General features: G+C 36.1%; 3 protein-coding genes across 3 annotated transcripts; 2 read left to right on the forward strand and 1 right to left on the reverse strand.

The window, feature by feature from the left end:
* Positions 1-11,431: 11,431 nt before the first annotated feature.
* Positions 11,432-16,825, forward strand: LOC110897386 (nascent polypeptide-associated complex subunit beta). The gene is made up of 6 exons (XM_022144136.2): positions 11,432-11,558; positions 12,984-13,051; positions 14,460-14,608; positions 14,694-14,750; positions 15,392-15,430; positions 16,454-16,825. The coding sequence occupies exons 2-6, from the start codon at positions 12,984-12,986 to the stop codon at positions 16,618-16,620; spliced, it is 480 nt and encodes a 159-aa protein (XP_021999828.1). The 5' UTR covers positions 11,432-11,558; the 3' UTR covers positions 16,621-16,825.
* Positions 16,826-33,997: 17,172 nt separating this feature from the next.
* On the forward strand, positions 33,998-40,144 carry LOC110897387 (basic transcription factor 3). Its single transcript, XM_022144137.2, has 6 exons — positions 33,998-34,110; positions 34,286-34,353; positions 35,965-36,113; positions 37,973-38,029; positions 38,691-38,729; positions 39,749-40,144. Exons 2-6 carry the CDS (start codon positions 34,286-34,288, stop codon positions 39,919-39,921), a joined length of 486 nt encoding a protein of 161 aa, XP_021999829.2. The 5' UTR covers positions 33,998-34,110; the 3' UTR covers positions 39,922-40,144.
* A 3,140-nt stretch (positions 40,145-43,284) lies between these two features.
* Positions 43,285-49,515, reverse strand: LOC110897388 (phosphatidylinositol 4-phosphate 5-kinase 4). Its single transcript, XM_022144138.2, has 8 exons — positions 48,214-49,515; positions 47,042-47,209; positions 45,938-46,103; positions 45,743-45,859; positions 45,065-45,258; positions 44,306-44,418; positions 44,185-44,233; positions 43,285-43,709 (listed from the first exon to the last, which is right to left on the reverse strand). The coding sequence occupies exons 1-8, from the start codon at positions 49,320-49,322 to the stop codon at positions 43,436-43,438; spliced, it is 2,190 nt and encodes a 729-aa protein (XP_021999830.1). The 5' UTR covers positions 49,323-49,515; the 3' UTR covers positions 43,285-43,435.
* Positions 49,516-72,089: the final 22,574 nt, after the last annotated feature.

Genomic DNA, 72,089 nt, shown 5'->3' on the forward strand with positions numbered 1-72,089 from the left:
TAGGATCTCATCTTCCAGAGGAACCTTTTTATTTTGTTTGGTTTTGGTGTGCTTTTTGGATGTGGCAGGTTTCTTTTTGCATTTTCCTAGTGTGTGTTTCACAATACCGGTTGTGGTGTCATGTTCACCGGGAGCAGTTGGCTCAACAACAGAGGTTTGAGCAACAGATGTGGATGCATCTAAAACAGGCTCATCCCCCATTGTTTCTGTTTTTGAAACTTTTGACTCTTTATCCATAAGTCTAGTAAAAGTTTTACTTGTAAGACTATTTATTTGAAAAGCTACACCTTGTTCAAAATCTGTTTGTGACACTTGTTTTCGTAGGTAGTAGCTTAGAAGTCTTGGATACAACAGAAAAGCATTACTACGAACACCTTTTTTCAATTTTTTCACATTTTTCACATTATTCAACAAATCAGAAAAAGTGCTTGTGATAAATTGTAATCAGATATTGTTAAAATAGCATAACCCAAATACTGAATGTTTAAAGGTATCTCATTAAATGTGGTGGTCTTGGCTGAGAGACAAGCTAAAAGAGTATGAAACAAAAATTTCATTGGCGGAGGGAAGCTTAGTTTGTACATAGTAACTTGCTTTAATTGTGCATCATACCCTCTTTCAATGAACTCTGTATGAAGTTCAGGTTTTTCAAAGTTGGTCTTACCTCCCAAGTCGTCCAATGCAAATGTAGTGGAAATTATAAATGGAGAAATTCGTACCACACTTTTCCCGACCTTAGATGTGATGGCAACTGGATTATTATCTTCAGACTCTATTTCAGCATTAAACCAAAATTGTCGGAGTGTTTTTGTGTGAACAGAAGCATCAGCAGTAAGGATTGATTTGTATTTTGATGACGTTAAAAGGTCAATTATTGAGTGAAAGCTGGTATTTTTGCTGGTTTTCTCGAAGATGGGGAGGTAGTTGTGAGGGTTTTTGATGTTCAAAGACATGATCGGAGAAGAAGGTGATTTGGGAATGAAACAGGGTTTAAGTTGGAGGGTTTTTAATATGTTGGAAACTGTTTTTGAGAATTTTGAATTCGAGACGGCAGTGGTAGAAGCTCGATTTAGGGATGAAACAGCTTTTATATAGAGAGAAAAAGTGAAGACTGACGTGGCAGTAGTTACAAATATCTGATGGCTAAGATCTGTCCACGTCAGAACCTCTCTTGCGACGACCAATGACAGTTGTTTGGAAACCTCTGTTGGTTGACTACAGAATTTGGGAACAGTGTGAGTCAAACAGTCGTTAGATAAACAGAAGTTATGAGAACAGATGATAACTTTTAGCAGTTGTTTGATTTTTAGCTAACATCTATCCACGTTAGAACCTCTCTTGTGATAATGGATGACAGTAAGCAGTATAGTAAATCAACAGTCATTAGGATAAACAGAAATTATGACAACAGACGGTACCTTTTAGCAGTGGATGTATTTTTAGGCAAGCAGAAGTTTCAAAAACAGTTGTTTTCAACAGCTATAACTCAACAGTCTTAAGTCTAACATCTACTATTAGCCCAACCACTGTTAGTATCAAAACCTGTGTTGAGCATTTTAAGATTGAATATCATCTGTTACTCGTTAACATCTGTTGGCTCATAGCAGACCTTTGCATCTTCAGACATTTATTCATCAACAGATGCTCTCTTTTGTCAGACTTTAGCTACAACACACCTTTTACAACAGCAAATATTGACTCTTTGTAATTAGGTCTTATCTAGGGCTGGCAATTCTGACACGAACACGATAACACGACACGAACCTACACGAAGTTAACAGGTTTCGTGTTTGACCTTAACAGGTTTCGTGTCTAAACAGGTCGACACGATAAGACCTGTTAAAATTTCGTGTCTAAACAGGTTAAAACCCGTTAACCTGTTAAGACCCGTTAGTAACCTGTTTATAATTTTAAATTAAAAAAATATCAAATATTAAGTGGGGTGGGGACATGTGGAGTCAGAATGTATACCCAAATTTTGAAATCCATTTTCCTAATTCACGCTCCAAACTAACCAAACCCTAAATTCCTAATTCAGTCGCCATCTTCACCATCTTCAGTCACCGCTCCGCCATCCCTTCGAAGAACTTCAGTCGCCGCTCACTATCCCTTCGAACTTCAGTCGCAATTGTTAAGGTAAGACACTTTAATCAGTGACCTGTGCTTCCTATGTTGGCTATTGTTTTGCCCTTCTACTTCATTAAAGTCGAGTATAATAAGTGACCTGTGCTTCTGGCTGTTTGTTGGATATAGTTAATGTTTGACCACCATTATTTGTTTTTGGATATAGTTGGATAAATAGTTGTTGTTTGACAGATGTAATCATCGCCCCTTCATTGAGTATAATATAGTTGGATATAGTTGCTGTTTGACACATAAATGATTAATAATTCATATGAATGATGATGGAGAAAAATAGATAGAACAAAAAGAGTTAGATAAATATGAACAAAATGTACAATTGTAGATATTATACAAGATGAAACATGCATATAGGGAGTAAAATATGACAACAAATAGTAATTTTCTTATGAGATAACAACTGATACTTTCGTTATTTTCTATGTTGTTTGTTTCTTGATATGGAATCTACTTCATTATAATCAATTAACTTTTGTTTTTGGATATAGTTGCTGATTTATTAAAGTCATGAGTGATTCACAAAATAAAGTCGGGAAGAAGAAGGGCAAAACACCGGTATGTTGTTGGTTTAACTTTGATAGTTTTTCGTTCAATTTCCTTATTAACTTTTTGAGTAAGTTTATGTATTTTTTTCTCTATTGTAGATGGATATGGATTCCGATTCTATGAAAGTCGACCTAGAAAATGATAGCACTATGAATTTGGATTTGGAAGATGATGAAGTTGGCTCTGTGGAGGTAGATGATAAAAATGATAGTGTTAGAAAACCCAAGGCAAAGAGATCGCGAAAGGAAAGATCAGTTATTATGTGGTCTTTTCTCTTGATTTTTCTATGTTTTTTTTTCATAGTATTCTATTAATGTTATTATGTATATTTGTTTGTACTTTGTAGGCTCGAACCAAGTTAGTGTAGATGAGCTCACAGAAGATATAATGTCGCTTGAGATTAGCCGTGAATCAGATGCTTCAAATTCCGTGAACAATCCTAAGGTATCCACTCCAAATGCTTCAAGTAATGTTGCTTGTTAAAAATCAGAGAACATCTCAAGGTACCCACTTCAAATGTTTCTAGAAATGTTGCTTGATAAAACTATATGAATGAGTTTATGTCAAATTGTCCATGCCTAATACGACTATAATTATTTGTGTGTAGGTTTGATTGTTTGAAATTGAAGATCTTGAGAAAGAAAGGCATATAGGAACTTGAATGTTGAAACTATTTGGATGTTATGATTAGAATTTTATGGATTTCATTTTAAGGTTGTTAAGACATTATGTGTTTATGCATGTTTTATGACTTTTGTGAACCTTTGGCGACTAAATTTTCATTAACCAAGTTCCTTAATTGCTAATTTCAAATATGGAATAACAGGTCATGTTCATGTCTTAACAGGTCGTGTTCGGGTCTTAACAGGTCATGTTTGCGTCTTAAACAGGTCATATGTTATGTTGGTAACATTTTCGTGTCTTAACAGGTCATTTCGTGTAACATGTTTATTAACAGGTTCATGTTCGTGTTTGAAAAATCTGTCACAATAAGATTTCGTATCGTGTTCGTGTTTACAGGTTTCGTGTTCGTGTCTTATCGTGTTCGTGTCTTAACAGATCTGGTTGACCCGATATGCCAACCCTAGTCTTATCGCAAATTCTTCCAAAAAACTGTTATTGATGAACAAATATTCTAGATGTTACACATCAACATCAATATCAGTCTGCAATCCTTAGATGTTATTCAAAATTTTATAATAATACTTAGGAATGACTGAAATAATTAAAATGAAGATGCGACAACAAAGATTAATAGTATTAAAATTTATTCATTTATTCAACAATGGTAAATCAACAGTCGTTAGCATACACAGTTGCTTCATAAGAAGGTTCGAATATATGATAAAAACAGCATGCTTATACAAAGGTCTACAATTACAATTTCACATAATGTGCAACATCTAATCTAATAGACTAACAAACTCCCAACATCTGCTATTAACCTAACCACTGTTACTATAAAAACCTTTTGTTGGCTCAACATATTTTGAATATCATTTGTTGTTCTTTAACATCTGGTCTCCCATACAGACCTTTCCTTCTTCAATCTTTCATCATCAGCAGATGTTCTCTTTTACCACACTTTAACTACAACAGACCTTTTATAACTCCAAATATTGACTCTCTGTAATTTGCAGGAGCACAGATTCTTCAAAAAATTGCTATCAGTGATCAAATTTTATACCTTGTTTTATCTTTGCACTCATCTTTTCACCATTAAACCAACCCTTGATCCTATTAAACCTCTGTTGACTTACCAAACATCTGTTCAGACACAATTCAACATCAACATAATCTAAATCAAACTCAAACACTAAATAAGTAAAACTAAAATGCAACAACATAGATTCATAAGATTAAAATTTATTCATTTATTCATGACATTAAAAGTCCAATAATTACATAATATACTGAACAACTAAACTTTCAAATCTAACAATAACAGCAAGAATTAAGAAATTTTAGTTTCAACTCCATCAATTGCTGAACCTCTCGATGTATGTCCTTCAGCATCGCCATGAACTAAACGTCTCTATCACCGCACTCTATATTACTGGCAACACAAAGCTCACGAACGGAAGTTGAAGGCATCTGCATCAGATTTCTGGAAACCTGCTCTCTCGTGAACAGGCCAACTTGCAATCCATCAAAACATCTCTTCAGCTCTTGAAGAGTAGCCCTATCTTCATACACCTGTTCCTCGATTTGCCTGACAAAACGCTGCTTTAAATCATCTGATTTTGCAAAAGTGAATGACGCCATTTCAATAAACTATATTACTCGACTTTCCTGAAAGTATGATATCTTCATAGGAAAACGTGATGAAAAACAGGTGAAGTGGCTATGAGTTTATATACTGAAATATCTATCAGTGAAAGAAATCACACTTAAAGTCATTGTACATTTAATAATCTAATCAATCAAAACGCGTAGATTTAATATAAACATATTAATGTATATTTCAAAACAGCAGTCTTTTAATGCAAAAACCTTTTCAAACCCCAACTTTTATGGGAAAACTGTAAAATTAAATATAAGGAAACCCAAGGGACAAATTTTCAAACTTCAAAGAACAAAAGCAGATTATCATAATTACAATTAACCTCTTCATTTACCATGTAGACGCGTTTTTAAACTCTATAAAAGACCGATGATTACTTTTGATTCAAAACATCAACAAATTGTCCTATAAATCACTGTCTGTCAAAAATTGTTCCAAATCAGAAAATCCAACAAAAATCTACATGGCAAACTTCAGCTTCTACCACTGGTCAGACACCAGCGATGTTAAAACACAATTCTCGATGTGGTCACTCAAAGAAAAAAGAACAGATGAAGAACTAAACAGGAAAGTCGACATAATCAATGACACTAATTACAACAAAACCTGGAACAGCATAGCATTGCTTGACGAAGTCCTCCACTCTCCTCCATCAGATTTCCAGAAGAATGCAGAAGAGTTTCTGACACAACTACTAAAACAGGATCAGAAAATCTGCAACATGCTAACTGATCTGAAAAACAAACGAGAGCATGAAATCACATGGAGAAAGGACAGAGTCTACGAAATCCTAACAAGTGTTAACTCTAGCGTGTAATACTTTATAAATATTTCAGTAAATTTTTATTTTTCTATGTATGTTTATTTAATTTAATAATATCAATATGCATCTTAACATATTCTAAAATGCCAATGTCAATTAAAACTCTCAACATCATCAACACTTGTTTGTTCATAATCAAATTAAACCACAGGTAATCAAAATAAGAAACAAACCTAAAATGCAAATGTCTCCTCTCAACGAAGGTAGCACATATAACTTTTCATGATATTGCACCAATCTATACTTTATATAAAAGAGGAAAATCTCGCTAACATAAGAAAAGCTGACTTTTGATTTAGCGAAAATCGAACAATGCAACTCTCCCATCAAAGAAGGTAGCACATGCAACTTTTCACGATGTTGCAACAATGATACTGCAATATCGATGTTGAAAGGTTGATGTGTGAAGGGAAGCTTCATTGAAACGAAGATGTTGGAACAATGATACTGGAACGATAACATGTAAACAGAAGTTCAAACACATGATATTGGAACGATGATATGTAAACAGAATCAACAAACATTCGAACAAAGAAGTATAATCGGAGATTAACCGGCTGAATCACAAGAAATATGCATTTGAGAGAAAGAGATACGCTCGCAGATATGAGCGAGAGAGATAGAGTTGAAATTTGAATGTGGAGCCAGATTCATATATCTTATTTATAGGATTCGAATACATGGTTTGAATTTTGAATTTTGAATTTGGAGCCCGAATTTTGAATCTGGACAGAGGTTTACTTTGGCTAAGACGAGAAGAGGTTTAATTGTAAAGTGAAGGGCAGAGGTTTGAATAGAATTTAAAACGATTTTATATATTATGCTTTATGATGCAGTAATGACATCAAAAAAGCATTCTTGGACAGCTTCTCTGGCTGCCACATCAGTTTTTCTTATGTCATTAGGATTTCTTCTTTTACAGAAAATATAGATATATAGATATAGATATAGATTCATTTAATCTATTTATCAATTCATTAGACCCATCTAGAAATACTACTTTACCTACTTACTAACTCCATTAGGTGGTTATATAAGCATAAACTAGGTGATATGCCATATATTACTTGAACAAAGTTTTTAGTTTTGAACGGATTGTGTGTCATTATTTAAAATGGTTTTAAACTAATGTGTAATCTTATTGTTGTGTATAACAGAGAAACATTCAAACCACCTGTTCTTATTAGAGCAGGTGGAGGAATTTATAATTATCTTTATGCATTGAAAATGTCATCTGCACCTGCAAAAGGCGAGGGGAGTAATATTCTTGGTAAACTTCAGATAACATGGCGTACAAATTTGGGTGAACCCGGGCGCCTGCAAACACAAAATATAACTGGCAATGTAAGTCAACCAACTTTTCACAATCTTCAATGCCAACCATAAAATTTTGTTTCTATACGCTACTGTTTCTTATGATGTATTTGCTTAAGAGTTCTCTTGGGCATTTGATTACTATTTTCATCATTTGTGTAGCCCTTCACGCGAAAAGAGATTGATTTGAAGGTAGTAAAAGTGCCATCTGTTATCATCTTAGAAAAACCCTTTCTGGTAAGTGTTATTTTTATAGGTTAATATAAGTCATAAGTGCACATCTAATTGTTGAGTTTGTAGAATAACTTTATTATTAAGTCATAAGTGCACATATAAGTCATAAGTGTTAATTTGTTATCCAATATAGAGATACAGAGAGTGACATTTTAAATCTTTAGAATAAACATAGAGAACAAATTGGGCTGGTCCATAGTGTGGCGGATCTAGAAAATCTGCATAGGGGTAACGTTTCAAAAAAGGGGTAATGAAATCGAAAAAACGTCAAATTTTTCCAAGATTTACACTACTGTCGGAGCGTCACTGGAGTGTGAAGGGGCAACGGAGGTTACCCCTTGTAATACTATAGGTCCGCCCTTAATCTATACTGCCATACGGCATAGTGTTATACCCATTTTTTTTTGTCTTTTTTTGAAATTCACTGGAAAATAACGATTATAATTAAAAAATTTATATTACTGCAACAATATTCTAACTACTGAAATGAATCAACTTAGGGGGTTTTATGCATTTCGAATACATTTTGTGTGATCTAATCGTTTTTTGAAATTTAAGATTTTAACATGTTAAGAGGCAATGTATAACCCAAACTAACCCATTTAACCAGAAATGGATTAATACCGTATTAATCCATTTCTGGTTAAACGGGTGCCTCTAACTCTATCTAATGTTTCCATAGGTGCATTTGAGTTTCACAAACTTAACTGGAAAGAAGCTGGGGCCCTTTGAAGCTTGGTTATCCCTCAATGATTCAAAAGAGGGAAAAGGCTGTTATGATTAGTGGACTTCAAAGGATGGAAGTCAGTAAATGTTTAGTTATATGCTCTTCTTTGCATTTTTTTATTAACTAAAATTACGACCTGCCGCAATGCGGCGGCGATTCTTTAGTTATAACTACGTCGATTTAGGACCCGCACGTTATGTTGAACCTGTCAAACGGGAAAAAAATAGACGACGTAAAAACGTTCACCCACACACGCACGTTGCATCGTGTTAACTCGCAAAATTTAGAACGAAACTTAAAAACGTTAAACCAAAGACGCTCGTTGCGATGTGTTAAGTACTTAAGTCACAAAATTTAGAATGAAGCATAAAGCGAAAAATTTGCAGAAAATGAAAACTATAAAGGACCAAAGTTGAAAGTAAAAAAAGTTGTGAGGATAGATTGCAAAAGATAATAAGTTTTGGGTTAAAAGTAATTTATGAAATACTTTTGGGTGAAAAGTAAAAAAATCAATTTTTTTTGAAAAAACCCCAAAGCCAAGGTTAGAACAACCATATGCATAACCTTTTTTTTTTTTTTGAAAAACCCCCAAAGCCAATGGTACAACTACCATATGCATAAAGTAGTTGCTTATTTATAAGGTTTTAATGTTGTAGTTACTTAAATTTTGTTGGTATATTTCTCAAGTGGAGAGTTCAAATGAGAGGAAATTTATCTGTAATAAGGTAAACAAGAAATTTTATCGAATAAGAATGTTTTATTTAATATTTGTATCTAATGTTATTGTAAGGGTATACTAGTAAACTAAATTATCATTAATTTGTATTATTCCTCTTTAATAGCTAACTACATTAAATTTGTAACTTATTTTCAAATTATATATTTTTTTTTCAAAAAAAAAATATTAAGTTAGAGTGTAAGATAAATTACGAGCTGTTTGTAAGATAAATTTCAAAATGTGCAGAATAAATTTTGATGTGTAGGCAAAAAGAAATTAGTGTGGGGGATAATAGTCTTTATGACTAATAAATTAATCAAAAATAATAATAAATGAGACTAGAGAAAAACTATTTAATATTTTTCCACCTATACATTTTATTCTTTTTCTTTTCATTTGAAAGTTTTTCTGAAATGATCCTCCAAATGCATTTAATATAGTATAGATAAAATATAGCAACTTAAAAAAAACCCAGAAAATATGTGTTGTATAACATTTTTGTGTTTTTTTGTACTGAATTTTTATGCTACATTTTTTTGCTGAATTTTTTATACTTGATTTTTTGTCTAGATTTTTTTGTATTATATTTTTTATGCTAAATTTTTTATACTAAGTTGTTTGTGTTTTATTTTGAGAAAACAAAAGGGGTGGGAGTTTGTATTTTAGGACTAAAATGCCCTTTCATCCTACTTATAAGAAATGTCACATATCATCTTTATAATTCTTCTTAGGTTATGTCGTGTGGTCATGACCCAAATGACCACCACCACATTCCACGTCGACACAGTGTCACTCCACCCTCATCAACCAACCTAATCCACCACCCTATATGGTGTGGACCATGACCCCACTGTTATCCATTATTCTCCCTCACCAATCAAAATCCCCTAATTAATTGAAAGAGGGTTATGGTTGTCATGGTTAAACCATGCGAACCACCATGGTGTAGCGGTGGTTCCTTGGTCCTACGTGACAATCCAAGACCCAAACCGCCATCCCCATACCCTATAGTCTTAGGCTACTTAAGAAAAACTCACTTTTTAGTGGATCTTTCCCTATATATGTAGGTTAATTATAGAGAAGAATCCATTAAGAGTTAAAAAAAAGCTCATGAAATTCAATGAGTGAGTAAAACTTGCCACACGTTACACCCTTTTGTTGTTACATGTTTCTGACATGTTACACCTTTTGTATTAGGAGAGAGAAGGTGTTATATCTTTTACTCATTCACATTTTCTGCAACTTCACGTGTTACACTTTTTTTTGGGTTTCAACAAGAGTTTTTCAGATATTTATGAAGTGTATAGATTTTAGAACTTAGGATTTACAAAATTTTAATTTGTATTGTATGTAAAAAACATGTAATACCGACTGAGAGAGAGAGAGGGCAATTGTCTTAGAGATAGAGAGAGGAGCACCGTGAGAATTAATGGTACAAACCTGATAGTGTTGATAGCAGTGGTGGTGGCCGTTGTATGGCGGCGATGGTGGTGGTCGTGGTATGGCGGCGATTTTGGTGGTGGTCGACAGGTGTGACGGCAGGGTGCTCAGGTGGTTGCCAGATGCTGATGATGAAAGTGGGGCAAAAGCGTTAAAATGGCCAAATCACAGGGAGTAAAACGGAAGTTAACTTTTAATTAAATGGATGGTAGAGACGAGGTTTTCAAAGTTTTTTGAACTTATAAGAGTTCCTTATTATCCTTTATCAATGTATATTACAAAATAAAGAAATAGATTTAGGGTCGTGGGTGTCGGTGAGAGTAACCTGACCTTGCTCTATCCCCGCAATAAAAATACTGTTTGTTCTCATCACACCATTCTCACACCTTACTAATAGCCGGAACAAATTCAAAGTATCATGAAGTCACTAAAGTAAACTAACTACGAGGCTGTTTGTTTAGCTCTTAATGGTTCAGACATCTTATTGATTCAACACTTAATGGTTTAGACTGTTTGTTTAGCGAACAGATGTCTGAATGATTCAAACATTTGCCTCTGAATGGTTAAGCATCATACTAAGTCTGAATGGTTAAGACCTCTTATCTGAATTGGTCAGACATTTGTCTCTGAATGGTTAAACATTATACTGGCTCTTAATAGTTCAGACCTCTTACTAGCGTTCGACATTTACCCATTTAGAAGTTGCCAAACAACCCTACATCAAATTAAATAAATAACCAAAAACTTTTGAAACTATATAAAAGAGTAAATTGCCATTTTAGTCCCTGATGTTTGGTCCAAATTCTCATTTTAGTCCAAATAGTTTTTTTTTCTCATATGGGTCCTTGACTTTTCCATTTTCTTGCCATTTTGATCACATTGCCTGACTCAGTCTAAAAATCTGGTTATAACCAGGGGTATTTTTGGCATAACTGTTGTGTAGTGATAACCAGGGATAGTTTACAACATAATTTATAAAACTCATAATAATTTAATGTCAAAAATACCCCTGATTATAACCTGGTTTTTTAACTAAGTTAGGCAATGTGATCAAAATGGCAAGAAAAAGAAAAAGTCAGGGACTCAAAGGAGAAAAAAAAAACTATTTAAACTAACATAACAATTTAAATAAAAACTTAGGGACTAAAATGACAATTTACTCTATATAAAAGTTATAATTTGTACAAGGTGGCAATATGAAACTTAAAATTTTCAATATATAAAAGCAAAAGCAAAAAAAAAAAAAAAAAAAAAAAACTAAAACTAGGGTTTATCCGTTCTCAGTCGTTAGCACCCCTCATTTCACTCCGGCTTTCCGTTCGACGCTAAGGTAAATCCATTTCTTCTTCAATTCAATTAATATTCGATATAGCATAACGAATCTCAGATATATACACTCATTTCCTTTTTGTTTTAATTCATACGAACAGCATGATTTGATGTGTTTTTTTTTATCAAATTAAAGATGTGGATTTTGTAGTTTGATGAATGAATTGACATGAATTAGATCCGATTTGAGTGTTTTGAGTTTATATAATATCATTTTTGTATGAACAGTTGCGTTTGTAGTTGTGGTTGTATATGTATGCATTTTCATAGGCATGCGAATTGAATGTTTGGTGAACCATTTCGGAGGGGAGTTTGTTAACAGTTTTTCTTTTTGTTGTTGTTTTAGTTAAATGAACGGATATGAACACATGTCCGCCTTGTTTATTTACGCCTGTGGATGTTTGTTTATGTTTGTTTGTGTACCATCATTTGTTTCGATTAGATTTTAGAACCTTGTTAATCGAATAACGAACAAATGAAAAAGAACACATTTGTGTTTTTTTGTCTTAGTTAGTGTATGTTTGTTCGTTAACGGCTTTTCATTTACGTTTGTTTATGTTTGTATGTTTATGTTCTTTTGGGTGGGCCATGGGGGGGGGGGGCAAAAGTGAAAGTGTACTAATTTTAACGTTATTTTACTAATTTCGTGAAAATAACGTTGAAAGCTGAGGACGGTTAATCATGCATCATGTGGTGGCGTTGATAGCTGAAAGACAAAAGGGTACAGGCACTAATCGGTCTTTGTCTCAGTTGTTTGAGTGTTATGTGCCTTATGTCCAAGGCTTGATGCAAAACTACTATCGATCCGGGGGGTCTCACTGGAAGCAGCCTCTCTATTCCTACCGGGTAGAGGAAAGGCTGTCTATATCTTACCCTCCTCAGACCCTACCTTTGCTTTGCTACGGGTGGGATTTACTGAGTATGATGATGATGACGATGATGATGATGATCATGTTTATGTTCTTTTGTTTAGGTTTGTTTGTTTACATTGGTTCGTTTATGTTCATTTAAGTTCGTTCTTTTATGTTTGTTTATGTTTGTTTAGAATACTGAACGGACCTAGACTAACAAGTTCAATTTTTTAACAAACGAACATGACCATTATAATCTATTAGTGTAAGTGTTTGTTTGTTCGGTTAAAGCTATGTGAACGGATGTTTATGTTCGTTTAGAATACTAAGCGAACATAGACAAACAAGTTTATTATTTTAACAACCGAGCATGAACCATATAATCATTTGTTCGGTTATAGTTATGCGAACGAACATGAACAAGCCTTGTTTGTGTTCGTTTGGTTCGTTTATAAGCCTACATTTTCATCATCGCGTCTGCGTGGATGTTGTGTATGTTGCGTTCACCGAAGTTTACTGTAACTTTGTACTTTGGTAATGTTAAAGGCTTTACACATTTTGTATTCCGATAACAGATGAATGTGGAAAAGCTACAAAAAATGGCAGGTGCTGTTCGCACAGGTGGGAAGGGTAGCGTGAGAAGGTGTGTTTCTTTTACGATTGTGCTCTTTCGATCTGTGTTTACTTTTTGGTTTGTGAGGCGATTATTTTTTAGTGCTTCAATGGGAATGTCTTTCTTTGGTATTTTATTGCTAGAAAGTTATATGATTAACTTAAAATGGTTATTGTAACAAGATAAAATGTAATTCTTTTAGATCGATCTACTAGCATTCGAGGCTATAAGTGCTATACGAGTTAATTACTGTTTTCGTCCTTGTGGTTTGTCAAAAATCACTATTTCAGTCCATTAGTTTAAAAATTGCGATTTCACTCCCTGTGGTTTCACTTTCGTAACCATTTTAGTCCCTGTGGTTTCACTTTCGTAACCATTTCAGTCCATTATTCTGTTAAGTACAGGGACTGAAATGGTTATGAAAGTGAAACCACAGGGACTGAAATCGCAAGTTTTAAACTAATGGACTGAAATAGTGATTTTTGACAAACCACAGGGACGAAAACAGTAATTAACTCGTGCTATACAGATAACATATGTGAATATTTGATGTTTGTTCCTCCATTATATGATATGATTACATACAGAAGTACATGTTGGTAAGATTTGTACGATTTGTTGATCAACTAACGACGACATTTTCACCTGAAGCTAGTTAGGAAGGTTAGAAATTTGTTCAACCGACTCTCAGTCTCTAATGTTCTTAAATTTTTGTTTTAGTTGATTTTTAGCAAAATGAACTTTTTGTATCATTTAAAAGGTTAGTTTACAAATATCACATTCATCTGTAGGGGTGCAAACGAGCCGAGCCCGAGCTCGACCAGGCTCGAGCTCGATTAACTTATGAGAGCTCGGGCTCGAGCTCGGCTCGATTCGAGCTTTGTTTTCAAAGCTCGAGCTCGGCTCGTTTGTATTTTCTAAAGCTCGAGCTCGGCTCGGACTCGGCTCATTTATTATCTATCAATTAGTATATTAAATAAAAATAATATAAATAATAGACTTTATAAGCTCGCGAGCTCGATAAGTGAAGCTCGGGCTCGGGCTCGTTTACTAAATAAGCTTATTTTTAGGTTCGAGGTCGGCTTGTAAATACGTTTAAATAAGCTCGGCTCGACTCGGCTCGTTTACACTAAGGCTCGACGAGCCTAACGAGCTTCACATGCGAGGCTCGAGCTCGGGCTCGATAAACAAACGAGCTTTGTTTTGAGGCTCAAGCTCGGCTCGGGCTCGATAAGGCTCGTCTCGTTTCGAGCTTTTTCTCGAGCTGATCTCGAGTAGCTCGCGAGCCGCTCGGCTCGTTTGCACCCCTACTCATCTGTAATGTTTTAGTTTCAGTTGTGACATTCTTTATTTATCTTTTTTTTCCAAAACTAAACTTCCATAGCAGTTTAAAGTGATTAAAGTTGTAACTTACGCGGCTTTTTTTTTTTTTTTGCAGAAAGAAGAAGGCTGTTCATAAAACAACCACGACAGACGACAAAAGGCTGCAAAGCACGTTGAAGAGGATAGGAGTAAATGCAATACCAGGAATCGAGGAAGTTAACATTTTTAAGGACGAAACTGTCATCCAGTTCTCGAATCCCAAAGGTGTCAAACTTTGATAATCATTTCATTTTTTTTTTCATTTTTTGTCGTAAACATCTTTACATCAACCTTTGCTTTTGCCTTTCAGTTCAAGCCTCTATTGGTGCCAACACTTGGGTCGTTAGCGGCTCTCCACAAACAAAGAGTATGTTACATATTCAGTTATTTCTGAATGTCACTTTCACATTTTAATATTATAATCTTGCTGGATTAACAAGCATTTCATTTTCGTAAGTTGCTAGTAAATGTCCCCCGCGTGTTGCGTCGGGATTCCAATCAGTATCAGTTTAGTTTATTACGGTATTGTCACAGTACCGACACTCAGTATAGCAACAAAAAGGGAAAACTCCAAAAGTATAATAACGAAAATCAGTATAATTAACGAACTCTAGTTATTAAAGTATACGGGTGCTATTGAAGGTTAAAAAACACACACAAAAATAGAAAAACACAAAAAGCGGCCCATTTTAGTGTAGATAGTACGGCTTATTTTAGCAAAGGGAGATGGTGCATTTTAGCACCACCTCACTATTCCCAAGCATGAACTTCGTTATATATATAATATATAATATATAATGTCTCATTAACATCGTCTTTGCCCATATCCAAGACTTGTTTAGCGTAATATTCCTATGTAAATTTTGGTCTTTTAACATTGTTTAGAAATATATCCCAACTCATTATTAATTTCCAAAAATTATATATTTCTTTGTATAGTTGAATTATTTACTTGGATTTATTTTATTTCACTTTTTTGACTTAATTTTCTATCATGATTTGTTTCAGAATTACAAGATATTCTCCCAGGCATTCTCAACCAGCTTGGTATGTTTAAAAGTTTCTGTGTATTTTTCATCAGGTTGTGTTAGATCCGGCATTTTTATTCCATTTATATGAAATCGGGTCAACTCTGATTGCATTAATTTGTTTATGGGTCAGATTGATCGAACAACGCCGGTCAAACGTCGTCTAACCTGTATTCAAATGCGCACATCCTAGATCATTTTTATTAAGGGATCTTATTCTTTAGAGTAAAGTACACGGATGGTCCCTGTGGTTTACTAAAATTTTGGATTTGGTCCCTAGCTTTTTAAAAGTACATGGATGGTCCCTATGGTTTGCACTTTGTAATGCATTTAGTTGCCAACCAACAAATCTAAAGGTTGTAGCATGTCCAAGTTAGGGACTAAATGCATTACAAATTGCAAACCACAGGGACCATCCATGTACTTTTGGCAAAAGTTAGGGACTAAATGCGTTACAAAGTGCAAACCACAGGGACCGTCTATGTACTTTTGGAAAGCTAGGGACCAAATCCAAAATTTTAGTAAACAACAGGGACCATGAGATCATCTGTGTACTTTATATCTTAATAGAGTAAATTACGTTTTTGGCCCATGTGGTTATATCACTTTTACTATATTAGCCCAAAATAAGAATTTTTAACACATCTGCCCCCATGGGCCATGGTCTCTATAACTAACCATTTTGACCCCTGAGTCTAACCATTTTAGCCCTCATGGTCTCTATAACTAACCATTTTGGCCCCCATGATGTCTAGACTTAGGGGCCAAAATGGTTAGTTATAGAAACCATGGGGGTAGATATGTTAAAAATTCTTATTTTGGGCTAATATAGTAACAGTGATATAACCACAGGGGCCAAAAACGTAATTTACTCATCTTAATAAAACTATATTTATAATACAAAAGGACGAAAAAGTGTTGTTGGGTCAGTCCAACCCGTATTGACTCATTGTACAAGCCGCTTGTTTCGTCACATTTAGGTTTTGTTTTTTATTCGGTACAGTAAAATATAATGTTTCCTGTAATGGATTGATATTTACAGGAGCCGATAACTTGGATAACTTGAGAAAGTTAGCCGAGCAATTCCAGAAGCAGACGCCAGGTGAAGGCCCTACAGCCACAACAGCGCAAGAGGACGATGATGAAGTACCGGAACTCGTGGCGGGTGAGACATTTGAAGCCGCTGCAGAGGAAGGACAAAAGTCTTAGGATAAGCATGTCGAATGTGAGCCCATTGTGGTTCGTTTTGCATAACAGATATTTTAAGTTATTATTTTTTATTTACCTGCAACTTGTAGGATTGTTGTTTTACGGGTCATGTTTTGTTGTATATTTTTTTATGTATGACAAATAACTCTGAGACACTGTCTTATGAGGATTTGAATTGCAGCCAACCACCAAATTATTACTATTACTATTACTATTACTATTACTATTACTATTACTATTACTATTACTATTAGTATTAGTATTAGTATTAGTATTAGTATTAGTATTAGTATTAGTATTAGTATTAGTATTGTTATTGTTATTGTTATTGTTATTGTTATTGTTATTGTTATTGTTATTGTTATTGTTATTGTTATTGTTATTATTATTATTATTATTAGTATTATTATTAGTAGTAGTAGTAGTACTACTACTACTACTACTACTAGTAGTATTAGTATTATTATTATTATTATTATTATTATTATTATTATTATTATTATTATTATTATTAGTATTATTATTATTATTATTATTAGTAGTAGTAGTACTACTACTACTACTACTATTATTTTTTGTTAGCTTGTCATACAAAACTTAAGACTCATACTTGTTTATGCTCTGCTCAAGTTGAGCAATCAACGCGTCAATCTCGGATAGCTCATAAAGCTTAAGTCATGCCGTGTTTCTGCGTGTCTACGAACTTTAAAGAAGGCTTCTGTCATGTTTTGTTTGTCTAAGATCACGAGCCTAGTCAAGCTTTGTTCTTTGAATCTCGAACTATAGCTTGTTTATACTTGGCTTAACCATTTAGCGTGTCAATCTCAAATAGCTCATAACTCATAATTCATGCTTTGCTCTTTTGCGTTCCCACATGCCTTCGAACTTTAGTTAGGAATTGGCTTTGTTATTTTAGTTTCATGCTTAAATTATTATAATTTAGTCCAATATATATATTTAATCACTTAACCAACTAACTATTACATTTTTATCATTTTCTCTTATTAAATGTGTGGTTAAAGTACAAGAGGATTTTGGGTACAAAGTGTACGCAAAATCCACATCCACTGATCTTATTGATCAATTGATTCTTAAGATCAATGACTCAAAATACAAAATAAAGTAATGACAATTACGTAATTTAAAAAGTATTACAATTAAAAAAAGGGAAATTGGCCTGTAATAAAATCATCTAGACCTTATTGGCCATTAATAATCCCACCTCAGAATATTCCCCCCACCAGTCCCACCTTTCACCTATTTTTCCTACAATGGTCCCCCGTTAAAAATATTTAACGGAGTTAAGCTTTTTTCCAAATTACAAACAGATTTTTTAGGGCTTTTGATTAGAACGACGATACGAGTCCATTGATGTAAAACTTGCCTCGAAACGGTGCACCAAACGATGAAAACGGCGCTTCAATTCGGGTGTTTAAATTTCCAATTAACCAAAATCAAGTCACTTGGAGCACCATTTCGAAGTAAGTTTTACATCAATGGACTCGTATCATCGTTCTAATTAAAAGCCCTAAAAAATCTATTTGTAATTTGGAAAAAAGCTTAACTCCGTTAAGTTTTTTTAACCGGGGACCATTGTAGGAAAAATAGGTGAAAGGTGGGACTGGTGGGGGGAATATTCTGAGGTGGGATTATTAATGGCCAATAAGGTCTAGGTGGGATTATTACAGGCCAATTTCCCTTAAAAAAAACAAATAGAATAAGGGTGTTATAGTGTTTTTTCCCATGAACTTTTTTCCCCTTGATTTAAAAAACACCGTATTAACGAGCATTTTATTCTCTTTAATTTGAGTATGCTATTACTATAGTTTTCTTAATTTTTATAAGGATAAATTACACTTTTCGTCTTTTATGTTTGTATGAGATTGCAGTGGATGCCCTTTAACTTCAATAATTATAGTCACAATTCTGTATTTGAAAAAATCATTACACTCTACGTCCTTTTGCACTAACCTGGTTAATTTTAAATGTTAAATGATGTTACGTGAACCACATATAAGGGTATTTATGTGCTTTCACATCCTGATTCTTCCCCCTTATAACTCTTCTCTCTCACAACTCTCTTCTTTTTCTCTTTCTCAATTCCTTAGGGGAGGAGGGGTTGTTCACTAGTGATAGAATCTATCACTCTCAATGTCCAATAAAATCATGTCATGTCATCAACCAAATTTCCATCACTAGTGATAGAAATGTAGGAGGGGTGGAATCACTAGTGATGGAATTCTATCACTCCCAATTTTTTTTTAATTTTAATTTTAAAATTATAAATTTCACTAATTTTTTTATTTTTTATTTTAAATTAGAAATTAATAATAAAACACTAAAATTAAAAATTTCATTAAATTTAAAACATACTACTTCAATTTAACATACTAGAAACATACAATTTAAAAAAAAAAAAAAAAAAAAAAAACCTACTCCTCGTCCGAATCCGGAAACTCCAAACCTAGAGAACCTACTAGTTCGATTAAATCGAATCTCAACCGAAAGTGAGTTTCTTCGTTACGCAATTGTAAATGGATATCTTGTGGAACTTGAACTTGTGTAGGAGGATCCGGCACCCAATCCGGGGATATTGCACGTCCGTCGTGTTTGATCAGCATATTGTGCAATATGATACATGCATACACTATGCTATGTATTGATTTCTTGGTCATCGAACGAACCGGTCGGTGTAGTATACCCCATCTACCCTTTAAAACACCAAATGCCCTCTCAACATCTTTTCTTGCCGATTCTTGCAATTTTTTGAACGCCTTTTCTTTAGCCTCGACAGGAAATGAGGGAGCTTTCACAAAAACAGACCAAGACGGGTAGATACCATCCACAAGATAAAAGCCTCGTCTGTAATGTCGACCGTTAACATAGAAAGGAGAGGAAGGTGCGGTACCATCCGTTACGCTTTGGAACAACGGCGACGTGTGCAACACATTGATGTCGTTGTTTGAACCTGGAACACCGAAATACGAATGCCAAATCCATAAATCATTCGACGCCAGCGCTTCTAGTATGATGGTTGGTCTTTTGATGTCTCCCCTCACATACGCCCCTCGAAACTCTCTTGGACAATTTTTCCACTCGATATGTGTACAATCGATGCTACCGAGCATCCCGGGAAAATGCCATCTAGCCTCGTGTGCGGCGTAAATACGTGAGATGTCGTGGCTCGTCGGTTTACGTAAAAACTCGTTAGCATACAACTTAATGACCGCATTGCAAAAAAATTGCAAACATTCACGTGAAGTTCTTTCAGACATAGCTAGGTATTCATCATATTGATCGGGTGGGTTACCTGTCGCTAGTTGGCGAATGGCGGACGTGCATTTTTGTATCGGCGTGAAACTTGGTTTGCCCCTCGCATCGTAACGTTGTTGAAACCATTCCTCGCTTGCTTCGATGTCTCCAACAATCTTTAAAAATAATTCTTTGGGTAAACGAAACCGATCTCTAAACGTTTCGGCATTGTATAGCGGGTTTTCCACAAAATAATCGTTCATCAAAACTTCGTTGGCACGTATACGATCACGGTCGACCATCTTCTTCTTTGGGCGGGACGACTCGGCATCAAGCTCGTTATACACCGACACAAAATAGTTTAGCGTGTCGTTGTCGGAAGACGACTCGGAATCGGTATCGCTAGACATCGGAAACGTCGAATCCGTAGGGAATTCCATTTGAGAAAGATATAAAAATTGTGAAATGGGTTTAAAGGATGTAGATTGGTGTGTGAAAAATTGTTTAAAATGGAGATATTAAATAGATAAATGGTTGAAAGCTTTTTTTTTTTTTTTAAACATTGTTACCGTTTTAAAACGGTCAAATAAACCAACGTTCGAAAATTTCAAAAGTTCAACGCGTGACACAGTTAACGCGTTATATTGTTCACGCGTTATAAAACCGGCGGCGGCGGTGTAGCGTGATAGTTTCACGCGTTGTCCGAGCTTCATCACGCACCGCCCCGAGTGCTCTTATCTATCTAGCTTTTCTCCACCACCCCATAGTGTCGTCACCAGCCACCACCATCCCCACAGTACCGCCTCCAAACCGATACAACCACTATAAATCTCCACCGCCACCAACAACCCACCTGAAGCAAATCATTGTCGCTTGTGGTGGTTACCCGCCACCAATGAAGCTTGTCACCACCACCTGAAGCCAATCATTGTCGCCGAACGCCACCTGATTTGGCCAGGTACAACCAAACCACCATAAATATCCACCGCCATTGGTCGTTTTTCAGGTAACCACCATAAATCTCCCCCTCTTAAATCTTCGTTCCTACTTGTATAAATCTGCCAAAAAACTGGTGGCAACTGTGTGGGGTGAGGACAACGGTTCAGATGTGGGTGAGAGAGGTGCAGTGGTGGTGATTTGAGCGTGGATGTTGGCCGATTCACCATCGCAAATCTGTTTCAGATCTGATCTGAAATCTAACAGAGAGAGGGAGTGATGGTGATGGTTGGTGGCAGATGGTGTACATTTGACCAAAACCAAAGTGGTTCCGAGACCGAATGCACTAGAATGGAACCCAAGAACTGGACAGTCGACGATTGTGTCAGTCTCGGGATCGAGTTTGTTGTGTCCCGTTTTTTGGGATCAAGTTTGGTTTACCCAGGTTCCAGTGGGTTTGGACAAAAGCAACGTGAAACTGATAATAATTAGGGCATGCGCAATCTCCACCTTCGATTCCTATAAATTCTGATGTAACAATTAACAATTGGCAGACATAAAGTATTAGATTTAAATCTTTAATGGTTTCGATTTGGGTGGTTCCAATGATGTAAATGGGAATGGAGTGGTGGTGATGGTTGGCGGCAGTGGTGGTCGTAACCGGCAGTGGTGGTTGTTATAATTTAGAGAGAGAGAGTTAAAAAGGAGGAAACGAGCTTGTGTGTATGTAATTTTGTTAGTTATGTTTATTAAGAAACATTTTACATAAAAGCTTGAAATAACAAGAATACAGAATAGACTTAATTGTAAATTTTAACTAGGTTACTTCAAAAGGACGTAGAGTGTAATTGTTTTTTCAAATAAATGATTGTGACTTTAATTATTGAAGTTAAAGGGCATCCATTGCAACCCGATACAAACATAAATGATGAAAAGTGTAATTACCTTTCATAAAAAATGTTTTACAGGCTACAAAGTTACCGTGATTGTGTAACCTTACGTGATTATGTTCGAGTACGTAATTACGTACCAAAACATAATCAGTCAATACCCAAACCATGTACCATGTACCATATGTGAAAGCAGTAACAAATTCTCAGTGTAACACTACATTTATAATCACGTACCAAATGATCAACGAATACCTAAATCACGTACCAAATATTTAAATGTACACCTAGATACAGAATCACGTATCATGTTTGCAAAAAACACTAACAAATTCTCAATGTAATAATCGTGTACCATGTATGCAAAAGCAATAACAAATGATCAAAGTAATCATGTACCATGTAACAATCACATACTATGTGTGCAAAAGCAGTAACAAATGCTCAATGTAACACTACATCTATAATCACGTAATAACTTATATTACAAATCTAATCACGTAATAGCATAAAAAACAATTAAGTTGTCATTATATTGAATGTATAAACATAGCTTTAGTAAAAGAAAACATTATACAATCAAAAAAATTATAATAACGTAATTACGTAATGATACATGATCACTTGACATTATACTTGTTTCATATGGTATATAATTATAGATGTAGGGTCAAATTGAGCATTTGCTACTACTTACACATATGGTATGTAATTACGTACTTGAACATAATTACGCAACGTTAAACAAATCACGTAACTTTATAGCTTGTAAAATAAAATTTTAAAAAAAAGCTAAGAAAACTATAGCAATAGTCCGCTCAACTTAAGGAATGAAATGCTCGTTAATATGATGTAATTTATTTTCAAATATTATCGTATGAAAAAGTTATAGTCTTTTAATACAAAGGGGAAGTAGTTCCATGGGAGAAAAAGGCCACATTACCCCTCCTGCCTTGAATTAAAAATGACAGTTGTCACTCCCTGAATGTTGCATACACTTCGCACGAGATTTTGTTCTTGTAAAGATGGATGCAGCTCATCTCCCCTCTTTGTTGTTGATCAACTTTTGAGACCAGGTCGACTGGTTATGTTTGATTTGGAAGGCTGTTGTATACTGATCATCTAAAAGATGGGTTGGAATTTGAATAAACTGTATTTTGAAGGTTACTTGCGACACTCCATACGATAGTCGAAGTATCGCACACACAACTATGAAGACAAGGTTCAATATTAGAAAGTTTTGTTATATGTGTCGCAACCCTCATCCCCTAATTACCCGGGACGGGCGGCCGCGACCAGTTTTGGTGGTATCGGTGTTTATCATTTTGGCAGCGGAATTTACATCAGGACCGTAGTTAGGAAATATTTTATCAGAGTAAAATACCACGCTTTTATAATATTAAACATATGGGAAAATCCCAAGTTTCCAGTACACACATTTTCATAGGGATAAACCCTATTTTATTTAAATAAAACATCTCTTTATTTAGTTAACTTTTATAGCCACTTTTCCAAGCCTTCAGTGTTGTCCAGCTGGCTTCTATTTGGTTTTCACATTTTGTTACCTGAAACGCGTTTAAAAACATTTTGTCAGTGGGAAATACTGGTGAGTGAATCCCAGTTTAATCAAGACAGGTAAAACCGTTTTACAGTATTGAGGGCGGTCGCGCAATTACATTTGTTTCCATCTACTTTAATTACCACTCACGGTACTGTCAACCTAACTTGTGGTCATGTTACTACTCACAATGTAGTAACAAATTTTGATACAAAACCCCAACATACCGAAGATAATTGTAGAATACAAATACTCAATCACTATTTAGTATAATGTAAAACATTTGAGGTTTTGTAAAAACAGTTTGCAAAAAGGTTTACAAAAAGGAGATTACTCGCATTGCTATCTTAGGGTTTTCCTTTAGGATTTCCTGGTGATTATCTATTAATTATACAAATGCACATGCGTTAGTATAATAAGTTAATAACCCAATATTTACATTAGTAATACCCTCCCCGAGACAGAATTCCAACGACTACGTCGGGCAGAACCACGACAGCCGTTACGGAACCCTAGATCAATCGGGCAGCGTATCTAATACGTAACCGGGGGTTATGATACTTACAACGAGGCAGGGCTTCGCTAATTAGGGGGTATTGTGCCCGATACTACTTCAAATATTCAGAAATTTAGAGAGAAATTCGATTGCGGGACGAATTGTGAACTGAGGCCAATGACCTCTATATATAGTGCCTGATTTCGAGTTTGTCGCGCCCCGCGAAGACCACACCAAGGTCTTACGCGGCCTGCGACATAGTGTTATAGGGCCTAGCTATGACCAGTCAGCGCTATAGGCTCGACACACAGCCCGGCACGTGGCAACACCGGGTGCAACCTGATCACCTATCTGTTGTACCCCGCGTAAGAGACCCTAAAGGTCTACGTGGCCCGCGAGCACCACTAATTTCTTGTTTATATTTAATTTTTAATTATATAAGGTATTTTGGGCTCGGTTTTCGCATACGAGGTGTATTTTAGGACGTATAGGAGTACTCTAAACATATTAGGGGTGTCGGAAATAATTTTTGGAGGGTTGTTATATCCTCCCCACCTTGTTTTAGAACTCGTCCTCGAGGTCTACTCGAATAAGTGTGGATATTTCCTTTGCATCTATGATTCAAACTCCCAAGTGTATTGTGGTCCTCTTTTGGAGTCCCATTTCACTTTGACTAGAACTAATCTCTTGTGCTTGAGATTCTTGACTTTCCTATCTTAAATTTGTAGAGGTCTTTCTACAAATTTTAACTGCTCATTTACCTCTATATCCTTAAGAGTTACTACTAGTGATTCATCAGCTAAGCACTTTTTGAAATTGCATACATGAAATACATCATGTATTCCTGCCATTTCCTCTGGCAGTTGTAGCTGATAGGCTACAGGTCCTATTCTTTTGATAATCTCAAAAGGTCCAACATACCTGGGGCTTAGCTTTCCCCTTTTGATGAATCTTACAACTCCTTTCCAAGGAGAAACTTTTAATAATACCTTTTCTCCTACTTGAAATTCCAACGGCTTTCGCCTATTATCAGCATAACTCTTCTGCCGATCGCGTGCTGCTTTCAGTCGTTCCTTGACTTGAATGATCTTGTCGGTTGTTTCTTGTACTATCTCAGGTCCGGATAGTTGCTTTTCTCCAATCTCTGCCCAACAGACTGGGGTTCGGCACTTTCTTCCATAAAGTGCTTTGAATGGTGCAGCATTGATACTTGTGTGATAGCTGTTATTATAAGAAAATTCTATTAATGGTAAATGGTCGTCTCAATTACCTCCGAAGTCAATTACACAAGCTCTAAGCATATCTTCTATTGTCTGAATTGTCCTTTCGCATTGTCAGTCTGTTTGAGGATGGTAGGCTGTGCTTAGATTTAGCTTAGTTCCCATTGCTTTTTGGAAACTTGTCCAAAAATGAGAGGTAAAACGACTATCTCTATCAGAAACAATGGATAAAGGAATTCCATGTAATGAAACTATTTCATTTACATATAACTTAGCTAACTGTTCCATACTGAAAGTTTCCTTCATTGGTAGGAAATGAGCTGACTTGGTTAGCCTGTCTACAATCACCCAGATTGTATCATTACCTTTTCTTGTTTTAGGTAATTTGGTAACAAAATCCATTGTTATCAATTCCCATTTCCATACTGGCATCTCTAACTGTTGCAACAAACCTGAGGTTTCTGATGTTCAGCTTTAACCTGTGAACAGGTTAAACATTTAGAAACATAGGCTGCTATATCTTTCTTCATTCCTATCCACCAGAAATTCTTTCTTAAATCCTGATACATCTTATCAATTCCAGGATGCATCGTATACTTAGACTTATGGGCTTCTTCTGATATATGGTGGCATATGTTTCCTAATTTAGGTATCCACATTCTTTTCTTAGGGAATCTCCAAATTCCATCCGTTCTTTGTTCTAATTCCTTAATCATTCCTTTCAACTTTTCAGTATCATCCTCGATTACTGATTCTTGTGCTTTTCTAATCTGTTCATTTAAATCTACTTGTAGATTTAATTTAAGAGAACGTACTCTTTTTGGCTTATCATGATACTTTCGACTTAAAGCATTAGCTACTACATTAGCTTTTCCCACATGATACTAGATATTACAATCATAATCACTAAGTATCTCCATCCAACGTCTTTGCCTCATATTCAACTCCTTTTGCCCGAAGACATATCTTAAACTCTTATGATCAGTGAAAATGGTAAACTTACTACCGTAAAGGTAATGTCTCCAAATTTTAAGGGCAAAAATTATGGCTCCTAATTCTAGATCATGGGTTGAATAATTCTCTTCATGATTCTTAAGTTGTCTAGAGGCATAGGCTAAACCTTTTGTCGTTGCATCAACACACATCCATAACCTAACTTAGAAGCATCACAATAGACTACAAAGTCTTCAGTTCCTTCTGGTAACACTAGTATGGGTGCGTTGGTTAATCTTTGCTTAAGAATTCTAAAGGCTTCTTCTTGTTTTGGTCCCCCATTCAAACTTAACAGATTTACAGGTTAGCTTAGTCAAGGGAATGGCTATTCTAGAAAAATCTCGAATAAATCTTCTATAATAACCGGCCAATCCTAAGAAACTTCTAACCTCGGTTGGTGACTCAGGGGTTTTCCATTTGGTAATCGCCTCAATCTTTGTAGGATCCACATGAATTCCTTCATGATTAACTAAATGTCCAAGAAATTGCACTTCCTCTAACCAAAATTCGCACTTCGAAAACTTTGCATAAAGCTTTCCTTTTCTTAATAAACTTAGAAGTGCATGCAGATGCGCTGCGTGTTCCTCTTTACTCTTAGAGGAAATGAGAATATCATCTATAAAGACAAATATGAATGTATCCAAATATGGCTTACATATTCGGTTCATCATGTCCATAAATGCAGCTGGGGCATTGGTTAAACCAAATGGCATGACAGTAAATTCATAATGGCCATACCTTGTTCTGAATGCGGTCTTAGGAATGTCCTCTTCCGGTACCATTAATTGATGATATCCTGAGCGTAAATCGATTTTAGAGAAAAATCGAGCTCTTGCAACTGATCAAACAAATCATCGATTCTTGGTAATGGGTACCGATTTTTAATCGTGACCTTGTTCAATTCTCGGTAATCAATGTACATACGCATTGACCCATCTTTCTTCTTGATGAATAAGATTGGCGCTCCCCATGGCAATGAACTTGGTTGTATGAATCCTTTCTCCAACAATTCATCTAATTGTTTCTTTAACTCTTGCATTTCTGCTGGTGCCAAGCGGTAGGGTTCTTTGGCAATTGGTGCTGTCCTTGGTAACAGGTGGATTCTGAATTCAACTTCCCTATCTGGCGGTAGTCCTGATAATTCTTCTGGAAACACATCTAGAAACTGAGATACTACTGGAATATCTTTCAGTTCTTTTCCTTTAGTGTTAATGATTACGGAAATCAAATACACTAATGATCCTTTTCTTACATAACTTGTTGTTTTCATTACAGAGATGAATTTTGTGGATCTAGACGGCTTATTTCCTTTAATTGTGATCTTTTCACCCCTTGGTGAATTTACTTGAATTAACTTTTGATCACATAGGATACTGGCTTTATTGGTTATTAACCAATCCATTCCTAATACAACATCAAATCCTGCCAGATTCATTGTATAAAGATTTGCAATAAACTTTTGATTTAACAATTCTATTCTTGCTCCCTATAAGATTTTAGAAATCTTAATGGTTTCCCCATTTGCTGTCTCTACTAGACATTCTCGTGGGAGTTTAGTTAATGGTTGATTGAGAAGTTTGCAAAACGAAGTATTAATAAAACTTTGGTTTGCACCAGAGTCAAATAATACTTTAGCAAAAATATCATCAACTAAAAACATACCGGCTATCACGTCTGGGATCATTTTTCTTCTTCTGCAGTCATAACAAATGCTCTAGCATTTTTAGCAGTCTTGTTATTCATGGCTGGAGCTAGTTTCGGACAGTTCGGCTTGACGTGAACCTTTTCTCCACACTTTAAGCATACTCCATTACTAGGTTTCTTCCTACAATCTTCTTCCTTGTGTCCCGGTATCTTCTAGAAATTACAGTAGGTGGAGCATTTTCCTGAGTGCTTTTTCTTGCAGGCCTTACAATAAGGTGCAGAGGTAGAACCTACATTTTTCCCACGGTTGGAATTTCCATAACGAAATTCTTGGGTAAGCCTTTGAGCTAGGTTCCTCCTCTGGTCCTCTTCTCATGTGCGTACTAATTCATCAGCCAAGGTGTTTGCTAGTTCTACGGCTTCTTCTATAGTTTGAGGTCTAGCCGCCTTAACTACATGCCTAATTTTGCTGATTAATCCCCATATGTAACGGGTGATTAATACTGGTTCAGGTGATGCAAGGGTTGGTACTATCCTAGCATATTCGAAGAATAATGTAGTGTAACCCTTACTATCCACTCCAGTCATTCTAAGGTTTAAGAACTTATTCGCTATCTGTTCTTTTTCATTGGGAGGGCATAATTTCCTTTCCTTCATGTTCTTAAATTCCTCCCATTCCATATTGTAAACCTTGTGACTTTCCCTAGACTAGAGGATAGTGTTCCACCATTCTAATGCTGAGTTCTTAAACAGATTGGAGGTAAACATTATCTTATCCTCTTCCGCGCACTTACTTATTTTTTAGACTGCCTCAGTCTTTTCTATCCAGCGTAGAGCTGCAACGACCCCTTCATTGCCCAAGAATTCCATTGGTTTACAAGACCAGAATTCTTTATAAGAACAACCATAAGACATGGTTCTTCTTCTTTTGGGAATGGGCACTTGAAGTATGGGTCCATTGTTTACGCTATGTTCCGGTTCAGTAGGTCGTTTACTGCCATTATTACTTTTATTATCTGCTTCCTTAACCGTTTTAATAATATATGGCATTGCATCTATAATCTCTTGTGCCACTATGTGTTGGATGGCACTGTTATCCACTTGGTTTCCATTGTTATTGTTATTCAGGTTATCGTTATTCTGGTTTTCCTGGTTCACTTCGTTGTCCATCTGAATTTTAAACATTTACCACATATTAATATCACAAAATAATATTTAATGCAAACGATCACACAACATGCATATTGATCAAAATCGTCGAACATTGCGACTTACTCTATTTTTATATATTATGCGTCCATATATATTAAAATACAACTGAAATTGAAATTAAAATACTATTATGCATCCGTAGCTATTGTCTATATAATTTATTTTATTTTTTTTAAACATACACACATATTATATATTATTATTTTATTATTTATTATTATTACTGGTATGGGTTCATCCAGAACTTCTTATTACGCTCGTCATACTTCCAGACGAGTCGTTCTCCTATTTGCCTCATCCTCTCGCTTCCTTCTAAAATCTCCTCACCAAAGGTTCGGAGTTCTTGCACATTTTCAGCATTCATTGGTGGTGCAGGGGCTGATACTGGGTTTGGGAACTAGGGCATGGGTTCTTCGTAGGGGTAAGGGTTTTCTAGAATCTCCCTGATGTATTGGTCATTATCATAGTAGGGGTCTAGAGGGTCCAGGTCTGGGTAAGCTGCTAGGTTTGGCATAGGTTCTTCTGGTATTGGGTAGCGTTGCTGGTAATCCCTATGGTCGTCAAACCACGGGTCGTAGTCTGGGTCTTAGGGATTGGGTGCTGGTACTCTAGGTATCTCAGCTGGGTCAAAGGTTGGTGCTGGGAATTGGTTTTCTGGGTTGGCTTCAATTTCCATTGGCTGTGTGGGAAACAGTGGTAAGGGCTGGGGTGCTATGAGTTGCTCTAGATTAGGGTCTGCAGCTGTAGTTGCTATATGTGGAAGTTTGTTAGACTCCTATTGAGCATACCCTGAGTGTGGGCATCTGTTTCTCTCTTAGCGGCTGCTAAAGCTCGCTGCTGTTGTAACTCTTTCATCCTCTTCAGATTGGGCCTTGAACATGAATATCCCGTCTTCATTGTCAGCCGAATACCCTGAGAGGATAGGCTGTGAAGAGGTGCCTTCGTCCCTTTGTGAGCTGGATAACTGACGGTAGGCGTCGGAAGGTCCTTGATCGCTCATACTGTAACTAACAAATAGTCAAATAACACACAACAATAATATACAGATATGCACAAAATCCCATAGATTATTTCCTAACATATTGAATAAATTTTGGTGTCAGCAGAACACTTCTGTGGCTGAATCAGTGGCTTAGCTCTGATACTACCTTCTGTCGTAACTCCCATCCCCTAATTACCCGGGAACGGGCGGCCGCGACCAGTTTTGGTGGTATCAGTGTTTATCATTTTGGCAGCGGAATTTACATCAGGACCGTAGTTAGGAAATATTTTATCAGAGTAAAATACAACGCTTTTATAATATTAAACATATGGGAAAATCCCAAGTTTCCAGTACACACATTTTCATAGGGATAAACCCTATTTTATTTAAATAAAACATCTCTTTATTTAGGTAACTTTAATAGCCACTTTTCCAAGCCTTCAGTGCTGTCCAGCTGGCTTCTATTTGGCTTTCACATTTTGTTACCTGAAACGCGTTTAAAAACATTTTGTAAGTGGGAAATACTGGTGAGTGAATCCCAGTTTAATCAAGACAGGTAAAACCGTTTTACAGTATTGAGGGCGGTCGCGCAATTAGATTTGTTTCCATCTACTTTAATTACCACCCACGGTACTGTCAACCCGACTTGTGGTCATGTTACTACTCACAGTGTAGTAACAAATTTTGTATACAAAACCCCAACATACCGATGATAATTGTAGAATACAAATACTCAATCACTGTTTAGTATAATGTAAAACATTTGAGAATTTATAAAAACAGTTTGCAAAAAGGTTTACAAAAAAGGAGATTACTCACATAGCTATCTTAGGGTTTTTCTTTAGGATTTCCTAGTGATTATCTATTAATTATACAAATGCACACGCGTTAGTATAATAACCCAATATTTACATTAATAATACCCTCCCCGAGACAGAATTCCAACGACTACGTCGGGCAGAACCACGACAGCCGTTACGGAACCCTAGATCAATCGGGCAGCGTATCTAATACGTAACCGGGGGTTATGATACTTACAACGAGGCAGGGCTTCGCTAATTAAGGGGTATTATGCCCGATACTACTTCAAATATTCAGAAATTTAGAGAGAAATTTGATTGCGGGACTAATTGTGAACTGAGGCCGACGACCTCTATATATAGTGCCTGATTTCGAGTTTGTCGAGCCCCGCGAAGACCACACCAAGGTCTTACGTGGCCCACGACATGGGGTTGTAGGGCCTAGCTATGACCAGTCAGCACTATAGGCTCGACACACAGCCCGACACGTGGCAGCACCAGGTGCAACCTGATCACCTATCTGTCGCGCCCCGCGTAAGAGACCCTAATGGTCTACGCGGCCCGCGAGCACCACTAATTTCTTGTTTTTTTTAATTTTTAATTATATAAGGTATTTTGGGCCCGGTTTTCGCATACGGGATGTATTTTAGGACGTATAGGAGTACTCTAAACATATTAGGAGTGTCGGAAATAATTTTTGGAGGGTTGTTATAATATGTGACATTCTCAATGTTGCATTGTTCATAAGTGTCGAATAATAATAATATGCGACACTTTAGTATGTCCATAAATAGCTTGATTTGTCAGTTTGACTTTTTGGATACATTCTCACCTTTAAGTGTGTGTTAGTATATTTGAATCTTAGGGTTTTGTAATAAATTGTGGGGGGACTATTGTAAACCTTGGGGGGGGGGACTATTGTAAACCTTGTAGTCTATTATCTATTGAAGTTATGAGTATCGTGTGATTGTATTCCTCGTCTTCTTACACATTTAGGGTTCTGACATCAATCTGATGAGGTTTAAGATCTTAATTAGTGTTTAGATTATCACTAGCAGAATCGACCTACGAATTTGGGACTTACAAGTTGTGCCAGAGATATCGTTTCAAATATCAACTCGTTGTCAAAATATTCGTAGTATAATTACTCCAAGGTTAACCATAAGCGTTTTGTGGTTCTGCTTAGCTTTGAGAAGCATTATTTTAAGGCTAACATTCCAGCTTTCAATATATATCTTTTACATCAATCTACTTATTTGAAATACATCTTAGACCATTCTTTGTATAATAACATATTTCTTGAGGGAGTCTTAACACAATTCAAGGACCTATTTTGCTAATTGATCACATATATGTAGGGCTTTATACGAACCGAAGGAAGCCCTATTCATGTTTGTTCGATTAACATTGAGCATGTTCATGAATGATTCCTGTCGAAAACGATGGACCTATCGCCTTCTCTGTATGTGGGATGCGACTCCCCCGTGTACGCGTATTGCTCGTCATGTGCGGCACGACGGGGGCTCAGTCGGCCTTGAACGGGAGTCCTCTAGCACATATGATCATTGTACGTCTTTTCACGTTTCCATGTGTTGGTTCTTGTCTCTCGTGACATCATAGTAAGAGTCATCATGTTAGTGCTAGTCTCCTCCTGTACGTGCACGATCACGTGGCGGGGAGGCGTAGTCTAGCACCCTTGGACTTACTTAAATTTGAGGCGTCTGTTGTGTGGCAGTTGGCGTTTGGGCACATAATTGTGCGCATACCGCATTCAGCGCAACTTGAGATAAACCACGAAGCAGGAGTCTCCCCTTCTGGTAATAGCGACGCGATTTGAGCGGAGGGCCCCCATGCTGGTTTATCGGAGTTTGCTGTTATGCGCCACACGCAGCACTGCCTTGCGCATGTGTAACCCCACCCTCAGTAAAGATGCCCTCAGTGTACTCGTCAGCATACGGGGTTTGGACGTGCGCGTTGTCCGTACCCGGAGCCTGCTGAGAGCTTGACCCGAAGTGCAAAAAAGGAGCTCCTTGATCAGCTATCGTGGCGTGTCAAGGAAAGAAGAAAGAAAAAGATGAATAGTAGTAAAAATCGGTGGACGCCAATGAAGAAACACCAAGTTAACCCGAGCGTTTAACTTGTGGGATTAGTCTCGTTCACATAGATTAATCTTCTTTTTTTCCTCGCCTAACAATTGTTCGAACTGAATCTAGTCTTGCAAAACACCACCACACCGTAAGCTCGTTACAAGGAGGAGAAGTTGGGGGGTTCTCCTTGTAAGCACCTTTCGGTGTGAGAATAAGAAATTGTTTTGAGGATAATAAGTGTGTGTATTAAGTGAGATAGTAAGAGAACGATCCTTAAACCTGAGGTTGAACTTCTCTATTTATAGCCAAAAGGGAAAAGCCAACTGGGCCTTAGCCAGCTGTCATTTTCGGAGAGTATCCGTTGGGTCTCCTCTAGCAGGGCAAAATCATTAACCAGGATTAGGGCTGACGTGGCATGGTGTTACTCATTCCACCTCAGCACCTCTTAGTACTTCTTTCAGGTTGTCGCTAGTCGTCCTTTGAGGATCATGCGACAGGGATTGAGGACCGATGGTTGGTGCCACGTGTCGTCATTTTGTACTAGCTGTCTTATGTACTATCCCTGTCATTGTCAGAAATAATCCATGTGTCCCGCTAGGTTTGTCTACCAATGTTCATATTCTGCCTTGATGACGTTGCTTCTATGGTATGGTCACTCATGTGCGTGTTCACACATGCTATTTAGTACCATACCCATTCTGTTAATAAAATAAACATTAATAATTAACATAAATAATCAAGAATATTAAAAACCTTTAATGACTAAGCATAACTAAACAACTAACCAAGATCAGATGTATACGAACATATTACCAAACATTCACAAACACAGTCCGTATTCATATTCATTTATTTAATTAAGAGTAAATTATCAAAATCGTCCCTGAGGCTTGGTTATGTTTGTCATTTTCATCCAAAACCAACTTTTTTATACAATATAGTCCTTCACTTTTGGGATTTTTTGACATTTTTATCCAAACATTTAATTTGCTTTATTTTTTATATCAAACATTTGGATGAAAATGACCAAAAAATCCCAAACCTCAGGGACGATTTTGGCAAAAAAGTAAGACGTTTGGAAGAAAATGACAAGAAATCTCAAAAGTGAAGGGTAATATGATACAAAAAAGTTGTTTTATATGAAAATGACAAATATACCTAAATGATAGATGATTTTGGCAATTTACTCTTTAATTAATTAATCGAATGTTAATTCTTTGTTGGTGGTCATATATGACCAATCTTAACTTCTTGTATGTGCAATTTTACTATAGTAGAGGGTAGCAACATGAAACTATTTACTCCAGATCTAGTGCCGTATATAAAACCCCCAAAAGATTCACACCTAGGGTTTCATACTCTCATATCCTCACTCACTATCTACAACTATTCATCTCTCTGTTATCTCATTATCTCAAAGGTAAATCGCTTTTACGAATTCATTATCACTTTCCTTAATCGATTACTGACTACTATGAGCTGCAATTGTGCGATTGCTCGATTGATACACCAATTGTTTGCGATTTTTGAAAAAAAGGCGATATTTAGGGTTTGATAGCTGTTTATTCACGGTTTTTGTTGGTGATTTGTGGCAGATGAATGTGGAAAAGCTGATGAAGATGGCCGGTGCTGTTCGCACCGGTGGGAAGGGTAGTGTGAGAAGGTCTGTTTTTCAATTTACTATGATTTGATTTTTCTGTTGTTGTTGTAAAATAGAATAGTTAGATGAAGCAGTTTTGAGTGTTTGATGGTTTGTCTTGTTTAAGGATTCAGGAGATAAGTAGTAATAATAATAGTAAATATGATCAGATAAGTACTTAAAACTGTTATTTGACTAATTCACTCACACATATGTGGATAATCGTAAGCGCAGTGGTTTGTTACCTAAGCAGTCAACAGCGGTGCTATAGCGGTTAGCGGACCTCAGGGTGTGTAGCGGTCCAAATAGCGGTGGCCTATAGTGGTTCCGCTATTAGCGGTGCTAAATACCGCTATTTGGAAACCTATATAGCGGTTATAGCGGTAACGCAGTAGAATGAGGCAACATAGTAACACAGGTAGGTGTTTGATTGTGTTTATTCTTAATTTAAATACTTCAAAGTTACTATTAGTGTTTTTCAAAGGTAATGGAATGATATTACTATGAATTTTGATATTACTATTAATATTTTTCAAGGATATATTTATATATATGAGTAAATTACTTTTTGAGTCCCTGTGTTTTAGTGGTTTTAACCACTTGAGTCCAAAATCAAAAAGTTTAACGCACTGAGTCCCTAGCCATTTATTTTATAACGTTTTGAGTCCAATTTTGTTCATTTTATAACGGTTTGAGTCCAATTTTGTAAAAAAATTGGACTCAAAAGGTTAAAATTTGGACTCAAATGGTTATAAAAAAAGCGTCTAGGGACTCAGGGCGTTAAACATTTTGATTTTGGACTCAAATGGTTAGAAACACTAAAACACAAGGACTCAAAAAGTAATTTACTCTATATATATATACACATAAATTATGCATGGTATAAAAATTACCGCTATACCACCGCTATAACCTATATATCATATAGCAGACCTTGACCGCTATTCGATTTTGGACCGCTATAACTGCATAGTTTGTAACATATCAAAATGCTGAACTGCTTCTGTTCTTGGTTTGAAAAGATTCCTGAGACGTGCTTAATGCGCGAGGCGTTGAGGAAAATGCGTTAGGGGAATGAAGGCGTGCCTTATGTAGTTCTGGGTCAAATTTGGCCAAAATTACGGTTCGTAGAAGGTTTGCATGTAAAAATAATAGAAGGGATTCAGAAAGTATGAAAGGTTTACTTGATAAATAGGTTCTTAATAAAGCTTATATGTTTGTACTTGGATGTGCCACTCGAGCCTAGGCTTTTGGGACCAAAACGCCGAGACCAAGCTTTTCTGTCTTTATAGTATAACGGTAAGTAGTCTTAAGAAACAAGCAAGACTGTCCTTTATGAAGTACAAGAGCGCCCTTTGTTAGTATCTCAACATCCGATTTAGATGCATGTTATTGGAAGAAAAAAATTGATTACAACTAAAGTGTGATGGTTTGAACTTTGAAGTAGAAAAGTTAGATTGATTTGAAATGATTACATAAGAAGTTCTTGAAAGCGCGAGATCAGAAATTAACATATCTTTAACTAATGCAATTTGAAAGTCTTGCCTGGTGCTGATAATTTATTAAATCAAACATCTTTCGAATGCGTATGTATTCTTGTTTATATGTTCATTTGATCTAAATTGTTGTTTGCAGAAAGAAGAAGGCTGTACATAAAGCGACCACCACAGATGACAAGAGGCTGCAAAGCACTTTGAAGAGAATCGGAGTAAACACAATACCAGCAATTGAGGAAGTTAATATCTTTAAGGATGAAACTGTCATCCAGTTCCAAAACCCCAAAGGTACTTTCTTTCCGTGCTATTTAAGGGTGTTTGGTTTAAGGGTATGTGATTGTGTTCGAGTATCTCTGGTTTATAAGCGTATGGGTTTGATACCCATAAACTTGGGTATCCTACTATCCTTCTCAAGTAGGGGTGTTCATCGAATCGAATATCGAATTTTCGAATTATTCGAATCGAATTATTTGAATAAATTTTATTTTTCCTTGAATTCGTATTTGATTCGAATTCGATTAAAATCTACCAAATTCGATTCGAATTCGTATTCGAATAAAAAACCCAATTCGTATTTGATTCGTATTCGATTAAAAATTCGAATTCGAATAAATTCGATTTGATTTTAGATTCTTTAAAAACATGTAAAAAACTATCAAAATGAAACATAAATTTCAAAGCAACCATAAAGCACGATATCATATTAAAACAGTTCCAAATAAAGTATCATAAATCTAAAATTCAAAACGAGAAGTCAGGAATAACCACTCCACATTACAAGTTAATATTTTTAGGGTTAGAAATCTATTGATAGATTTGGAAATAATTATAGTATAGCCTAATAAAAGTTATAAATGTCTTATATATAAAAATAATAAATAAAAATATATAATTTTTATTCCAATTTCGAATCGAATCGAATTTGAAATTGTAAATTCGTATTCGATTTACTTGACTTGAATTGACTCGAATTCGAATTCTTATAATCGAAATGAATTCTTGATAATCGAATCGAATTTAAACGAATTTCGAATTTTTCGTATTCGAAACGAATTCTGAACACCCCTATTCTCAAGTTCTCATCCACCTAAAGAGTTTTCTTTTACAAATTCGCCTCTCTTTTCATCTGCTATCAAACTCATACACAATTACACACAGTGTTTTCTAGGGGTGTTCAACGAATCGAATAACGAATTTTCGAACTATTCGAATCTATTTTTTGAGTTTATATTTTTTTATATGAATTTGTATTCGAATTCAATTAAAATATGATATATTTGATTAGAAATCGTATTTGAATTTTATGTCCAATTCGAAACTCGATTTGATTTGTATTAGAAATTCGAATAAATTCGATTTAGCTCAATTTTACTTTAATCAGTAAATGATTTTTACTTTTATTTTTAAAGCTACTACAAATTATTTATAAGGGCTTTTAAAGTTAAACCCAAATCTAGAAGGTTTTATCCACATGTGTGTGTATATATATAATATTCATGTATATATATAGAGTTAATTGCCCTGATGGTCCCTGTGGTTTCACGTTTAGTCCCCACCTTTTGAAAATAGCAGGCATGCTCCCTATGGTTTGTCATTTTGTTACTCGGATAGTCCCCTGACATTTACTCTGGGGACTATCCGAGTAACAAAATGACAAACCATAGGGAGCATACCTGCTATTTCCAAACTAACTGACATCTACTCAGGGGACTATTCGAGTAACAAAATAACAAACCATAGGGAGCATACCCGCTGTTTTCAAAACGTGAAAAAACGTGAAAAACGTGAAACCATAGGGACCATCCAGGAAATTAACTCATATATATATATATATATATATATATATATATATATATATATATATATATATTCATAATTGTAATTCGAATTCCGAATCGAATTGAATTTCATAAATTCGTATTCGATTACTTGAATTCGAATCGAATCAAACTCGAATTTTTTAAAACTGTTTACGAAGCTTGATAACCGAATTCGAATTGAATCGAATTTTGAATTTCTTGAATCCTAATCGATTACTGAACATCCCTAGTGTTTTCTTAGTACAAACCACGTGTCACCTTATTTCTATTTTCTGTCTATTTAAAGTTAAGTTGACCGACGTACAATTTTTGTTTGTTTGTTTTCAGTGCAAGCCTCTATCGCTGCCAACACATGGGTGGTTAGCGGTTCTCCACAAACGAAGAGTATGTTATCTTTTTAACGTTACTCTCAACCAATGTATAGTTCTTCTTGAGTTTACCGAAATTAACTATTTCATATTGAAGCACATGTAATACTGGTGAGAAATGAGGGGTTGATTTGGTTTATCTTTCAAGCTTAAATTTCAATGAGTTAAATAGTAAACAAATTAAAATCTAGCTGGAAATGAAGTCGTTTGAGCGTGTTGAAACGTCCAAAGTGACACTTAAATGTTTGGAAACTTGATATGATTTATACAAATAAATTAGATAGTAGATTAATAATATAGTATTGCTTCAGTAATTGATGTTTTTAATTATTTGTAAATATTCTATAAAGGGAAATAATGGACATAAATGTTAGTGGGTCCCAGTGGCAAAGCTTGAGATTTCCGACCGGGGGGTCGAAAACTTATATACCCAAAAATTTCTATAAGACTGGGGGGTCGAAAACGTATATACCCAAAAATTTCTATACGAAAACTACATACTCTCCACTACTGAGCGAAAAGTTCGGGGGTCGGCAGCCCCCTCCCACCCTATAGAAGCTGCGCCAATGATGGGTCCACGTGGATATATCTTTTTATATAACTCCTGGGATGCAGTAATGCAGTGTGTTTAGTTAGCTTTACAAAATTGCTTGCTAAATTGTCATGTATTTTTGCAGATTTACAAGATATTCTTCCTGGAATTTTGAACCAGCTGGGTATGTTTAAACTTTTTTTTTTGGCATAATATTGACCTCTTTACTTATGAAGTGATTTGGGATACATACCATCTTTAGCGGGTCAAACGGGTGAAGGATGTAAACATAACCAAAATGGAAACATGTCATATCGGATAAGTGGGTCAAAAGTCGCTAAAAGTATTTTTTAAGGGCAAAAAATTAAATTAATTTTTTTTTTGAAAATTATATTTTAAGCTTTGTTTCTACTGATTTATGTGTAAATTGCTGATGTTGCACTGCACTGGTTGATGCCATGTATGCCAAAGTGCATTTGTATTTTTTTTTTTTTTATAAATTTATCTGCAAGTTTCAAAAAATAACATCTTTTAAGTTTATTTAAAAATTATTATTAAATTTCAATGACGTGTTATATGTGGCATGTACATATACACTAAAATGGCACACCAGCAATATATATATATATATATATATATATATTAAACTAACAAAAATGACATTCTGCAGTGTGAACCTGTTATTTGATGCTACAGTTGATAATAAGATAAAATGAACCGATTTGAAGGAGTTTTCCACTTTTTCATGCATACTAAATTTCTTTATTAAAGAAATTATTACTAGTGTAAAAGTATATTTTTCAATCCTATTTGATAGGGGTGTAAACGAGTCGAGTCGAGCTAGTTTAATTTATAAAAGCTTGATTCGTGCTTTGTTTCTAAAGCCCGAGCTCGGCTCATATGTAACTTCTCAAACTTGAGTTCGGCTAAGTTTTTATTAATTAATTAATTTATTTATATCAGTTATAATTATTATTTTATATATAATTTAGTTATTTTTCATAATTTTATAGATAGTAATTATAGCAGTTAAATTTATATTTAATATATTAAATAAAAATTATATAAGTAATGGGCTCGATTATACTCGCCAGTCGGCTCAAGCTTCATAAGCGAAGCTCGGGTTTAATCCAAACACAACCCTCTGATCCGCTCGTTTTGCCACCTCATTTTTGATTGTGAAATATGGGTTAACTTTTACAGGGCCGGATAACTTGGATAACTTAAGAAAGTTAGCAGAGCAGTTCCAGAAGCAGTCCGCAGGTGCAGATGAAGGCGCTACTTCCGCCGCAGCACAAGACGATGACGACGATGTTCCAGAACTTGTTGCCGGTGAAACCTTTGAAGCTGCGGCTGAGGAAGGACAAAAATCTTAAGGTTATTTTAAGCCAACTTTTGGTTGCTCTTTGTATTTGTTTTGATGTTTTACGTAACTTGTAGAGATAATTATGATTTTTATTAGTCTTTTAGTCTAGACCCTATGATTATACATTACCTTGTTCGGCCTTAGGGTTTAGATTTCATGTATGTTTGTTGTTACCTAAAGTTGGCGGTTTTGACCATTTTGTTTACAAATGGGTTGATTCGGGTTATGTTTTATTTCCAACGGTCATTAATAAGTTAAGTACTGCGCATAACTTCTACATGATCCATAAAAGATGAACAAAGGTGGCTAAGTAACCGTCTTGTTATAAATACGTTGTGGTTTTTGTGGTTCTCAGCTGAACGGCCTTTTATATAGATGCGTTTAACTAACGAGATCTTAGATTGTTGTAAATTATTGTTTACGAAGACAAGGACACACATCATATCATCATATTTATTATGTTTTTTGTAAGGTAAATAATTGCTAGATCGTTACAATTCGAACAAGTTAAAAGGATTACTTTTACTGGTTTTGTTTATATTTGGCGTCGCTTTGCCACGATGATTATGTTAACCTAACATGTCTAGAGGTCGCAACTCTAAACCGAGCAACTTTGTACCACATGGCTCACGACAGGAGTGGGCATTCTACATCCTCGAAAAACAGTACACTTGCCATTTATGCCCTCATTTATTATTCCATCTAACGGCGTTGAAGAGTTGTGACAGGGAATTCCCTCGTCATTGGCGAAGCTAATGGCTATTGCCTGGTTTTGGTGGTGGTGGCCAGGGGAAGACGTACCTTGCAAGTAGGGGTAGCCTCCGCTACCCACAATCGCCGGAAGTATAAAAAGAAAATAAATTTAACGTTTTCCGTATTTCGCTACCCTTCAAAAAAATATTGTGCTACCCCTTCTCAATAATAGAGGACATCTAAAGTTTTTTTGATGACTGATATTAGCCGGTTGTTTTTCTCCAGAGAGTAAGTTAAGAACGAGAGAGAAGATAAAAGTTGATGTTCAAATATAATCTACATTTAAATCTAGGTGATCAAAATCTTTAAAAATTGAAAAATATGCTGTAAACCTAATATCTTAGACTTTCATTCATTATTTGCTATTAGTATTTACCCTTTATAAATTAACAAAATTGTGATGCATAGAATAGTTATACTCTTTGCTTAGGGAGGTTTTCAAAAAAGTTTGATATAATTACAATTTTAATCTAAAACTATTTTGGTTTTTTACTTTTAACCCCAAAGCTTTCTATCTTTGTCAATTTAACCTCATAACTTTTTTACTTTCAACTTTGGTACCCTATACTCTTCATATTTCGCAAAAATTCCGTTTCACGTTTTGTTCTAAATTTTGCGATTTAACACAACGCAACGTTCATGTGTGGTTCAACGTTTTTACGTTTTGTTTTACGCTTCGTTCTAAATTTTGCGAGTTAACATTACGCAACGTGCATGTGTGGTTCAACGTTTTTATGGTCGTCTATTTTTTCCCGTTTGATAGATTCATCGTGACGCACAAGTCCTAAATCAACTTAGTTATTATTTTCTATGTTTTATGTTTCGATCTAATTTCTCCGCATTAACACGTCGCAACTAAGTGTTGGTGGTCGTTGGCGGTGTTGTGGCCTTGGTGCTATTTGTCACGGTTTTAACCCCCCCCCCCCCCCACACACACGATTAATACTACTTATTTTTTATTTCATAAATGTTTTTATTAATTAATTATTTTTAAACTCATTCCTCCATGAACTTATTTGTATTGCGATAATAAGAAAACCAACTTTCGCTGAAAAAGTTATTTATTATTAATTGCATATACTATTTACATGTTTAAATGTTTTAGATTCAAAGTTATTACTTTATACATCATTTTTTTAAGTATACATGAGTATCAAATATTATCATCAACTTTTTAAGTTGTAGTATTAACTATTAATTTATATTCCATATTTTAAGATTAATTAACTAATTATAAAATCATCTAGTTCTAAAAGCTCGATAATTTCTCTCGATGATGCGTAGACATCACCAATGTAAACTACGATTATAGTGAACTTTTAAAAGTAGAATGTTGATAAAAATACGACTAATTTAATCAAACCGATATCCCTCTTTATTTGAATATCTCGAGTTGTACAAGACTCGACCCGAGTATTTTAGTCCATACGTATTTTGTCAACTTCAGATAGTACATTCCTAAGGTTTTTATATCAATGCTTCTGGCATTATCCATTCATGAGGGAATTTTTCCATCTTATCCAAATATGCATATGTATTCACTCTTCAGGAGTTTTGCTACACAAAGCTGCTCATTTAACACATAGATTTCTATATTATATGCAAAGATATCATGCATACTTGCTTTTATTTCCAAAATCCATATTGTACCATGTGTGTACATTGTTTATTGAGATGTCACAATCATCGGGTACAAGTTTTCTCTGTATGTTTATTGGTGCACAAGAATTACATCGTTAAGATTATTTAATTCACCTTTAGGGCATTCAATTACTTTAGGAAATTATAGTACATGAACCGTGTACAAATCCAAATGAAATAAATATGAAACACACTATATTTAAATAAATTAATCGATTCAAACCAATATCTTCAAAAGATAAAGTCTTCAACTTATTCTTTAGTAACGTATTCTTGTAGTCTCCTTAGCAAGATCTTCAAAAGATAGAGTAATCAACTTTGTGCTCAAACAAGGCCTTCTTGCAGTTCCCTTGCTACCAGAAAGAACAAACGAGTGTTGACGGTTCTGGATAAGGTACATGTTCAACACGCTTTCCTTAAAATAGATTTTGCGCCTCTACTAAAGACGATGCATCTCTCTCCCAGGGTACAACAGACGAAGCAGTCTGTGCTGTCAGAGATAGCTCACGCGCCCGAGGGTACACCGGGTAAAATTGTAGTGTTTGAACTTATGAAACGAATATGGATGTGATGGTGGTGGAAAACGAGTTGAGAGTACTCCTCCTTTTAGTTGGTCTTCAAGTGTTGATCCTTCTCCAAGTATTCTTCATGTATAAAGCTATATAATTTTCTTGTAGTAACAAAAATGAAGCACATAGCTTACAAATTCTACCAGAGTTAAGGATTAGTGAAAGGTTTCACTTAATTAGCCACTTAATTAGTGACTTAAAACTCTAATAAAACTAATTAAATGTCATCAAGAAGCTCTACTCAAGAGTTTCTCTTTTATTCACAATATGGAGAATCTAACTAATATTTATTATTTCACTAAATTATAAATTTACTAAATATCCATTCACCGAATTTCCTATACAATTCATCCCACCAACCTGGCAATTGTCACCCCTAAAACACACACAATGTACATACATCCATACAATTATGACCAAGAAACATCAATACAATTTCCATACAAAACAGGACCTTAGTACACACCAAGGCTCCACAACAATTAACAAACATTGATACAAAACAATAACAATGAAATAGTTACATTCTTTTAACATATATCCACCATAATTTTCCATTTTCTAAGCGTCTTCTATGAATACTTTGAGTATGAAATCACGAAATCGTCTAGAATATTGTCGAGGATCTACCGCAGATATTAACGTAGGGTCGTATTGGAATGATTTATATGCATGCTCTAGCTTTTTGGTAATGTCATAGTCTTGAAGTATGTCTATGATGCCAAAAAACATTACAACATCATAACATACTCCTGTTGGATCCCCGATTAATTCCGTTTCAATTTTTCTTTCCATTCTTTCGACTCGCGCATGCATGTTAATTCCCAGTTTTGATCTGCAAGTGTAGCAAGTTTAAAAATAAAATCTCACCTAAAACCTATAAAATCAAAAGTTTTTATCTCTAACGGGTCAAAAATGTTCAAGCCAAAAGATTTTTTACCTAAAAGTGTAACCATGTCTAACGAGTCGAACATGTCACTATACACATGCACATAACCTCGTAAATCATTTTAACGATAAAAACTAGCTCGTTTTATAATAAAATAGTTTGGGTAAAGCATATTTAATACGATTAACCACTTACAAAAAAACACACACACACACACACACACACCCCCCCTTGCAACTCAACCCAACCCGTTTTGACCCATATTAAGAAGCGCCCATTTGGCACCAATCCATTTTGAGACGAACCCATTTGACCTCATCCCATTTTGGGCCAGGCCCATATGACGTCAACCCATTTTGACCCATTACCCAACCCGTTTGACCAGCCCATAGTTGGTTCTAAGAACAGTAGTAATACATACCCTCCAGGGTCTGAAACATGATATGTAGAATCATCTGCGCTATCGTTATCTGCGAACAAGAAATATTTTTAAGTAATGGAGATTTTAATTCACATTTATAGAAAATAATTAGATAGATTACCAATTAAAGTGCCTGATTCGCTAACATTTTTTTCTTTAAAATGAAGACCAACCAAGAGACTGTAATCCATGATTCTCTCCTGCTCAAGAAAATCGCAGTCCCTATCGATTTGCCTGAAATTTTGCAAAATTATTAGTACCGTTATATACAAGTGTTAATCACAGTCACACCAAAATGTGACTCGACTTTTTCGCCATTGTGTGCAAGAAAAAAAAAATGTTTTTTTACTCCGTTGTATGTAAAAAAAAAAAAAAAAAATTATCGTCGTGTAGTATGTTGTAATATATAGTTAGAGTTAATAGCCAAAATGGTCCCTGAGGTTTACTCACTTTTGCCACTTTAGTCCAAAATCCAAAATTTTTAAATCTGGGTCCCTGAGGTTTGCATTTTGTTGCCATTTTAGTCCAAATTTCAAAAAACTCCCTTTTTTGACTGTTGAAACCAGCCTATTTTGTCCTTTTGCGCAGGGGTATTCTGGGTTCTTGATCTGAGTTTGTTATAATAACTCATAAAAATGATCAAAATACCCTGCACAAAAGGACAAAATAGGCTGGTTGCAACAGTCAAAAAAGAGAGTTTTTGAAATTTGGACTAAAATGGCAACAAAATGCAAACCTCAGGGACCCAGATTTAAAAATTTTGAATTTTGGACTAAAGTGGCAAAAGTGAGCAAACCTCAGGGACCATTTTGGCTATTAACTCATATAGTTATATACTTATTATTAAGTTATTATGATTACAATATTTCAAGTTTATTACCTTCTGAATTCTTGGATCCAATTTTTGTCCAATCTAAACATGAATTTGAGGTCAAGATCTTTAAGTATTGTGGTGGACTGTATTTCTGATTCGGGCTTATCCGTGAGTCGGCCAAGTGAAGACCCTTTTAAGTCAAACCGTCTGTGAATCACGCAGTCCGTGCAGAAAAGGTTCCCCATGATAATAAATCGTACCTAAAATAATTAAAAACATTTTTTAGCCTATATTTATATATTTGAGTTAATTACTGTTTTCGTCCCTATTGTTTGTCAAAAATCACTATTTCAGTCCATTAGTTTAAAAATTGCGATTTTAGTCCCTGTGGTTTCACTTTCGTAACCATTTCAGTCCATCTCGTAACCATTTCAGTCCTTGTACTAACAGAATAAATGGATTGAAATGGTTACGAAAGTGAAACCACAGGGACTGAAATGGTTATGAAAGTGAAACCACAGGGACTGAAATCGCAATTTTTAAACTAATGGACTGAAATAGTGATTTTTGACAAACCACAGGGACGAAAACAGTAATTAACTCTATATATTTTGTGATTATACTTTCTGTTCCACCCGACGTGTTCCCCTTTTAGCTAAACGTTTTTTATTCGACCCAGATAAAACACAACCCAAGTCAACCCACCCATAAGTAAACGGGTCAAAAGTATCTATAACATCAAACCTTCTTTTGTGCAGCTCCCGTTAGCTTCACACAATGTAGCCCGTAAAACTTGGTGAGTAAGGTATGCTCAAAGGAGCGAAAATGGTTGTAGTACGCAGACAACATCCTTAGGATAGCCTAAAATCATCAACCGTAAATACATTAAAAACGATTTAACTTAACCTTACAAAACTTGATTACTGATCTGAATCTCACTTTGACTTCAGTCTTTTTAATGGTTTTTATCATGTAACGATCATCGTGTGTTAAGTAAAAGAAGCTTCCACTTTTCCCGGGGGACGATAGCTCACGAAGGGCGTCGTTCCCACATATCGATAACATATAATCGGCTGCATCAACCTTGAATAACATCCTTAATGTCCTATATAGTAAATGTTCAAATTATTATATGTTCTTACAACCAAAAAAAGGAATCCGGTTCGGATATTAAGACATTAATAATCTAAATATTTGTATTAATTAAAATAGACTTTGGGTGAACATGTTTGATCCATTCGACCCATTTGCCCGTTTGAGATACAAATCGACCCGCTGATAAGAAAACGGGTCACAATGCACATTTTTCGTCCAAAAATAATCCGAATCTTTAAATAGAACAAAGGAAAAATTACAAGTTTTGTTTTATAGCATTTTTCAGGCGGTGTCCTTTTTAACGAACGTTGACAGGCAGTGTCCTTTACTAGGTATTTTGTTGGAAGTTTAGTCCTTTACACCCAACCCAGTTAAAAAATCCTGTTAATTGTTGAGTGTAAAGGACTAAACTTGCAACAAAATACCTAGGTAAAGGACTAAACTTGCAACAAAATACCTAGTAAAGGACACCGCTTGTCAACAATTAACAGGGTTTTTTAACTGGGTTGGGGGTAAAGGACTAAACTTGCAACAAAATATCTAGTAAAGGACACCGCCTGTCAACATTCGTTAAAAAGGACACCGCCTGAAAAGTGGTATAAAGATAAAGGACAAAACTTGTAATTTTTCCTAGAACAAATTAGGAGGTGGTATTTATTAAAGAGAGCCTTGGGTTAATTTTTAGCGTGTTAGACTTGTTGGGCCCATTTGATCCGTTTGAGATAAAAATAAAGCCCAATTTCTATTAACTCTTCAAATGGAAATTACATCCAAATAGAAGGTAAACAGGCAACAAGCTGCGCTGCTACCCCTTTTTGAATAGTAAAACCAAGTCTTTTAAAACCTACGTATCTAGATCTCGGGGTCATAACATTACTGTGCATGACCCTTTGGCCCAAACCGATCCATCAATAAGTAAACGGATCAGTATTAATTAGAATGTATTACCTGAACACTAAAGGGCAGTAATCTTTCCATCTGAATTCAGAAGATTGGTGTGGAGGAGTGTGTTTGGATCCCTCTGGTGGGAATCTTGTCCAAACCTTTTCCTTAGGATTAAAAGCCGAAGACTTTAAGTCTAAAGATGGCACCGGGCCTGGTCTTCCTACAGAATGTCTACACATAACTAAAACTTTATTACAAATATTTTTAGGAAAAAGCATAATTGTTAAAAGTCGTCGCCTCTTGCGCCTAGGCCCGATTTCCAGGCGAGGCGAGAATATTGCGCTTTAATTCTACACGTGATAGTTCAGGCGCAGATACTGGCGAGATTCCCATATTCCGGAGAATATTTGGCCAAATTTTCTAAATTGCTGCAGTATTCCAGCCAACTTTCTAGTTTTGTTTAAACTACTTTTCTACGTTAATACACTAAAATTTTAGAACTGTTGATACTAATTTGATGATATTAGATGTTGTATAACAACTTTTGTTTATTTTATTTAAAGGGGTCAAGTTATTCTACAAAGGCTTCTAATTGTAAGAAGTATAAGGATTTATAGAGTAATAAGTGTCCAATAACCTAAAACTAAACCTACTACATCACCACCAAAAACCTAAACACCCACCCCCACCCCACCCCACCACCACCCAAAAAAAACCTAACCCCCCAAAAAAACTATACCTCACAAAAAAAAACCCCCAAAAAACCTAACCCTCCACCCCCACCCCCCCAAAACCTAAAAAAAACTTAATCCCCCCCACCACCCCCAAAAAACCAAAAAAAAATCTAAAAAAACTAAACACCCACCCCCACCCAAAAACCTAAACCCCCACAGTGTGGGGGGGGGGGGGGTTAGGTTTTTGGTGCTGGTGGATGTTTAACGTTTTTTTTTTTCCTTTTTTGTAGTGGGGTTTTTTTGTGTAGTGGGTTTTTTTAGGTTATTGGACACTTGTCACTCTATAAATCATTCTTACACTTCTTACAATTAGGATCCTTTGTATTTGATCCTAATCTTTATTTAAAGAATAGTATTATTTTTCTCATACATAATTTATTTTTAGTATTTTTTTATTGTGCGCTTATTTTTTCTCAGACTCTCGCTTTTTTTGCGCCTGCGCCCTTTGATAACTACGGAAAAAGATTATTTTAGGAAAAGATTGTAACATGGAAATATAACCTGATACCAAGTTGCAAATTAAGCATAAGTTCATAATTCTTATGCCCTTTCGAGATCGTTTCGCCTTGTTGCTTGACAACTTTCGGAAGCCTTATTGGACTTCCTTCCGACGATAACACTGACGCTGCATCGTCTCTGGTTTTCATGCATCGTTCGTTATCATCCAACATTTTCATTTTAATAAATTCATCGTCTATATTTCCATCCAATCGTCCATCAACCGACAATCTTCTGGGCCGATTCGATGGTTGTTCACTCACTTTAGACGATCTCCAAATCGCTAGCTTCTTCTGTGAGGGCAAAATGGTAACTTTATCTTGAGGTGATATTACATTATCTATAAGATAAACATCATAAACTTGCAAAGAATCATGTTCAACAACACAAGTGTCACATGGTGACAACGTAAGATCTTGTTCGTCGGGATCTTTATTCCATTTACCATTGTATTCACACCCGTCTGAAAATCTAAACGACCCAGTTCCTTTCGGTAATCCTTCATCCCATTCCCCTTCATACATGCTCCCATCGGAAAAGACTATTTTACCCTTCCCACACATTGTCCCATTGCTCCATTCTCCAATATAATAACTACCACCTTTCCATTTATACTCACCATTACCTTCTTGTAACCCTCTACTCCATTCACCATTGTAAATATCACCATTTGTATATTCTTTAACCCCATGCCCATGTTTCAAATTCATAACCCACTGACCGCGATACGTGTCACCAGTGGGGCCCGTATACGTGCCCTCACCATCCATATATCCGCCTTTGAACTCGCCATCATATGCAGCTCCTGTGGGCCAACTAAACGTTCCGCGGCCCATGGTCTTTCCTTTGCACCACTCACCAACGTATATGCAACCATCGGTCCACCAATATTTACCAAACCCGTGTGGAAAATTGTCGGACCAGTGGCCCGTGTAGTAGTCACCGTTTGATAGGTATCTTTCTGCATGGTAGACCTCACCGGCTGCAAGAATATCCTCTTGTTCCGTTTCTTCTTCATCGTCTACATGGGCCACGTGGGCTGACCCGAATATGTTGCTAGCTTGTTTTTTCGCTTGTTGTGTTTTTCGGATTGTTGCTTCCCATGCCTTCATGACCGCGCGCGGGTTCAAGTTTTATAAAATTTTGTTACTAACTCTTTTTTATTGAAACAAAAGGTCATGAATCCCATGAAACACAACATGATATCAACATAAGCCTCCAAACAACATTCAAGATTTCTGTTTTCTCTCAGTTTTTTCTTTTTTTTTTGTTTTCTGTATCTCTCTTTCTCTCACTGGTTTGGTTTCCTATGTTTCTGCTAAACAAATCAAAGGAGAACCAATGTTATGGGAAAGGACATCCTTTTATGTTGGGATTTTTGGATTATTACTAATGGAAATAGAAATATACAATAAGATACAAAAATGTAATTTGATCAAACCATATTTTTTTAGGAATATTGGATTTTAATAATCCTAACTATTCGCCCTTGGCCGCCAACAGTCCCAACTTTGAAAATAACCACTGGCAGTTCTAACTTTTAACATGTTGGCCTCCAATGGACCATGACTAACAGAACCCTAACGTCGTTAGTCTCCGGTCGTCGGAAAAACGTTTTTTCGCCGGAAAAGTCAACATTTTTGTCCCGAACCTCTTTGTAACCTTATTATGGACCTTTGGGAACCTTTTTCTAGTAAAAGCTCCAATTATTAAAGTCACCGGAAAACTCTTTTTTCGCCGGAAAATTTCTTTTTCGGCGGAAAACTCAACTTTTTGGCCAGAAAACTTAACATTTTCATCCCAAATCTCTTTGTAACCTTAGATCGGACCTTTAGATACCTTTTTCTGGACAAAAACGGTTTTCCAGCGACCGGAGACTAACGGCGTTAGGGTTCTGTTAGTCAGGGTCCATTGGTGGCCAATATGTCAATAGTTGGGACTGGCAGTGGTTATTTTTTAAGTGGGGACTGTTGGCGGCCAACGGCGAATAGTTGGAATTATTAAAATCCAATATTCCTTTTTTTATGATTAATAAAGCATATTTACTTATTGCAATGTGGTATTCCCTCCATGCACATTATTATTATAGCTAAAGAAAATTTGTGGAAACACATTACATACCAGAAATAAACCAAAAGGAGGCCTTTAGATACAACCTCAAAGATCCCATTCTGATCAAAGAATACAACCTTGCAATTGGGTCCAAGAATTGATAATTTTTTTGAGACATTTCATCAAACAAAACACTTGAGGGGCAGAAACAAACAAGAGACAACATTTGTATAAAGATATTATAATGTAATACAAATTAAGAACAAAAGAATTGAAGGTAAAGTTATAATTCCTTTGAATCCAGTTCTTGAAAGTATTGATAAGTCTCAACTTGAAGTTTGTACATTACGTAAAAGTTGTTTAAGTGGTTAGCTAAAGCAAGTAATGTTTTATTATATTTTTATGTTCAAATTATTATATTTTATGTTCAATTTAAAATAATGTAACTAACTTTTCATTGGTTTCATTACAAGATTCATCATTTAAAGTAAGTATAACATAAAGAATATTAATTAGGATATATGACCTTATTTACAAATTACAATTTTTGAAAACTGAACTTTATACATGATATATGACCTTATTTACAAATTACAATTTTTGAAAAGTGAATTTTATACATGATATAAGGAAACATATTCGGGTTGTTTGAAAGTATGTAGTTAACCCATGAGTCAATCTGATTACGTTGTGTGTATGGAGAGAGATAGAGGTAAAATGGCGGGGTCCAATTTTAGGGTAATGGTGCCGGTAATCAAATAATTTAAGATAGTGGATGGATTTAGTGACGTGACGCAAGGGATTAGGGGGGGCTTTGAGTATATGAGTTAAGGGTGAATGGAGTGGTTACCTATTTGGAATATGTCAACTCCTGATTCACCCGATCAGACAGTGTCACGTTAATTCACCTAAGTTGTTTATCTAATGCTCAAAAACGTTGGCGATGGTTTACCTATCTTGGATTAGGTAAACTATTATTTAAAAAAACATAAATAAATGACCCCTTCTCTCACAAACTTCCCTTCCCGAGCGGTAAACCTTTACCGATGAATGATAGACACCGAGTGGTAAACACCTTTGGCGGTGGTGTTACCGCTCGGTAAACACGTTTACCGACCAACTTTACCGTCCACTCTGTTCACCCTTAGTGCCCCTCCTCCCTAATAAAATAAATTGTTTAATTGAACCTTATGACGTATTAAGATTTTTGTTATCAAATGTTAAATTATGGAATTGTCTTTTGGATATTGTCATAGGAGCACGCCACTATGGGCTAGGGTGTAACAATAAAGCTAATCTATTACTAAGCATGTTGTTTGACAATTTATTTTTGGGTTATTGGATTTTATCACTCCTAACTATTGGGCATTGGCCGCTGTCACTCTCAACTATCACTTTAACTCCCACTACTCCCAACTTAACACTTTGTGTGGTTTTGTAACTGCAAATAATCAATAGAAACCAGTTTAATTAGCTTGTTCTTGTGCATTTCATCTTCATACTTGGATTCCGCACGATATATGAAGACTTTGTGACAGGTTGCAGCTTTCGGAGACTCAAAATGGTCCTTTCAAAAACTCTTTTCAACACTTAAAAAGTCTATAATAATTATATATTATGTGTTGATTATGTGTATTAGAGTTAACTAGTTAGCATGATTATGTTGATTATGTTAAAGTAAGTTGTTTAAATATGTGATTTATGATCTTCTTGTTGTTTATTTGTAGTGGTCTTACTATAATAAACTTAAAAATGTGATTTAAACAAGTATATGTTTGAATCACGTAAGATCATCATCTTCAAATTCATGAGCTTTGGATATGTATAATCTTGATGATTGTTTTTGAAAAGTATAACATATGGTGAGACTTGAAACTTGGGTTTAAACTTTAAAGACTAGTAAACTTGATTTTATAAGAAACAAAACATATACAAATTGTGATAAAGAAATTATTACTTTAAAAGTCCTGAAAATTTATATGTGAAGAGCTCATGAAAAAATAGAAGACATGTTTGTATGATTATTACTTGTAAAATGAGTTTTAAAGAACTTGATGAATCAATAATGATTTGGAAATTGAAAAGTGGTTTAAATACGTTTTTAAAATATGGAAAACGCCATAGTTTAGAGGAAACTATGACGAAATTTTCTAATATTCTAATCATGATTAAGTGGGGATTAAAGTGTGATTAAAATGGTTAATCACAATTAAGGATCTTAAACATGATTAGACAAACTTTTTGGTAAAAAGTTTAAGTTATAAACTCCTAAGTATCTTTCTAAATACTTATGATAATTTTTGTAAGTTAAAAATGGAAACTTATAAATATATATATTTTTAGGAAAATATATATATATATATATATATATATATATATATACTTAGAGAATTCACAAAGGTGTATATGTTTATGTGCTAAGTGTATGTATTTAGATGATAGTAGGATGATCTAAATAATACACAAATACATGCCATGAAAATACTTGTAAAAAAACAAGTATAAAATACTACATAAATACATGTACACTAATATCCTCAAAATACCAAGGAAATGATAAGACATTGGATATATATAAACCTTACTTGTATTATATCCTTAAACGAATAAACGGACGAGCGGGCAATTCGGACTACGGATGGACTTGTAAAAATATATTCCTAAGAAAGAATATATATTTCAACTGACAAATAAGACATACAAATTATTCGGTAAATAAAGGAATATATATATATATATATAGGGAGGTTCATTTAAGAAGAAAATTAAATTGAGAAGAAAAAGAACAAAGGGTATAATTGTAAAACATTAAATAGTTTTCTCTCATCTCATTTATTATTCTTTTTGACTAATTAATTAGTCATAAAGATTATCATCCTCCACACTAAAATTTTTGGCTAGACACATCAAAATTTATCCTACACGTTTTTGAAATTTATCCTACACATATTGAAATTTATCCTACACAACTCGTAATTCATCGTACACACCTCATAATTTATCCTACACCTTAAATTAATTTTTTTCTTCTTTGAAAAGATATATTTTTAAAAAAAAAATAATTACAAATTTAATTTAATTAGCTATTAAAAAGGAAGACTAACAATTAATGATCTATCTAATTTTACCAATATACCCTTACACGCATATTAAATACAAAAATTAAATGAAGTAAAATAAAGCATTCTTATTGGTTGAAATTTGTTCTTTTTTATTCTTACAAAAAATTTCTTCTCATTTGAACCCTCCACAATAGGGTTCAAATGAGAAGAAACTATTTGTAAGAAGAAAAAAGAAGAGATTTCAACCAATAGAGATGTTTTATTTGACTTTATTTAATATTTGTATTTAATGTTACTATAAGGGTAAATTGGTAAACTTACATATATCATTAATTGTAGTCTTGCTCTTTAATAACTAACTATATTAAATTTGTAACTTATTTTTGAATATATATTTTCTCAAAAACTAAAGATAAAAATTCGTTTATAGTGTAGGATAAATTACAAGATGTGTAGGATAAGTTACGAGTTTTGTAGGATAAATTTCAATATGTGTAGGCTAAATTTTGAAACGTGTAGGATAACTTTTGATGTATGTAAGTAAAACATTTTAGTGTGGAGGATGATAGTATTTATGAGTAATTAATTAGTCAAACATAATAATAATTGAAATGAGAGAAAAACTATTTAGTGTTTTACAATTGTACCCTTTGTTCTTTTTCTTCTCATTTAAATTTTCTTCTCAAATGAACCTCCCCCAATATATATATAGGGTCAGGGTTTAGAGAAAACGGTGAAAAGTGTAAGAACGGTGAGAACGCTTATGGATCGTCCGATCAAAACAATCCATGGACTAGATTGCGCGGTGGAGTTTTCGTAAATAACATCAATTTTATTATGTGGGACGCGCTTCATTAAGGGTCTTTTACCGCTCATATTCAAAACGCCATCAAATGATAAAAAGCCATACAAAAAAATAAAACGCCATTAAAAACAAAACGCCAAAAATTAGTAATAAAACGCGTTGAATATTACAGGAAGATGAAACAACACAGTAACTGAATTTCAGTTATTAACATTTATTAGAAGAAATTCCCTCCTAAATTACGCGCCAAAAACATCATTATATAAACAAGGTAAAACATAGCTTCCATAATCACTTCAATCTCTCCACTTTCTGCAAAAAACATTGTTAACCAAAAACGCCAACTTAACAAAAACGCCAAAAATGGCAACAATCGTTTCGTGGAGATACACTCTGGGAATCAGGCGATACGTCCTCCTTTTTGACAACAGAAGGAGGGTGTATGTTAAGACGGTCAGGGCAATTCTGAAGATGGAAGAAGAGATACAGAGGCGAATCTTATCCATTAGCATCGCTCTAGACAATGAATGCCATGAAACGCATATGCTTATGAAAGCATTAACCAACAAATTTGGACCAATCAAAGCAGATGTGAAGCTAAACCCTGTCATGACATCATGGCGTTTTGATGATGAAACAGACATGGTGATGGTTACATACGACAACGGAGAGCAGGAAGTCTACTGGCTAGAGAACATCATGACAAAGCAGCGTCTGGGTTTCATGAAAGAATTGCATAACGCCACTTGTACCAACACAAAAATAGACTCAAAATTGGAGTTAATGCAAGACATGTTCAGGTGGAGACTTCAGATTCTTCAGGAACAAGAAGCTGATGAAGGTGAATGTGATGACATGGATGAAGATCCAGATGAAGACTCCGAGGAGGAAGAAGATGACGCAAGTGATAGATACTTTTCGGATAAAGTACCTTCTGACAAAGGATTTTAATTTTTTTTCCTCTTTTTTTTCTTCTATGTAATCTTCTTTTTTTTAAGATAATTAAATGATATATTTCTATATTTATTAGCAAAACGCCAAAAAATACTAAAAATGGTTAACCCTTACAAAACGCCAAAAATAACAAAAAATATTTTTCCTACTTAATATTTATTTACTCCGTTATTGTGTTTTGTCATCTTGGTCTGCATAACGCCATTTAAAAAAACGCAAAACTTAGAAGATGGGACGTTTATAACCTATAAAACTGATAAAAGCTGATCAACACAGTGAATACAAAAACAGTAACTGAAAAGACAGTTACTTTATTACTATCATTTATTACAATAAAAAGTCCCGCCTAAACTACGCGTCAAAAAACTCCTATAAGAGAGGGGTCTATACACAATGAAATTAAATCACACCCAGAAAACACAAAACGCCATATCCTCTAGAACCACTCCCTTTAAATCGCCACAGATGGCAAAGCTTTCACTGAAATGGATCCTTTTTCTGAGGGGGTTAACTCAATAATATTTTGCTAAATGAGATGGACATATATTCAAGAAAAAGAGACTGATGACAGTGATATGCCATCATGTGAGCTTTGTTCTTGATGATTATATGCATGGAATAAAGGGATCAACACAAGTGTAAAATGCTATTTTGGACTCCATTATTACAAATAGCATCAAGCAAGAGTTGATCTTTAATGACATGCCACCAAACAAGAATATCACACCAAAAAACAGGATGCCACTAAGCAGCTTCTTCTGAAAAAGACGGGGTTTATGAAGGAAAGTTGGCATCTAGCTAAATTATTCAAAAAAGGTTCAAAAAGCCAAAAACAAATTCAAGAAGGAAGAGGCTGATGACATTGAAGATTCGAAAGAAAAATTAGATTACCATTTTTTATTATTTTTGTTTTCATTTTATATTTTTTTGATATCAAGTTATATGTTGTTTTGTTATCTAATTCTCTATAAATAAAATAGATTATTATATAAAACGCCAAAAACTACAAACACCAAAACACTAGTAGAATGAAAATTGGGAGAACAGCTGCTGGCAAAGCACCTTGTAAAGGGTATTAAACGCCAAAAAATTCACTAAACGCCAAAAAAAAAATTGGTCTTATTTTAATCTTATGCAAATATTAATGACTCGTAGTGAATTACAAAACACCACAAACGCCAAAAAAATTAACCAGAAAACGATATAACGCCAAAAAATTATATATGTGACACAAAAACAATTAATTCAACGCCAAAAAGTTTAATAAATACAATTAATGCCAAAAAAAAACTTAGACGCCAGAAAATATTATACCGCGTTGTGAAAATAAAAGAAGAATGAAAAGACAAAAAACCCCTCCGCCCTTCTCTATGCCGCGGGACACGTGTTGGGCCAGGATGCGTTCTCACCGTTCTCACATTTTTGAGCATTTTTGTAGATCCCAAAATCAATCCGGATCACAGTGGTTGGTTGTTTCAACCCAAAACACCTATTGATTAGGTGTTTGAGCTATGAAAAGTTAAGAAAGATCAAAGATGAAGGTGAAGCTAATGGATTAATGAATACAACAAGTGTTGTATTGAATCCAATCAATAAGGTAAAACAATAAAACACCTTGGATATCAGATTTGAGCACAAGATCAACACAAGAATGTAACAACACCAATACATTCAAGAGCCAAAAGCTTGAGTTGGTTACAATGTGTGGGCTATATATAGTGTTCCTGATCAGCCAGCAAATTTATAAATTTGCTGGAATCTTATCTACACTAGGTCAGGAACTTTACTTTTAGAGAATTACAAAATAAGCCCTTGTACATTCAAAATAGCTACAAACTATGACTAAACTAATCCAGCACAAGTATCAACGATCTCAAAAGTTCTAACAATATCCCCCCTAGATCGTTGCATACTTGTCTTTTCATTCTTCAGTTGTGACCGCTGGATTCTCTGTAGCTTGCTTTTCAGGCTCTTTGGGATTGTCTTCATGCAAGGTCGTTTCTGGTGGTGTTTGTGTCTCGATTGGTGCATCCGGAGTTTCTTGAGTAATTACAGCTTCACAAATAGGTTGATCCTCCATAGTGGCCTCATATGTGGATGAGGCCGGAGGTGGTGATGTTGTGGTGGGTTCGGTTGTTGAAGCAGAATATTTTTCTTTCTTGCTTCATGTTTCTTCTTCTTCCTTGCTTCCTTCTTCTTTTCATCAGTTTCTTTCCTCTTTTCAATCTTGTCTACCAGATCCAACATTTCCCTTTTCAACTTCCAGGCTCGCTCTACCGCTCTCTGAAATAACGCTGCCTCCTCCATGTTTGCATTACCAGCTCCCACGTTTATACGACTAGCGTTCAACACTGTTAGATCTGAGAGCCCAAACATAAAAACATCCATCGGATCCAGAATACGAATATCCACATTTTCATTGGATCTTATTACAACTTCACCAGTCCTGCTGTCGTAAAACCATTTCTTAAAATCATTGAGGGCGACAGGAACTTCTTCAGGAAGCTTGATCCTTGTGACAACTTTGGCAGGGTTGATCACCCACGTCACTTTTCCCTTTCCGGTTACTGGATCAATGGTTGTTTTTGATACCCTACGTCTTGGACGTTGCGGAGCATGATTAGGGAAACCTTTGTTGCTTTCTTTTGCGATTATCCGCTCAAAATCTCTTCCAATTCCTCTTTCTTCTGGGTTCAGAATTTCCAGACGACCAAGCTCACGTAGATCCCACCTGGGAAGTGTAAAAAGATCAAAGCCGGTCTGAAAATACTGGATTACTCCACCACGTCTTTTCACCACAAACATTCCTCGAAGATTGTCGTACATCCAGCTGATGATCTTGTCAGTGGCTTCACTCTTTTCTACTGTTATTACTTGATAAAAATCTGGGAGTCTTTCTCTCTCTTTCTTGAACCATTCAGGGTGCTCAGGAGAGAAGGTTTTTCCATTTTCTTGTTCATAGAGAACTTCTTCTTCAAGACCCCATTCGAGAAATTTGGTTGGCATATCATCTCGATCCACTTCCTCTTCATCACTTTCATTTCCCTCAGTTACCCTTTCGACCGATTCCAAACGCTTTTTCTTCGCCTCTGCCTCCTTTTCTTTTCTAGTTGTTTCTTCTTCTATGAAGGTATCGAAGTCAAAGATTTCTTCAAAGGTGAACATGGGCTTAACTTTCATTTGCTCACACATGTTTCTCATCATTCTGTACATTTTCTCCAACCCTATTTGCTGGATTCTGATGAACTTGGATTGCTTAGCCATGTAGGCATTCATTTCTTTGTTTTTCTTCCGCTGATCCTTGATCTTTTCCCTCAGAAAGTTCGTGTCGTTTACTTGATTCTTCAGCAGACAGATTTCTTTGGCAACTGAAGGACCGGTATCTTTGAGCAGCTTGTCGTAGAGTTCTTGAAAGGGACGGACCCTTTGTGGAGGTACTGGAGGCTTTGAAACCCTCGTTGGCTTCACAGGAGACACTTTGGAGGGGCCTTGGCTTGCTGGGACTTCATCAGGATCAACAAGCAAAGTATCTACAAACTCATTCAACCTCTGAACTTCCTCAGTAACAGTCTCTGGTCTTTCTGAGGTTGATATCTATTTTCGCTTGAGTCTCTTTTCTCTCTTTTCTTTTTCTTGCAAGGCGTGAATCGCTCTCATATCTTGGACATGCTGACGGTGCTCTTCAGACTCTCCCGCTTGGATGCCTGCACTCATGAATTTTTCAGAATCTTCGGATCTCTTTTTCTTCTTCGGTTGCTCATCTTCAGCAGCCTGTTTTTCTTTCCGTTTTCCTTTCGAGCGCTCTTCTTTTGCAGCTGCCTCGGCTTGAGCTTGAGCAGCTCGTTGTTGTTTTTCTCTAACTGCCTCCTTGTACTTTTTATATGCTTCCTTTACTAGAGGCAATCTCTCAGCTCGATACATCCAGTCATGCAACAGCACCCATTCATTAGTCTTGATCTCAGTGTACTGACGGCTTGTGGGGATGTGAAACTTGTAAAGATCTCTATCGTTTGGAAGATCCTTGTATTGGTCATTGATCAGCATCTGAACGAATCTTGGATACATCGCCCACGTTGGTCCTTTTGCGTTATCGAGCATATAGTTGAATATCAAGCCAGAGATATTAAACTTTTGATTTAAGCACAGATTTAGCATGGCTGCCGACCATTCCAAGTTCAATCCATCAAAACCGCCCTTTCGGTGTGCTAGACTCATAGAAATGACATGAACGATGAACCTCCAGTCTCTGGTGAGTCCTCCTCTCTTAATTTCTTTCTTTTGACGGAAATCTCCAGCATAACCCATTCCTCGAAAACCATCCAGAATATCATCTTTGCTCAGGCTTATTGGATCTTGATCATTGTCTAGTAGCTTCAGAACTTGGCGGATCCTGTCTTCAGTTACCTCTATTCTTTTGTTTCGAACCGTTGATGCTATCCCTCTTTTGTTATTGATAGTCTCAAGTTTTGCGTTCTCCCAGAATTCTTGTATGTGGATTCTGTAAACTGTAACATCTGCTTCCACAGCATAACCGATTCTGTTAGATCGAACCCATCTAGCTGCATCTTCAAAATCTTGTGGCACCTCATCCAGATTGATGCTTTGATTGTGTTTCAACGTTTTGTCCCACTCGATGATCTTCATCATACTGCATATGTCACATAAAACGAGATTATATTAAATATTTGATTAAAAGAATTAAAAGAATTTGAAAATTTAAAAAAATTTATGCTTAATTTCGCTGTCAGATCATGATTTGCCTTCGCTAGTGCCGGTTATCGAGATCCAGAGACTAGATCAATCAACAATGATTGATCATCGCTGACTTCGCTGGCTGACCGGACACTGATTTGCGGTATTATCGCTACCATCGCTCGTGGACTGGACTCATGTCTTCGCTGACCTCGCTAGTTGCCCGATTAGTTTTGTCGGCATCAAGTCCGGGTCAAGTGCAACGTTACCAGGTCAAATTCGCTAGCGAACTTAGCGAAGACATGGTTTCATTTCCGAGAATGATTTACCAGCGAAGGTAATGATCTAGATCGCATTCGGGCGAAATAGACCATTTTGCCGGTTGCTCGAACTTGCGTTCGAGACTTTTGAGATTCCTTGTTAATTTTGCTATCTTCGCTGTCATCAAGTTTAATTCGCTGGCACCATAAATTTCTTATAAAACCCTTTTAAAACCCTTAACGGTTTTCCTAGATAAATCATGGATTTCAGACCGATTAAACAGATTCAAGCATTTCGATGTCACAACTTAAACCGATTTCATGATTCGTAACATTCTTAACAACAACCATAGCCGAGTTCAGATTCAAAAAGGCCTAGAATTATGATGGAAAACTAAACCAATTATCTGAACTAAGGCAATCATGAGACAACAGAATGCGGAATGTATACTGTTGAACATCGATGAGAAAACAAACATGTTGAGTTTGAACGATAATGAATCTTGTGATGAGTTTAAAATGTTAAGAACAGAGAGTATGGTTTACAGCGATGAAGAAGGTGAAGAATTTTTGAAAGACTTTTGAAAAATGACGGTTTTTGAAAGATATTTATATGTAAGTTTTGATATCCAGCGAAATTATAATTTCGCTGGAATCTTAATTCCGCCGCCAATAGCAGATTTTCAAACAATTTTAAATTCACTCGTTGATTTCAAATTTTCTCGTAAAACATGCCTATTTTTGGTTAAAAAATTATTTATTACGTAATATTCACAAACTAAATAAGATTTGGGCCATTTTGACTCCGAACTTCAAACTTTCAGCTCTGGGAGGTTCCATTTAATGCAAATTTCCTTGAAATATTCGACGCTCACCGAACTTACCTGCAGAAGATCATATTGCCGACACTTGCCAACTTCTTTATATATTATTATTAGTACTATTTACTAACCAGGGCACAAGAAAAACTGCCAGTATGTTTGTCCGTTTAAATCCATGTATCCTTCTTTCAACATGCCTTCGGAGAGCGCTTTTATCATGTTTTTGGTAATATTGACAAGTCTTCGATGGCCCACACACAAGCTATTGAGAATAGAATCATTACGCCCTCGTGAGTCCCACATCAGGACATACCCCCGCGATCAAGGTATGCGCAAAGATTCCTCATTACTGATCAGTATATTGGTTTCATTCTCTTCAACGATAGAGCAGAGATCAGGTCTGTACTTTCGTACAACAGAGATCCCAAGAACTATCGAGGGCTAAGACAGATAGTTCGGTGAACAGGTCAGTACTACCATACAGCAGAGTTACCAAACTAATCTGTCCAAGGTATTTGGCCAACAATTGGCGCTTATTACGGGAAAGGTTTTGGCCAAAGATGGCGCTTATTAGAAAGGGTTTGGCCTTTTTTAAGGCACTTATTATTAAAAGAATATCATAGTGTCTAGGTCAGCATGTATCTGGATGCAGCAGAAGAACGACTATTATATCCTCCGAATGAAATACCAATATAAGGACCCGAAATCTCAGACTTTGGCAATTTGTCAACGCAAGATTTAAGACCATTAAGCCATATGCCGCAACGTGTTACCCACAGAGGTGCGTAATGCCTGAGAAAAGCCAGAATTCTTGTGTAGACATTATGTTTTGCTCCCTAACAGCAGTTTACTCGTCGGTGTTGCTGAATCTACCGACACGTCGTTGCTTGGTACCCCGATTTCTTTTTGTTTTCTGTATTTGCAAGAAATGACAAAGTGTTAGCAATTTTCTATCACTTCCTCTAGCAGGAGTTAGACATAAGCATTCGTTTTTGGATTTTCTGAATATATCCCCCCTAAAATCTTTATTTTCGTGAGTCCATTTGCTCGAAAATAAAATTTTAATGAGAAAATCTTTTTGGTGGGCGACATTTTCCGATACTTGTTTTACTCTCAACAAACGTTTTTTTTTTTATCACAAGATTCATTTCCAGTCAAGGAAATTGACCATTTCCAACCAGGTTACCAACTGGTTGAATCGGGTTTTATCGAAGGCTTTCGTGAAGATGTCGGCCCGCTGCTGTGTTGTATCCACTGGCACCACTTGAATATATCCCTTCTCGTAGGCATCTCGAATCGCGTGTTTGTTCTTGAGTGGTGTATGGGATTCTTCACAATTCATGATGTTGATTCCATAATCCAACAACTGATTTTGTATCCAGAGAACTTGTGAACAGCAACTGTAGGCCGCGGTGTATTCTGCCTGAGCGGTTGAGGTGGACACCGTTGTTTGCTTCTTGCTTTGCCATGAAATCAAACGATTTCCCAAGAATTGACATCCTCCTGATACAGACCTGCGATCTACTTTACAACCTGCATGATCACTGTCAGAATATGCAATATAATCAAAATTACTATCTTTAGGATACCAAAGACCTAGTTTCGAAGTTCCTTTGAGATAGCGGAAGACGCGCTTTACAGCAGTTTCATGGGATTCCTTGGGATTTGTCTGAAATCGAGCACAAAGACAGACTGCCCACATAATGTCCGGCATGCTAGCCGTCAAATACATCAGAGACCGATCATCGAGCAATAAAAGGATTTGTTTACTGGTTTTCCTTGAGGATCTAGAGTGAGCTCTGTCTGAGAGGCGAACGGGGTGCTTGCAACTTTACAATCGTTCATGTTGTACTTCGTTAGAATGTCCCGAATGTACTTTGCCTGATGAATGAGAATCCCATCCTCCTTTTGCTTCACTTCTAGCCCTAAGAAGAAATTCAGCTCTCCCATCATGCTCATTTCGAATTTTGCCTTCATGACGGTCTCGAATTCTCTGCACAACGCCTCGTTAGTTGACCCGAAGATAATATCGTCGACGTAGATTTGAACCAGCATTACGTCCTCCCCGATCTTTTTGGTGAAGAGAGTCATGTCGATCTTTCCTCTGGTGTATCCACACTCTAACAAGTATGTGGACAAAGTCTCGTACCAGGCGCGTGGAGCTTGGTGAAGACCATAGAGTGCTTTGTCCAACTTGAAATAACGACCTGGAAAATGAGGATCTTCGAACCCCGGAGGCTGACATACATAAACTTCTTCCTTTACTTTCCCATAAAGAAAAGCACTCTTGACATCCATTTGGAAAACTTTGAAATTTCTATATGATGCATAAGCCAGGAATATTCTGATTGCTTCCAGTCGTGCAACCGGAGCAAATACTTCTTCGTAGTCAATCCCTTCTTCCTGACGAAAACCTTGTACCACCAATCTGGCCTTGTTCTTGATTACCACTCCACGATCATCCATCTTATTACGGAAGACCCATTTAGTAGCAATTGGAAACTTTCCTTCAGGTAAATCTACTAGTTCCCAAACTTTAAGCTTTCTGAATTGAGACAGCTCTTCCTGCATGGCCTGGACCCAACTGGAGTCTTGAATAGCATCTTCAATGTCTCGTGGAACGGATTGTGAAAGAAAAGTTGCGAAGAGGCCTTTGTTGATGCTTGATGACTGCCCGCGTGTATGTACTCCTTCTTCGACTGCGTCGATGACGTTTTCAAGAGGATGATTTCTATTTGTCTTGTATCCGGCATTTGTCAGAGATTCAATCTGTTGCGGAAGGTTGGTGAAGTGTTCATCCACGTAAATCACTGGTGGATCATCTTCTTGGGTTGGTTCATCCACATTCGCCTGTGAAGAAGAAGCACCGTTGTCTTGGGTGTTCTCAGGCGAAGTGTCACCAGTTGCTTCATTCACAGCCAGAATAGGGTCAGCAGATGATGGAGATAGATGGGTGGTAAACGGGGTTAAACCAATGTCAGATGAGTCAAACAGTGGTTCAATTTGAGTGTCTTCAACAGGTTCAGTTTCTGGAACTACTTCCGGAATTTCAAAGGTGTTAAAAATCACACCCACATCATAGAACCAACCAGGAGTACTTCCGGTGTTGGTGTAGTTTCCTTCTTGAAAATCAACATAGTAAGATTCAATCACCATCTTCGTTCTTTTGTTGTAAACACGGTAGGCCTTCTGTGTGGATGAATACCCCATGAAATAGCAGATATCACCTACTGCTTCAAATTTGATGAGATTTTCCTGAGTGTTTAGAAGGGTGCACGAACAGCCAAATGGTCTGAAGAAGTCAATGAGCGGCTTTCTTTTGAAGAGAAGTTCATATGCTGTCTTTCCATGTGGTTTTACAATGAGTACCTTGTTTAGAACGTAACATGCCGTATTTACAGCTTCTGCCCAGAAGATGATTGGAAGCTTTGAGTCCACCAGCATGGTTCGTGCAGCTTCGATCAACGTTCTATTCTTGCGTTCAGCAACTCCATTCTGTTGGGGAGTTCTGGCTGCACTGTATTGGAGATGAATTCCCTTTTCAGCACAGAAGGATATGAAGGTCTGATTTTTGAACTCGGACCCATTGTCACTTCTGATCGACTTCACTTTTAGTTTGGTCACATTTTCAATCAGCGGGATGAATGATTTGAGAACTTCAGCTGTCTCGCTTTTTGCTTCAAGAAAATAGACCCATGAAAACCGAGAGAAATCATCTGTGATCACCAAACAGTAAGAACTTTTAGCAAGACTTTTAACACTAATTGGACCAAAAAGATCCATATGCATCAATTGAAGAGGCGCAGTGATCGTATTCACTGCTTTGGACTTGTGCGATTTCTTGTGCTGTTTTCCCTGGGCGCATGCTATACATTTTTTCAGAAAATGGGAATTCTTTAATCGGAAGACCTCTTACTAAGTTTAACTTGGAGAGTTTATTCATATTTTTAAAATTAACATGCCCCGATCGCCTGTGCCAAAGCAGTGACTCCGATTCTGAAGCCTTAGAGATCAAGCAGGTTAGATTGTCGTTTGTCTTGGGATTCTTCATATTGAGCACGTATGTGTTGTTTTGTCTTGGAGCAGTAAGCATGATCATTTCAGTAGGAACAACATAACCGGGCTTCAGAAACAAGCATTCCATGTCATTGAAGAGCACCGATATTCCTTTATCACGGACTTGTGAGACATTCATGAGATTGTAGCATAGCTCCAGAACATAATTGACATTCTCCAGCGTGAGGGCTTCAGACACCACATCTCCTACACCAACAATCTTTCCACCTTTCTCGTCTCCAGCGAAAGATACGAAATCACCATCGATGAAGCGAAAGTTCTTCAGAAGTTCCTTCAATCCAGTCATGTGTCTTGAACATCCGTTGTCCACATGCCAGATGTATTCCATGAGCATACGAAGCCATTTCTGGAGTTTATTCTGATATACAAAAATATACACAAATTAGCTTGATTTAGGAATCCAGATTTGCTTCATTTGGAATCTATCGTGGTTTTGACCCACTTTGACCTCTTTTTGTTTCCAAAAATAGGCAGTTGACTCAACCAGATTTTTAACAGACTTCTTAAGATAATTTAATTGATACGTGACGTTTGTAAGAAAATCATGTTCTGGTTTAGAAAACTTCTTGGTTTTACAATGTTTCGCTGTATGTCCTAAATGACCACAGCGAAAACATCTTTTATGTCTGGGTCTTTTGGTGTTAGAAGATGATGTATGTGATGAGAGTCTTGAGCTTTCTGCTTTCTTCATTTTCTTGTCCACTCTGCTTTCATCTTCTGAGTATTCTTCATCATTGTCTGAATCGGATGAACTATCAGACATGTTGTCCTCACTTGAGCTTTGCTCTTCACTTGCTTCGTAACTTGACTCATTGTAACTTTGATCTTTGTTTGAACTTTCTGAGTCTTGATCTTCAATGGTTTCAGAACTTGAACATTCGAAGCTTTCATCATTGGTGGGTTGATCTTCACTTGAATTTTCTGATCCTTGCTCGTCTTCTGAGGCAGTGATGCTTGAGTCTTCATTGCCATGATCTTCAGTGACACTCTTTTCTGAATCTGTCACACCTGTTCTAGAAGGAATAAATTCGGGAATTTCCTCTGTGAGGAATTTTCCGAAACTATTCTTTTTCAATTCTGGCACAAATACAGGAGATTCACAAGCAACTTTATCATCACAAAATGCATAATTTAAATCATGACATTCAGACACACAATGTTCACGATCACGGGTCTCAAATGTAGGCACATGGCCCTTACAGTCATCCGAAGAGTTAAATTTAGGCACTTGGCCATTACAGTCATCCATCCTACTTAAATTACTAAATTCATCCTTAACATTGTTTTTCCTAGAACAGTTCCAGGCGAACCAGTTAACAGTAGAATAACTGTCGCCTGAATATCCAATTCCTATTTTAGACCCGCCGCAGTCTCCATCCTTATCGCACACATCTTCTTTACACACAATGGGATCTGCATTACTTTTAGAACAGTTAGCGGTTGTCTCATTTTCATAAAACTCATTTTGTTCAACAGAGGCCTTTTCATTGATAAGATCGTTTTCGGGATGAGGAGTCGGCATAGGCACATAGTTTTTGCTATGTGGAGGAAAGAAAAGTTTTCTTTCATTTCCGTGCCTATCCTTATACCCAATCACGTCCTTCACAAACGTTGGTCGTTGGCAGTTTTTAATGTCAGTAAAGGCCTTTTGACTGACATTCCATTTGTCTATTATAATTTGTAATTTGTTCTTTTCATTCAAAGCTTTTTCTAATCTTTCTGTAAGATCGTTAATGATAAAATCTTTTCTAAACACAAATTCTTTAAGAGTTTGCATTTTAGCTAAAGTTGAGTTCAACTTTCTCTGATATGCAGCCTCGTTCTGTTTAAGCTCTTTGTTAAATTTTAAAGCTTTGTCTTTTTGTCTTTCAAATTCTAGATTTAAGGATTTGTAATGTGCCACGACATCAACGCATGCAGGTGTGCATAATTTTTCTTTAAAACTAAGTGGAATATTGTTTACCAAGTTCTTGTCAGCCTTTTCCTTTGATGAGTCTGCTTTCATGGCGGCTGCTGGGACCTTTTCCTTACCCTTCTCAGAGGTCTCTTTCGAAACATGCTCCTCTGCTTGTCTACCCTTCTGTTCATTCTCAGGCTCCACTGAGGTGAGAATGCTTTTTAAACCTTTGTCAGCAATGTTGTCTCCTTTTGGGATTCCGACTGTTTGTTTCTCAACCTGCTTAAGTGAGGACTCGCTTGAGATTTTTGCCATAAGGGCTTTGTTGACTTGCTCCTTGGTTTCAGCAATTTCTTCACTCCAATCATAGTCTTCAACAACTAAGGCTTTTGGCGTGCTGGGAGATGCGTTGCTTTTGTTTTCTTCAACTGTGATTTGCTTTACAGCAGGAGTGGTTTCACTGTTTCCTTCTTTCAACAGAGGACAATCACGCTTGAAATGGCCCAGATTCTTGCAGTTGTAGCATCTAAGTTTAGACTTGTCAAAGCCAGCTTTTCCAAGACCTAAACGCTTTCCTGTTTTGTCTTGAAATTTCTTTAACCTCAATGTGATCATGGCCATCTGCCATTTCAGATCCATTTCCTCCATATCATCTGGATCAACCTGATACATGTCTTCAGCTGTGAACATCTCCTTTCTTAGTTCTCCAGACATCAGGGCTTCATAGCTGTCACACCCCCATTTCCACGTGTCACCGGTGGGCCCGGTGTGGGGTACAGTGACGTAGTTGGCATCGTCATAGACAATCAACACAATATAGTAATGCACGGCGGAAGCAGAATAGAAACATTTCAACTTTTAAATAAAGTGTAATAATAAATATCACAATAGTTGAAATGGATCCACAGGCGGATCAAATAAAAATAGAAATATATAGTTCAACAGATAAATGTCGTCCAAGTTTGCGAGACTATTGTGGACGCTCTCTAGGAAACAGCCAGCCTATTTCCGTATAGTACCTGCACTTAACCTTTTGGGAAAAATACGTCAGTTTACACTGGTAAATACAAATCGACTGACTCATTTTGAAAATGATTGAAAATTTATTTAAATGCACAAGGCATAAATATTTTTATTAACTTGGGATAATTATATAATATAATCTTGTGAACGAATTACATGCACTTATATCTCTGGTGGCCCGGGATCTACTGTCCGGGCTAGAGATTTAATTGACACACCACATCAAAGAGTTATACACGACGGGTGTACGCCTACACCCCGTGCTCTGGTCGTGGCCATCTCGTAAGATAATGCCAAGGATATCCGGGACATGGTCAATAACCCCCCAAAGCCTTTAAGTAAGACAAAACTGTTTAAACGAAGTCACACAAGCTATTCAAGACTGTACACCCATAGGGCGCAGGACTTGTGCGCCCGATCAAGCGGTATTTTAAATACCGTACCCCAAGCCCGTATAGGGAAAATAAGTCAAAATGTATTTACCTGAGCAAGTATAAGTCACAAATGATAAGTGTTGGTAGCTTTTACCGGGCTTCCTAATCTGGAACAAAGGTTTATAATTAACCTATTAGATTCCTAACGGGTCTTTTATTTAAGCCTAGGCTTTGACCGGTTAGTTTTAGGAATGATACGGTTTACGCACGATTAAGCGAAAGACCGGATAGAATGTGATTTAGACCCGACAAGTTTGAATACTTGTATAATATGGGTATACTAAATACATTCTGGATTTTGAAGTAAAAATGATATCGTTTGACCCGTTTCGGTCAATTTACGCAAACTAGTTACGTAAACCGAACCGAACGCGAAAAGGGCGATACGGGTAGCCAAAAGATTCAAATGCAAGTTCCCTGAATTAATATGCTTAGAATATGATATCATATCAGTAAGTTATGTTCTATATTGCCCGGAATAGTTTTAAACCCAATTTATGCCTTAGAAGGGCATTTTGGTCAATTAAAAGATAATAAAAGGATAAAATTAGAAATCTGAGTTTCGGGTCTGGTTCATACAGTAAATATACTTAGGGCATGTTTGGCTAAGCTTTTACAACCAACTTATTGGCTTATTGACTTATCAAAAAGCCAAAAGGCAGTTTTTAGTGTTTGGAAAATGGAAAAGTGCTTTTTAAAATGACTTTTTGACATGAAAGAAAAGGAGTTTTTGAAAAGTTAAGAGATTGTGACTTCTTGATCAGCTTATAGCTTTTCAAGCAACAAATTACCAATATACCCCTTATTTTTTAACATCCCTTATGAAAGAATGCCTCTTTTAGTCATTTTACATCAATAAGCTAAGCCAAACACTTTTTAAAAAACAACTTATTGACTTATTGGTTTTCCCACCACATAAGCTAATCCAAACACTTTTTTTTAAAAACTCCTTTTCAAAAAGTCCTTTTCCAAAAGTCTTTTTACTAAAAGTTCTTTTTAACTTAAATAAGCTTAGCCAAACATGCCCTTAATATAACATATTATATCAGTAGGGTATGACCCATATACCAAATATATCATTTAAAACCAAACTATGCACCGTAGGGGTAATTTAGTAATTTCACAAGGGCTAAAAATGCCAAAACTGGAAGTCTGAGTTCATATACTTATACTTACTGTTTTTATATGAAAATATGCTAAACACATCAGTAGGTATAGGTCTTATATGTTTAAAACAAGTATAACGCTTATTATGCGCTTAAAACGCTAAAAATACGATTTAAGGGCGTTTCCGGGTTTTCACAATAAATCTGAGATTTTTATATTTCCAGAATACTTAAAATAATTTATTCATCATATAAAATCAGTAGAAAAAGGTTTCGGGTCAAAAGGATGTGTAAAACTCATTTTATGGCTAAAACGGTCAAAACCGACATAAGCCGAAATGACTAGGCGACCTAGGATCCGTTCAGCCAAAAATTAATTAAAAATCACCAAAATTCCCAGAATATTATATTACTTCTGTTGGTAAAAAGTTTTATACCAAAACGTGGCCAGAAACGGGTTCTACGCGAAAAGGACCGTTTATGTAAATTTATTATATAGTTTTACGCTAATGGCCATAACTCACAATCTGGACCACCAACTGATCCGAAACTTTCGGTGCAAGTTTATATAATAAAAATAAAGATTTCTATCCTTTCACTTTTCCAAAAATCCCGTTTTAAATCAAAAAGGGCAAAATAGTCAACTTTATGCATAAACCGGAAACAAGCATTCGAATAGGCTAAGCATAGACTCAATCAAAGAAAATTCCAGAAAGTTTAACTAAAATAAAAATAGTCAAAAATACTTTCCAATACAGATCTTGAACATGCATGTACGAATCCGAATCGATAGTCTACGAAATAATCGTTTTACAAGACTTTCGGTTCCGATTCGTGTCTATACTATAGATTGTCGAGTTGATGATGATTAAAACACATTCTTATATGTATTACAAGTCATTTTTAATGATCAATCAGGTTGCATGTCATCTATATCATTAATCATGTTATTTTTCACAAAAATTGCTTCTGTTGACTTTTTAGAAATAGGTTTGACTCGACATTTAGCATGCATGTAGTGGGAATCAGTTAGTGCCCTTTAGAGGGTTTGTTTCCCACATAAATACCAATCTATAACAAGTTTCAATTCGAGAAAAGACTGAAAGAAATTCGTTTAATCAGAAAGTCAAAGGTTGTGAACACCCAGTTTGACTTTTAGCAATTAACACAACAAGAACGGATTAAGGAACGAATTGAAAGCTTACAAAGGTCCTAAAGATGTTTAGTGGACACTAGAAGTCGGCCTTGTTGATCAGATTTCTTCCAGAAAGCTTGCTTGAAGTTCTTGAATGTTGAGAGCACTTGGTTACAATGAAAAATGATCAAGAAAATGATCAATAATCTGATTTAAAGGTACAAATTCGAGGTTCCTGTAGTAGTAGGCATGCATGGCATGTTATTGGGCTAATTGGAGGCAAGTTACAACTGTAATGCACTCAAATTCGGACTCAAATCAACCAAAATACGATTTCTGGTCGCTGGGCAACCCACGCGGCCCGCTTGGGCTTTCCCAGGCGGGTCGCCTGACCCCTTGTTCAGCCAAACAACTTTCAATTGTTGACAGCTTTGACCCCTGAACTTGTACGCGATGTTTCGGCTACTTTTCTCGACCCGTAAACCCCCAATCTTGGTTTTTAAGAACCTTAGGACTTTTACCAACATGGTAATGTCCTCGGATAACTTTGCGCTCAACCGAAAAGCCCTGAAATTCGACGTTGACGCTTTTAGTCCCTTAAGTACGGTTTTGGCCATAACTTTCTCATACGTTGACGAAACTTCATGAAATTTTTACCACATATTCTAGTGAGTATATTTTAGCTATACAAAGCTTCGGGTCTGCCAAAAGTTCACTCAGAGGTATAAATTAAACATGTTGACACTTTTGGCCCCTATAGTTTACGATACTTCACTTTTGGGCAATTTCCGCGTCGTATGATCCATGAACCATCCGTTAAAGGTTATAAACATTATGTAGGGTTATCATAGAGCCTATTTATCCATTGTTGACACTTTGGACCCTTACGTTCCATAGTTTTCACCGTTTGTCACTTTTAGTCCCTCTAAAGTATGTTTTCACATAACGGAACCTTATGACACATGTCAAGACATTATTGGACGAAATTTTTCGAGGTGTCACATCCTCACCCCCTTAAAAGAAATCTCGACCCCGAGATTTATTCAAACAAATGGGGATATTTCTCTTGCATCGTGGATTCCACTTCCCACGTGTATTCGGGACCTCTACGGGCATCCCATTTGACCTTTACAATAGGCACATGCTTCCTTCGAAGTTTCTTTACCTGTCGATCCTCAATCGACAAAGGTTTTTCAACAAACTTTAGACTTTCGTCTATGTGTATATCTGTATGCGGTATAACCAGTGATTCGTCAGCGAAACACTTCTTCAAATTACAGATATGGAACACATTATGAATAGCACTAAGCTCTTCAGGCAAGTTTAACTTATAGGCGACTGCCCCGACACGTTCGATTATCTCGAAAGGTCCTATGTATCTCGGGCTTAGCTTGCCTTTCTTTCCAAATCGCATTACACCTTTCCAAGGTGATACCTTAAGCAACACTTTTTCACCCACATCGAAATGAAAATCTTTGCGCTTAGGATCCGCATAACTTTTCTGCCTATCCCTGGCAGCTTTCAAACGATCACGGATCTGAACGATCTTGTCTGTCGTCTC

This window comes from Helianthus annuus, chromosome 13 (assembly GCF_002127325.2).
Source record: "Helianthus annuus cultivar XRQ/B chromosome 13, HanXRQr2.0-SUNRISE, whole genome shotgun sequence".
NCBI classification, from domain to species: Eukaryota; Viridiplantae; Streptophyta; class Magnoliopsida; order Asterales; family Asteraceae; genus Helianthus; species Helianthus annuus.

Coding starts and splice junctions, on each gene's coding strand:
- LOC110897387 (XM_022144137.2), top strand. CDS start 34,286: ATGAATGTGGAAAAGCTGATGAAGATGGCCGGTGCTGTTCGCACCGGT. Junction 36,114..37,972: donor CCAGTTCCAAAACCCCAAAG/GTACTTTCTTTC, acceptor GTTTGTTTTCAG/TGCAAGCCTCTATCGCTGCC. Junction 38,030..38,690: donor CGGTTCTCCACAAACGAAGA/GTATGTTATCTT, acceptor GTATTTTTGCAG/ATTTACAAGATATTCTTCCT.
- LOC110897386 (XM_022144136.2), top strand. CDS start 12,984: ATGAATGTGGAAAAGCTACAAAAAATGGCAGGTGCTGTTCGCACAGGT. Junction 13,052..14,459: donor GGGAAGGGTAGCGTGAGAAG/GTGTGTTTCTTT, acceptor TTTTTTTTGCAG/AAAGAAGAAGGCTGTTCATA. Junction 14,609..14,693: donor CCAGTTCTCGAATCCCAAAG/GTGTCAAACTTT, acceptor TTTGCCTTTCAG/TTCAAGCCTCTATTGGTGCC.
- LOC110897388 (XM_022144138.2), bottom strand. CDS start 49,322: ATGAAGGCATGGGAAGCAACAATCCGAAAAACACAACAAGCGAAAAAA. Junction 47,210..48,213: donor AATTTGCAACTTGGTATCAG/GTTATATTTCCA, acceptor AGTTATGTGTAG/ACATTCTGTAGGAAGACCAG. Junction 46,104..47,041: donor TACTGCCCTTTAGTGTTCAG/GTAATACATTCT, acceptor TTTACTATATAG/GACATTAAGGATGTTATTCA.